Consider the following 71,025-nt stretch of genomic DNA (forward strand, 5'->3'; position numbering starts at 1 on the left):
ATCGCCTTGATTGCACGATCACACTTTGCCTTTACCTGAACGACAAACACAAATTGAGATGCATGAGTATTGTCATAAACACTCAGTGAGGTAATCTTCTCATCTACTGGGCTATAAACACAAGCAACTGAGATTCTAATGTTAAGCAACACAAACAAACACAATAAACCAAAGAAACAAGTGCCAGCCGCCTGTTGACAAGTGGGTGTCAACCGACACCAGCTTGGTGTCGACCGACACTAACTGCTGTTGTCGACCAACACTGCCTCCCAGTGTTGATCGACACACCTCCTTGGTGTTGACCGACCCTGCTCCTCAGTGTCGACCGACACTCCTCCTCGACCCGGAAACCCTCGATCCAACACTTGCCAAGTCTTTGTGCCGTCTACATCTTAGTGTTGACCGACACCCACCTGGTATCGATCAACACCGACTCCACAAACATGTTCTGCTCAAAACCGAAAGTCAAAACTTCGTTTTTAACCAACTTTAATACGTCCAAAAGCTTCAGGAATCTATAGGAACTATATGACAACCAAAACAAGCAAGAAAAACACCACAAACAACATAGAACAAGCAAAACTAAGGAGATCTCAGGCTTAGATCAGCTTTGGTCATGCACTCACCTCTTTTGCAGGAAGATCTGACCCAAAAACGACGAATCCAACTCTTTAGAAAGCTTATCCTTCATTCCTAGCAACAGCACAGTGAAACGACCCGACCCGTTTTTTAAAATAATAAATAATAAATAATAAATAAATAACCCAAAATATTTATTTATATATCTAGAAACCCAAAACACAAAATAAGCAGCTGAAAATACCAATAATAATAAACCAACAATTACCAGAATCATAGACCAAAATGCTAGCAACTTAAACCATGGTTTTAACATCAAGATTCCAATTCTAACAACCTAGCAGAAACCAAAGCATAACAACTAAGTCCCTAGAACATCCTCCTCTTCATTGTCATGATCCCATGGTCACACTTTGTTATGCGACCCTGGGTAGCGTTCGTACGGATGGACGGATATTTCCACAGACGGAGGGACGGCTCAGTCAACGAACGGACGGACGGTTTGAACAACGGACGGACGGCGACCTAGCGAGATGAACAACGGTCGAATGTGAGGTTGTGGACGCGGAACGGTGAACGGACGTCGAACGAATAGTAGAACGGAGGAACCTATCCTATAAGTAACTCGACTCGGCGGTTCCGGGAGCGATGGAGCAGGAGATCGACTCGGTAAGTAACTCGACCCGAGCTGATCTCAAGGGATGGAGAGTGGATTGATGTAGTGACACACGAGCTATGTAAGGACTCGTGATACGGCTAGACTTAAAAATTTGAACCCGGTTCAAAGCGTATTAAGGGTTTTCGTTTCCATGAGAGAACAAAGAGAGAAAGAACAACTTTTATAATTTTATTCAAATTAGGCTAACTTTTACAAAGAGGTTCACAGCCCTTAAATAGCCAAGCTAAGCAAGGGAACTCTTAACCCTAAATCAAACGTGGCCAAACGCCAACCTTACACATGGCCCTAAAGAAAAGACAAAGATAAGCAAAATTTAACGGTCCGAAAGATATTCAAACAAAGTAAAGAAAGAGGATAGGATTGCCACGTCACTCGGACGGGCAATGCGATAGAGTTCACGGCCTCATTAAAACCTTCTCGGTAAACCTTGTGGGACAAACCCGAGTAAGGAAAAAGAGTACCATGCCTCGTAACGTCTTAATGTCTTCACCCTTGGGTAATGGTGAAGACCGTCCGAACAACCTCGGAGTGTTGAGACGAGTTGTTCGGTCGTGTTCCTTGACCGGCGGGATCATGATCTTGGAGGAACCATTCGGCGAACAGGTTGCACTTGATCCGGAGGTTCCTCTTAGCACTCTTGCTCCTTGTAGTGGCTCCAAGAACGATCTGTGGTACTTGGGCTGCTTTCCTGGTCCCTTGTCCCGAACTGGCCTCGAACGTGTCCGCATGCGCATCTGTGTCTGTGTCCTTGTCTGTGTATGCGTCCGGTCCGGTTGGCCAGGTCGCATCACTTTGCCTCTACCTGCACCACAAACACAATGAGATGCGTGAGTATTACCAGAAATACCCAGTGAGGCGATCCTCCCATCTACGAGCTATACACACAAGCAAATCAAGAGTACAACTACAAATAAAATATAACAAACCAACCATTAAACTGAACAACCAATAACACTTTCACCACACCTACACATCATCACACAAAACAAGTCATATAACTCGATCGCTTAGATAAGCTAATGGTCACGCACTTACCTTACCAATTGATTCACGAAAAATAACTACAACCAAAAGAGAAGCCCTCCAATATCCAAGAACAACCAAACTCGATCCTACAACCAATCATAACAACAAACAAACATTGAAAACAAACTAGCAGAAAAAACAGAAAAGAACAACCTCACAAGTGAAACCACGAAATCAAAACAAACCGTCAACCTTCCAATCCCTTCGGTTAAAATCAAGGTCTAGACATCCAGAAGCTTCCAACAAAATTTCAGCATGATCAGATCTCAGATGAAACCGCAATCGATCCCGAAACACCCGCTCGTCTCAATCCACGACTGAGAAGAAATGCCCCATGAAACTGCCGATATCTTCTAGAATATTAACTAAAATTCAATTCTGTAAAAGGAGAGTGTATGAAAATCGCTTAGCTACAACCCTACCAAAAATCAATACCTTTCAAACATTTGAGTAATCGGATCCTCCTTCTCCCAAACCCTGACAGTTCTGTTTCTCTTATTACTCTAAAGAAAAAGCTTGATCTCCTTCTCTTCCTCCTTTACACCAAATAACCAAGAGTTCTCTCCCTTTCTCTCCCTTTCTCTCATAACAATGTCGACAATAGCAAAAACATAGAGAATAGGCGTGACTTTATGAGGGAGATTAGGGGTTTTGGTTTAATTAGATTAAAACAGGATTTAATTAAACCAAAATCAATTAAAATCCACTCCTTTGGTTTACTCAACATATCCCAAACTTTATTCCCGGAACACGGATGTTACACACAGCAACAGATCTCACCAACACAGCCAAGAAAACCCGAAACTCTCAAGAACACTCTCTTTTCCTCCTTCTCACTCTCTGAAACAACAAAAACTAAGGAGGCGACAAAAATAGATTTTTCTCACCCAAGACGTCGACCGCCAGCTTAAATATGTTGGTTAAGGTTTCCACTTGAAGCAAACTGAATCAAATTGTCGAATCAAACTAATCCGATCGAACTGAAATTTGCTGGTGTCGATTGACACTTCCCTGGTGTTGATTGACACCTATCCCCAAAACACACTTTTTGTGTTCGTGGATGTTATATATTTAAATTTTTTACACATAAATTATATATATATATATAAGTTACCTCTTATTCCATAAAAAGCATCAATAAATAAAATAATTTCAACCAATAGAAAAATACAATATAAAATATGATTAGTCAAAATTTTGCATACAAGATTGAAAACATTACTTAAATGAAACAAAATTATTTTGATAAAATTTAACTTAAAGTGAAACGGAGGAAATACAAGATAGATCATAGAACCGAAAAAAACAAGTCAAAGTGGGAGAAGCAAATAAAATTAAAATAAATTAGACCAGAAAAACGCATGCCACTAAATTAGCAAAGAGAGCATTATGTGCGATTTTGTCCCTCTCCTTTCTTTATTTGGTCTAAATAAAAGGTTATTTGTCTTTTTTTCTCGGGTTTCATTTCACCAAACGCAAAAATCTATATTTCTATTACTATTTTAAAATTATTATTATTTCCTTTTAAAACAGCAGGTGGGCAATTTAAAATTGTTAGAAACTGTAACTGCTAAAATGTGTCAGATTAAAAATCTTTTGATTTAGGAAAAGAAAAATGAACTGTTCTTGTACTTGTGTTGTATGTTGTATCATAACCAGTTGAAAGAATTACGACGGCCTGTTTTATTTAGTTTACTTAAGGAATAAGAGTAAAATTAAAAAAAAAAAAAAAAAAAAAAAAAAATTGGAATCCCACTTGGTTAACGTTTTTTAAATTTTTTCTTTAAAAATTCACTGGAAACTTACGATTCTGATTTACAAGTTTGCATTTTTATTTTAAAGTTTATGTCTAAATGAACTAAGAACAGTTAAATTATTTTTGATCATTTTTGTATACGACTAACCTCACAAACCAATTATGTGATTCAGAATATTTTTGTTGTATACTAATTTTTGTATTTTATTTTTTAAAGTCCTGCTTATAAAAATGGAATCATTATATATACATATATGTATATATGAGAAATATTAGAAGCGATGTGAGATTATATATGTGAGATGTTGAAAGTGATTAATTTAATTTTGAAAGACATATATTTATGATTTTTTTTGACAACACAAAATTAGAAACTATTTTGTTCCATTGAAATTGTTTTAAAAAAAAGGAAAATAGAAATAGTGATATATGCTGTTTACTTTCGACCTATACAATTTTTATTTTTAGTTGAAATATTAAAAATATGTATTAAATTATTGTGGTTCATAACATATATGTGTAAATATATATTGCTTCTAACTTATATCTGTTTTCTAAATGATTTTCTAAAAACACTTCCACAAAATTGCTTAAGCATTCATCATCTAGCTAGAACAAAATAGACACAATTAATTAAATTTATGAAACTTTTAAATTTAGTAAAAGCTAACTAATGCTTGCCAGACTAAGTTTATTTTTCTATTATAATAAATTATCTTTTAGTTACAAGTTTATAATTTTCGAATTAAATTTAAAATTTAAGAGAGACAGATAGAGAAGCATTGATTCTATGATTTTTAATTTTTATTTACATGAGTACTCTTAAGGAAAATATTTAATAATCACTTCATTCCAATTAACCAATGTCAATGTCGAAAAATGATTGCCCTTTTTGCAACATTTACAAAAACTATGGAAAAGTGTGTGATCCTGTTTAAAGAGTTTTATATGCACAGCATACTTAAAATATAATAGAAAAAACAATACAAACACTTGAGAAGAACTATAAATACATCTTAATTTATTCTCTATGTACCTGGTTTCTTCACAATAAAAGATAGAACAATACAACGATTCTACATCTTCGTTCTCTACCTATAAAATACGTCTCTGAAATGAGATCATCTTTGTTCATTTCTGTATTGCTCATCTTTTTTCTATTAACGCCGGTTGAAGGTAATAAAGTACAATATATTTGGTTTTACTTATGTCTTTTTTACATATTTGGAGTTTTCTAGTTTAAACATTATTAAGATTTGCGTGGTAGTGGAGATACAAATAAGGTAGGGTCATATTTTGCAGGTTCTCGATTGTAAAAACTGTGAGAGAACTCATCAGTCATAAAATTAAGGTGAGCTATCTACTAAATACGTAGCAGATTCAACAAATGATATTAAAAAATATTTGTCCACCTAAGATTTTTCTTTTTCTTTTCCTAAATTTATTTTATAATAATTTTATCTGTTTTTATTTATCCCTTATGATTTATCTCGATTGGACTCTCAATGGTTCGTTTATATTGCAAATACATATAGGTGGTTCAAAGTTTTTATGCAACGAGTATTACTGGACATGATGAACAACTAGTAGCTGTAAACAAAGTGAAGCAGAGAGTTCATCATCAAGGTTCTAAGAAATCGCATCATTCGTTGCCTAACATCCATGAAGATTACTATGGACCAAGGGGTCACCGGCCTCGCCACCATTAGGCATTAGCTATTCTTCTTCATTAATCCTTAGTATTTTTTTTTCTTTTTTTCTTTTCCAAATCATTATTTACTGAGTTTTATAGATTTATTTGAATATTAATTTTGACATCGATTAAAAAAGCAACAAAGAAAAAATTTAAATGTAACATCAATTCCTTTTATGCAAATTGTTATGGGTTTTGTTATAACGGATGTGAGAGAGATAACAGAAAACATAAAGGACAAGACACAGATTTAACGTGGTTCACCAACATTTTTTGTTGGCTACATCCACGGGCAAAGAGACAGATTTTATTTCTGGAGAAAGTACAGAGATTTCAGAATACATGGAGGCTAGGTTAACAAGAGTATATATAGGAACATAAAACCCTAGTTAACCCTAATCTTATTTGGGCCTAAATTCATGGGCCCTTAGGCCCAATCCAATTCAAGTCATATCCAACAAATCTCCACCTTGACTTGAATCCTCCAAAACAGACAGATGTACCGGATGCACTGATCACAGTGCCAGATGTACCAGACTTCTCCACCAGACAAATGTAACAGACAAACATATCAGAGTTCTCCTTTGCTTCATCAGATGTATGATGCTTCATCAAGCCAGAATGCTGTATCAGATGTCAGATACTTCATCAAACCAGAATGCTGTGTCAGATGTCCGATGCTTCCAGAATGCTATATCAGATGTCAGATACTTCGCCGAGTCAGATTGTCCCACTGGGAACAGATGCTCCATCAGGAGCCTGATGCATGTTCAGAGGCCTGATGTCCCTCCAGGGACCTGATGCCTTATCAGAGGTCTGATGTCCCTTCAGGGACCTGATGCCTTATCAGAGGTCTATTATCCCTTCAGAGACCTGATGCCCCATCAGGGGGCCTGATCGCCCACATGGGCGATTAACAGCTTGAGATATTCAACAAGTCTAAACAATGTTTAAACTTGCTCTGAGGAACCGGTTTAGTGAACATATCAGCAGGGTTGTCAGATGTCCCTATTTTCTTCACTTAAATTCGCTTTTGATTTCTCAGGAAATGATATCTCACATCAATATGCTTGGTCCTTTCATGATGGACCTGATCCTTGGCTAAACAGATCGCACTCAAACTGTCAGAGTACACTGTAGCCTGATCATGATGCAAACCCAGATCGCTGATCAATCCTTTTAGCCATATACCTTCCTTAGCAGCTTCTGTCAAGGCCATGTACTCTACCTCAGTAGTTGATAACGTCATAGTTGGCTGCAGAGTTGCTTTCTAGCTGATCATAGAATTACCCAAGGTAAACACATAACCAGTCATCGATCTTCTGCTATCTACATCTCCTGCATAATCAGAATCAGAATAGCCTGCAACCAGGCTCGGAGCCTCACCTCCATATATGAGGCCAACATCAGATGTACCCTTCAAATACCTGAAAATTCTCTTCACAGCCAGCCAATGCTCTTTTCCTGGTTGTCCCATGAACCTGCTCACAACATTAACTGCATGTGCAAGATCTGGCCTTGTACAGACCATTGCATACATCAAACTTCCCACAACACTAGCATAAGGAACCCGAGACATATACTCCTTTTCCTCTTCAGACTGATGAGCAAACATGGTAAAATGAAGATTAACAGCACTCGGAGTGTCAACAGGCTTTGATGATGACATACCAAACCTATTCAACACTTTCTGAATGTAGCCTTTCTATGACAAAAAAAAACTTCTTTTGATTTCTGTCTCTAAGGATTTCCATTCCTAGAATCTTCTTTGCTGCGCCTAGATCCTTCATCTCAAACTCAGCACTTAGCAGATCTTTCAACTTCTATATATCACTCATCTGTTCGGCAGCTATCTGCATGTCGTCTACATACAACACCAGATAAATATAAGAATCTTCTCCCACCTTGTTGATGTCGACACAACAGTCATATACCAGATGCTCCTACTAGAGCCAAATATTCCTTCAACAAAGAAGGTATTGTTGTTTCAGAAGCCAAATGCTCAAACGAGCAAAACACTCAAACGAGTCAGAAGCTTAAACAAGCTAGAAGCTCCAACGAGCCAGAGGCTCCAACGAGCCAGATGCTCAAAACGAGTCAGATACTCAAAACGAGTCAGAGCCAGATGCTCAAAACGAGTCAGATGATTAAAACGAGCCAGAGCCAGATGCTCAAAACGAGCCAGAGCCAGATGCTCAGAACGAGCCAGAGCCAGATGCTCAAAAATGAGCCAGAGCTAGATGCTCAAAAACGAGCCAGAGCCAGATGCTCAGAACGAGCCAGAGTCAGATGCTCAGAACAAGCCAGAGCCAGATGCTCAAAACGAGCCAGAGCCAGATGCTCAGAACGAGCCAGAGCCAGATGCTCAAAACGAGGCAGAGCCAGATGCTCAGAACGAGCCAGATGTTCCACTAGAAGCTAGAATTCCTCGCTGGAGTAAAATACTTCTTCAGAATCCAAAATGCCTTACATAGGCCAGATGCTTCTTCAGAAGAAACCCAAAAATGCCTTACGTAGGCCAACTACTCCACCATGAGCCTAAATTGCCTTGAGTCGGTCTTTACACATTCTAGAGGTCTTCAGAGATTTTAAGTCACAGAAGACGAACATACTCCACCTTGACGACAAAATCTCATTGACTTCAATTTCAACTCCTTGTTGACTTTAGGGAGGAACCTTTTGTCACCATATCAACTGCATTCTCAGACGTGTGCACCTTCTGTAGTAAAAACACACCAGAAACTGATAACTCTCTGATCTTGTGATATCTTACACTTGATTTTTAGCCAGAAGTAAAATGCTCTAACTATCACAGTGTAGCTGAACTCCACCCTAGGAGACTGCTCATTAGCTTCCGCTGTCGTCTCATCAGAGACCGTCTGCCCCACCAGGGGCTTGCTACCTCTTCAGAAGCTTGATGCTTCATTAAGAGCCTGACGCCCCTTCAGAAGCTTGACGCTTACAATATCCTTAAAACCAAAACTCTGTGTGTATCCAACTCCTGTTCTTCTTATTTGGTGTAAAGCAATATTGTAACGTTTACTCTCAGATGGTGTATTACCTGATTGGATTGGTTCTGTTGTATCAACATCTGTTTGTAGCTATTTGCTCTATTCGTGTTGCTGTAAATCACCTTTCAGCTCCACCCTTTTACCAAAGCTACCAGTAGAGAGCATACACCCCGCTCTCTCTAACAGTGTCTGATTCATCTGTTCAACTACACCCTTCTGCAGTAGTGCGCTCCTGACTGTGTGATGCTGGGCAACCCCCTGATCCTTACACAACTGATTGAACTCTGATGAACAAAACTCCTGACCATTGTCCGTCCGCAGCCTCTTGATCTTCTGACCACATAGAAGATCTTCCTCTGACAGAATTTGCGTTCTCCTTTCACCCATATGACCAAACCTCATTTGCCATAGCTTAGTCATATCCTCCTTATGAATCTCTGGAGATGCAACATTTGTTGAACCTGCAACTGTGGATCCTTGTAAGATATACAAAATACCACGTAAGACACCCTTCAGAATCACATCAGAACTCTGACAGACTCTCAGACCTCCGTTCCCACCAGAATACTTGAAACCCTTGTTATTAAGCAAACTCAGAGATATCAAATTCTCCTCCCTTGATGGAACATGTCTGACATCGTTCAATGTGCAGAATCTACCATCATGTGCCCTGATCTTGATCGAACCAATCCCAACAAGCTGATTTGTAGAACTGTTGGCCATCTTGATGCGGCCATTTTCTACTTGAGTATATGTTGAGAACCATTCTCTCCTTGGACACATATGATAGCATGCTCTAGTATCTAGAACCCACACATCAGAGTGATGGGTGCTTCCATCAGCAACTAGAGCAAAGTTTTGTTCGGACTCGGTGTCATCTTATGTTACAGCTACAAAATCAGATTGTTTATTCCTATGACAATCTGACTTCCTGTGCTCTTTCTCCGTGTAGTACTTACAGAAATCATCTAACTTAGGGTCCTTTGAAAACAGATTACACCTTCTGTTCTTCTTTCTCTTCCCAAGTCCTATACTGCCACTAGCTAAAAACTTAGAGGTTTGATTCTCTATAACTGTATCAACCGCTTGATACTTACTCAACCAGATGCCTACCACGGACCAGATGTCCAACAAGGACCAACTGTTCAACACGGACCAAATGCTCAATATGGATGTGTCTATCAAAACTTTGATGACCCACCAGACCAAATCACCCATAGAGCAAAACTTCCACTGAAATAGATGTCCTATCTTGGACCTGAAACTGAAATAGTTTCTCCCAGAATTCTTGTCTTTATTCACAGACATCTCCTCACCAGATTATAATTGCGGAAATTTCCCAGAACTTACTTCTGCACGAATCTTCTTCTGCACTGATCTTGCACGGACCTGCACAAACCTACTTCTGCACTGATCTACACAAAGTTAATTCTGCCCGAAATCTGTACGAATCGGTTTCAGCCGAAAAACAAACAAAACTGATTCAGCCCGAAAATCGCACGAACGCAGAAAAATAACCTTTGTGCCCTAAGACGAATTTTGCACGAATCTGAAACTGCACCAAATTTGCACGGATCTGAAACTGCCCGAAATTCGCACGAAAAATACAGAACGAAAAAAAAACCTTGTGCTCTGATACCAGTTTGTTATAACGGATGTGAGAGAGATAACAGAAAACATAAAGGACAAGACACAGATTTAACGTGGTTCACCAACACTTTCTGTTGGCTACATCCACGGGCAAAGAGACAGATTTTATTTCTGGAGAAAGTACAGAGATTTCAGAATACATGGAGGCTAGGTTAACAAGAGTATATATAGGAACATAAAACCCTAGTTAACCCTAATCTGATTTGGGCCTAAATTCATGGGCCCAATCCAATTCAAGTCATATCCAACAGGCTTGTTTGCATTTTAGTACGTTTTTTTAAAGTTAATTAGATATTTGATATAATCACTCTTTCAAATTGTAGAAATGGGTGGATTTGCTTTTTGTCTAATAGAGATGGTGCGAGATAGAGCTGTGGGTGGGGTAGAAATGTTTTGGAGAAGATTACCAAAAAGGGTTGGGGAAGTTCTGTGTGTAGGATGTGAAATGGGCATGCCCGCGACCGCATGGACTGACTGCGAGGTCTTGTTTTTCTTCTGATCCGCTTGCGGACTAACAGGCATGCCCGCGGGCGTTGTCTTGTTCTGTTTCGTTGACAGTCGATGATGACTCGTTCTGATCTTGGTATGGATTTGATTTTTTTCTTCATGATTTCTTGTTATGTTCATAGGGTGGAAGCGGAAATGAAGATGAGAGTGATATTGAAGAAGAAGTTGAGGAGGTTAAGAATAACGTCATCAGTAACCGTTATCGGCAAAGTGGTAGTGAAGATGATAATAATATAGATACTAAATGTAAAAGGTGTGGTTAAACAAGAGCACGATACTATGTGTGCCTTCCAGAACATACAGACAAGAACTTGATTCTTCTCCAATCTTGATCATTGCTATCTTGAAATTTATTGACGAACAAAGAAGTGAGCAAAGAACAACTATAGCAGATAAAACAGAAGAGCAAAGATGTTTAACCTGAAATTTAAATCAAAGAAGTACTAAACTGAAGCATTAGTTGAGGTACTTAAACTGAAACATTAAACCAAAGTATTAAACTGAAATGGAAAGCTAAAAACAGAAGTCTCAAGGTAAAGATGTCTCTTCAACCAAATCAAGCTTCATCTCAACAATTGATTGGAAAGAAGGTAGTGTCTCATCTCCATCAAATTCTTCATCCTCCTATACATATGGCAAAGTAATAAGAAGGTCAAGGTAAATATATGTCACTTAAAAGTTACACAATCAATACCAAAATGTGAAAATTGTTTGCTTACCATTTTCATATGCTTCAAACCCTTTTAACCAATTGCGGCAACATATTAGTGCTTGAATATTTTTTGGGAGAAGGCGGCTTCTATACTTGTTCAAAACTCGAGTTCCAATACTAAAAGAAGATTCAGATGCTACTGTTTTGATTGGTATGCTAGGGAGGTCGCAAGCCATTGACGCCAGTTCTCCATACTGTTGAGAGTTATCTTTCCAATATTTAAAATATCCAAACTCTCATACTGAGTCATGTCTATCGGTGGATCATCTAGATACATTTCCAAAGAAGACTTTCCACTAGTAACAACAGTTTGTTTGCGGAAGTTTATAAAATCCTGCAAATGTATAAAACAAGACCCAAAACATTTCATAAAAATCTGCAAATGTATAAAACAAAAAGAAACTGTAACTAAACCAGAAAAAAGGCTAGACATCTATACACTTTTCTCAAAACAAAACTTAAAAACCAATAGCATTAGAGACTGAGAACTTACATCATAGTTGCCAAAACTCCATTTTTTTCCTTCATTCTCATCAGTTTTCTGATTAGTTTCACGTGTCTTTGTAGAAGATGATGTGAAAATGGACTTATTCTCATAAGATTCAAAAAGAGTAGTAAGCTTACCACAAATGTTTAATCTTTATCTGAGCAGAACCCTTTTCGTTCTTTTCAAAACAATAATTTACCTGTGTTAGCTTCAACCTTGGATCAAACATTGTAGTCATTGCAAAGACATCACTAACCTCTTCCCAATACTTATCAAACCTTTCTCTCATTGGGACAATCATACTTCTGATGACTTCATCTTGATTCTGTGAATTCGATATTAACCAATTGTTGATCTTCCAAATTTGCATGAAATATAAGTTTGAAGTTGGATATGATGAAACTGAGATCAGATTAGTGATTTCATCAAAAGGCTCCAAAAACTCGCAAATCTGCTTCAAACGGTGCCATTCAGCTTATGTAGGGTGAAACTTGTAGTTTCTCCCATCAATGACTTTGAGATTACCAAAGGCAGCTCGATACTTGAGAGTCCTATCAAGCATCTTGTATGTTGAGTTCCATCTAGTTCTCATATCCATAATCAACCACGCTTTCAACTGTAGACCAACAACTTCAACACATTTTGCAAACAATATCTCACATTTTCCATAAGCTTGAACATATTTGATACTCTCTCTGATCTTTTCTAATGTATCATCTATATCCTTCAGGCCAATCTGAACAATGATGTCGAGAATATGTGCTGCGCATCGCACATGAAAATGTCTCCTCCACACAACAAATCATTCCTCAACATAAGCTGAGATTTCAGAATCTCTTGTGTTGTGTCATTGTTAGTAGCATTGTCTAACGTGATGGAAAACACTTTTTCTCAATTCCCCAATCCTTCCATTTCTCTAGAATCTCCATTCCTATGTGCATACCTGAATGTGGAGGCGGAAAAGCATAGAACACAATAATCTTGCTGTTTAATTTCCAGTTCCTGTCAACATAATGTGTTGTTAGACACATGTAGCCCTCATGAGTGATTGCAGTCCACAAATCAGAAGTGAAGCTAATCCTCCCTGGAAGGTGAGCTAATTCTCTCTTCAAATTCTCTATCTCATTCTCATATAACTTGTAAACGTCTGCTTCAGCTGTGTTCCAGCTAATAAACTTTACATATGCGTTCAAATACTTCCAAACTGATCTAACTCTCTCATATTCAACATAGGCAAATGGGAGATCATGCTGAATGATACACTTAGCTACCATTTCATGAAAAATCATATGATCAATCTTCCTAGCTTGTAATCTTGCCTCAGAGTTGAGCATCACCTTACTAATATCAGCATTACTAAGCAGAACCTTACATGCTTTCATATGACGGTTGTAAGAATTTGTACCGTTCTTGTGTGAATCATATGCATAGTCCCTCTTGCAGTGATTGCGTTGCGCTCTATCTTCAAGTTTTCCATTAATAGTCTTCTTAATCAATGTAAAATTCTTCCAGCAATCTGCATACTGCTTTTTCTTCTTCGGTTATGTTGATGTTTTCTTTCCTTTTACTTTCTCTCCTTCGACATCCTCATCATCATCTTCATCTTCATCATCATCAATATCAATTGCAGCTCTTTTACCAGATTTTGATGACTGTTCTCCATTCTTTCTCTTCTTCGGTTCTCTTGATGTTCTATTTCCTTTGTCTTCTTTGACATCATCATCATCAATATTAATTGTTGTTCTTTTATGAGATTTAGATGATTCTGGTGCTGCTCTCTCAAACATACGACGTTCGTTTGCAGCATTTTCAGCATCTATGACTCTTTGAAACTCTAAATCTATTGATGATGGCAGATCACCATAATCATGTGAATCCTTTAAAAAATAAAACGAATGATTAATGTTAAAAGTATGTTAATGTAAACTCTACAGACTACACATAACAAGTACCAAACAGAATTATTGACAATACATAAGCAACTTACCATCGCAATTAGTTAAATCCTTTGTGAGGATTGGAGTCGTAACTCGTGACTTGTGAGGACTCGATTGTGAGTATGTGACTTGGTGAATTAGGTTTATCCTGTTTCAGTCTTTTTTTTTTAATGCAAAGTAATGAATGATGATAAACAATTTAGGGTTTACAGCTTTTATACCATAGCTTTTACGATTAAATCTTCTAATATCTAGTTGGTACTAATTACTGAATGTTTTTAAAATATACATATCTTTCAGAGCCTCTAGGTGTGTCACATCACATGGTTTGGTTTAAAACTTAAAACAAGCTGGACAATGGTTTAAAAAAACAACATACCAAATCAGTGATTAGCTCCAGCCCCTTCTGCTCCCACGGTCTCTGAATCCTTGGAGCCATGTTTCCACAGTATAAACCCTCGTTAATAACAAGTTTACAAATATAATTATAGTGGGAGCTTCAACAATGTGCCTTCGTGTCTATTAAATGGACATTGATTTTCTCCTTTGTTTCTCAGATGGAATAAGCAACAAAAAAAAAAAGATGGTGAAGATTTAATCAGAAGTGTTTCATTGGGAAAAAACGGTCTCACCTTAAGCTTGAATAAACTGTGTCCTTAAAACCATGAACCCTCCGGGCTTTTGAATAAACGTGTGCAGCTCACTGTTGATGATCGAAAGCATGCCAATCAAGACTCAGGGAAAAAAAACAAAACAATATTCCAGAGGTTTGTACATTTATACTTACCTGATGCAATTTGAAATGTGTGGCAGCATTGAGTACAGCCAAAGAGTTTGGATCATTGTTATACTTGGTATGAAGGCTGTTTTCAAACTGTTGGTAAGTTCAAAGACCCTATAAAAAATCAGAAACATACCAACAAAACGCCAATCAGTTTGTTTGTATCTGTCTGGCTTTCAAATTGTTTCTATCTGTTATAGCAGGGTTTGCTTACAGCGACGTAAATCGAAGTTATGAGCATGAAGTTTCAACAATGGGTAAATCCGGGACAAGAGAGAGTAATATTTTGGGTTGACCATCAGGAAATCCAGATCTGTGGATAAATTAGATTATTTCATAGTTCAATGGGTCAAAAAAAAAACTAAGCTGAAGACTAAACATACATGGGGCCACCGTCAGAAGGACGGGCCACGTAAACGGTAATATTCAGAATTAGGTCTTGGCGACGGCGATTAGGTTTTTGAGAGAAAAAATATATATATATTTCTTAGAAAAAACTACTAAAAATTCACTTAAATTTTTAAAAATTCTAAAATATTAAAATTCCATAAAATCTTGTAAAATATCAAATTGAATACCCCTCTAAGTGTTTTTGCAGATTAATATACATTGAAGGTCGATTATTGAAAGTATATCATATACTCGAATGGTAAAAGGTCGGATATCTATTTACTGTAGTTGGACAAAAAAAAAAAGATGAAATGGAAGAAAAGAAAGAACTTTTGTAAGTAACTAGGTATTATTAAATTTCATCCAACGGAAAAATATGTTATATCTCATTTTGTTGCTCTCTTTTCGTTACATGTAAGTTTAAGAACAATATAAGGAGAATAAATAGCTTATTTTGGTACTCATTAGGGTGTAATCTTAGAAATAATTAAACAGTGTAGTGTTGTTGAATGGTATCAATGTCAAGCCCCTTGAGCTTCACTACAGATTCAACATGACCCTTTAGAGTGTGAAGCTCTCTCAGCCTACAAACAAGAAACGATACCTTGTTAGATTGGTTGGTCTGTCCAATTATATTTTGTAAGAAATTTAACAATGATAAATTAAGTTTATTACCTAGCAACTTCGGCACGCCTCTTAGCCTGCTCTGCTATTTCAGAGAGCTCGTGGTTCTTGTCATGGAACATTGCTTCAGGGGGTGGTAGGCCATGGAGTGTACGTTGAGCTAGTGCCCATTGAGCCTCCCTCTCTCCTTTTCCATAATCTTTCTTTGTTGTGAAAGCAGTCTGCAAAAGATTAAACAGCTATGACGCTGACAACTAATATGCATTTGAGGTAAATTTTCCGAAAAAAGAAAAAATTCGAGATTTGCTCACTTTCTGTTGGATCATGTTATCCCAAGCCTTGCCAGTGAGGGCGTAACGGATGATGAACTTGAGGATGTCAAGAGGAATGTAAGTAATGATACTGTATACCCATATGACTCCAGCCCATCCCCACCCACAACCTATAATTCTTGCAAATCCCCAGTTTGCGTACACAGCGATCAATGTAGCCACCTTGTTTGTTGCATAAAGCCGACACATGTCTCAGACGCTAATGATTAAAATGGATAACAATATGGAACCAAGAAAAGCTACTAACCAATTGTGCTATAATAAAGGCTATTATGAGCAAAAACCCAGGTCGTTCAACGAATGACCAACTCCTTGATCTGGTGACAAAGATAAGTGCTTGACTAATAATGCTCACTTGAAGGTATAAAGCTGCCATAAGCTCTTCCTCATTGCCTTGAATGGACCTCACCCCAAATGTTCTCTGAAATTTAATATTAAAAAAACAAGTCTAATAATAACATAATGTTGTTGATTGTGATATTGTAATACTACTTACGCTAAAGAAGTCAGTATCATGAGCTAGCCAGAAAAAGAGCACAGTGGTAAGAGCCATGTAGGTTCCTAGAACAACGCCAGTGGCAAAAATCTCATTGAGCTTCCAAGAATCTGGCACCGGGGAAGGCTTAACCCTGTCCTTAGAGATTGTCATGATGGTTCCATCATTTAGGATTGCGATAATCAAGACCATGAAAGGTGCAAAATCAAATCTCCAGATCAAAGCCACAAGCATGAATCCCAAAACAATACGGATAGTGATAGAAACAGCGTAGATTGTGTAGTTCTTCATCCTCTGGAAGATAGCGCGACTTGTCAGTACGGCACTCACTATCACGCTTAGTCCTGGTTCCGTTAGAACAATGTCTGAGGCACTTCTCGCCGCATCAGTAGCATCTGCCACTGCGATTCCGATATCCGCTTTCTTCAAAGCCGGAGCATCATTTACACCATCTCCAGTCATCCCACAAATGTGCTTCCTCTCTTGTAGCTTCTTTACGATTTCATACTTGTGCTCTGTGTAAACCAAATTAGAATAATGTAACTAAAGAATATATAATATTATTATTGGTCAACAACTAGTTATAACATTGACTATTTCAATATATTACCAGGGAAAACTCCAGCGAATCCATCAGCTTTCTCAATGAGCTCATCGACAGGGATGCCAACTAATGATTCATCCTTTGAATTGCCAAGGAGTGAAGTCGAAGGGTACATGTTGGTTCCCATGCCAAGCCTACGGCCAGTCTCAATACCAATGGCAAGTTGGTCACCAGTAATCATCTTAACATTAACACCAAGCTCAAGGGCTCGTCTAATAGTTTCCGCACTGTCATGTCTTGGCGGGTCAAAGAGTGGCAACAAACCAACGAATTCCCAAGGACTACCATCACTTTCCTTAGTCTTTTCAGGCACAGTCTGCATTTGTATCAAAAAAAAAAAAATTCGTCAACTCTATATATATAGAACCAAAGATGTTTCTGTCCATTAAGTGATGAGTCTAACTATGATATACCTGTTGAGCAACACCAAGAGAACGAAGCCCACGTTCAGCAAAACCATCTATAACTTCATGTGCTTTTCTTTTAGTCTCTCCTTGGAGATTGCAGAGTTCAATGATCTAGTAATAAATAATGTTACAGAAACAAGCTAATGGTATCAGATAAAAGATATACTTAGTTACATTAAAGATAAAAATCAAGCATCATTGTTTCATTACCTGCTCAGGAGCTCCTTTGCTGCTCCGATGCCAGTCTCCGCTTTCATCGATGTATGTGATGGCTGTACGTTTATCTACAGGGTTAAAGGGCAAGAAATGCACCTCTGTGATTCCTGCTCTCGCCTATTTATTTCATCAAAAAAAAAAATAAGGATATATAAAAGAGTAATTAACTTAAAAATGAATCCAAATTTCACAAAAAAAAAAAGTATGTACCTCTTTCGGATCACCCAACATTCCGACGATGGAAGCGTCAATGGCATCTTGGTTTTCAATCCTGGAGGCTCTTGCAGCCATCAATACAACTGAATCAGTATCCATGTTCGTTGGGAACACTTCAATCAAGGACTTGTCGACAGAGAGCTTGTTAAGGGTTAGAGTTCCGGTTTTATCACTGCAGAGAACATCCATTCCAGCCATTTCTTCAATTGCAGTCATCCTCTTGGTGATGGCACCTTGTTGAGAGAGTCTATGTGACCCAATAGCCATTGTTACAGACAAAACTGTTGGCATGGCAATCGGGATTCCTCCGATCAAAAGTACCAATAGATTATCAATGCCGTCTCTGTATGTGCGGTGTTGGATAGGGTACATAATCAATATCTCAATCAACATCCCCAATCCAATTGAGCATATACAGAAGTTACCAATTGAAGTCAATACCTGAACGAAAACCAACTGTAAGAGCCTATACAGAAGACCAATTGTTACAGTATCCAAAAAAGTTGTTCATGTCTCAAGTACCTTTTGGAAATGGCCAACATTGTTGGTGCTGTCAACAAGATGAGCAGCCTTGCCAAAGAAGGTGTGGACACCTGTAGCAATCACAACAGCCTCAATCTCACCTTGCTTGCAGGTTGATCCTGAGAATACTTCATCTCCAGGGTGTTTGGTGACTGGAAGGGATTCACCGGTAAGAGCCGATTGGTCAATTTTGAGAGGATCTCCCTGGAGAAGACGAGCATCAGCAGGAACAATGTCACCCAATTTGATGCTTATCAGATCACCCGGAACCAAGATTGCAGCTTCTTGCTCCCCCCATTTTCCATCTCTCAACACCTACAATCAAACATCATACACTAGATAAAAAAAAAAAAAAAAAAAAAAGAGAATGTCCAGATGTATTGCTAAAAATTTGCATACCTTAGTCTTAGGCGCAAGATTTGCCATGAGAGCTGCAGCGGCATTGCCAGCATTATTTTCCTCGATGAAACTGATGGTGGAGTTGATGATAAGCAACACCATAATACCAATAAAATCTTGCCAATCCGGTGGCTTTCCTCCTCCGTTTGCTAAAACAATGGCCATGATTGCAGCAGACTCCATAACCCATGAGAGAGGATTCCACATGAACCCCAAGAATTTCAAAAACTTGTTCTCTGATTTCTCTTCAAGCTTGTTTGCCCCAAATATCTCAAGCCTCTTCTTTCCTTCATCGCTTGACAACCCTTCTTTTGAGCATTTTAGTTGCTCAAACACTTCTTCAACAGGGATCCGCTCCTAAAATTGTCACCAAAATAGTTCTAATGTTAGAATTTCCACAAGACCAATTTAGCTGGTTCAAAACTGTGGTTTATACCAAAAAAAAACACAGATATGTAAAATATATATTCTTACAAGATCCACATTTTCTTTCTTGATTTCGTCCCACGAGATCTCAGATGCCATTTTTCTTCCTTAAAAGAGAGATATGATCGAAGTCGATCTAAAAATAATTAATAAGGATATAAGAAGTTATATATATCCGAAGGAAGAATCAACTTCTTCCTTCTCTCCTTGCTCTAATACCCTCTCCTAACAGGTCATGCAAGACACTTTTAAGAGGAGACCATAAGAGGGAGGGAGAGAGAAGAAGAAGCGTCTTATACAAGATACCTAGTGAAAAAAAAGAAATACAAAACAAGAACACACTCACAATAACCCTTGTTGTGTTACATTTAAAACCCTCACCAGCGATCCATCTTTATTCTCGGAGCTTTTTCTTCTCTTTCAGCAGGTTCAGTGGCTCACCTTATCTTTCGCTTCATTCTTTCTGTCTATATTCGTACATTTCAGTTAAGCTTTCTAAAAATAGTCCATCATAAATTTAGGCTTCTATTTTAACGTAAATTGCCCAAATTTACTTTCGAGGAGTCAATATGTCGAAGGTCCACAACTCTTCCGATACCAAGTAAAAGAAAATAGTTGAAGTTAATTTAAGTAGTAAACAGCCTATAGATATACTTTGGATTGTGATCTAGTAGTCCTAGATGATCAACATATTCACCACCCAAAATAATATAGTTGTCCTCGAAACTGTTTTTAATAGCTTTTATATAAAAACAATATAACTATAATTGATATCGATTGCTTTCCTGAAGCTTTTGTAACATTATTATATCTTATTTTTACATGAAATCTTATTTACCAAAAGAAATAGAGAAAAAGTATAGAAATCCATTAATACATATAATGTAGGTATGATCCATCAATTCAAAGAAGAAACAAAAAAAGGGGAAGCCAAATACTTGGTATAATGCAAATTATGCAATAATGTAAATATGTGCATATGCGCCTGTACTTTGTAATATATACCTATGTATTTAACCATAAACCACTAAATACAGGCATATAGGATATAAATGTAAATCTAGTTGCAAGAAGACTCACAAGCCTCAATGTTTCAAACCATCAGGATTGTGATAAGGAGCAAAGCATGACAGTCTCTGCAGAAAAGAGGTGGCAGGCATAGCTAGTAATTCCAGAAAATCTGATCTCTCCGCAACTTTTTCTTGAGATAAACTCCAATGAGCATTCTATACGTCCAGTTTTTCCGTGGACTGAACTCCAAAACAGCTTCTGAGCTAAGATGGAAATCCCCTTTTCCCAGTACTTGAAATGCAAGGGGATCAGTTAAGACAGCAGGAGAATCGTCCAAGTTCATTCGGTTGTATACAAACTCCAAATTTCTTGCTAGTCGCCTATCCATGTATGCATCAACCACACATCCGAGAGTCACAAGATCTGGAACAATGTTCAAACGTCTCATATGTTCAAGAGTGAGATGTAGATCCCAGAAGAGAGCCATTCTAGAAAAGGCAAGGGCGCGAATGTTAAAGGTGGTAAGGTCAGGAGTGAAACCAGCATCAAGCATTCCAATAAACTCTCTCTGCAAGCTTTTCATCTTAAAGTCAGCTGCATATGAAAGTAATACAGAATTCCGTAACAGATTCCCCAGGTTTCTTCTACAGAGGCCAACATCTGACAAAAACTCACGGAGCCGATAAAACTTCCTTTGTTTTAAATATGCTAGCAACACAGCTCTCATCTCTTCTTCCTCCATCACAATCCCAAACTTCCTAAGCCGGCCATAAGCCTGCTCCATCTTATCTAAAGTACCGAAATAACTATAGTATCTGACGACCGCACTAGCAGTGGCACAATCTAACGGCATTCCCTTTGAATCCAATTCCTCTATAATTCCCTCCATCAGTTGAAACTGACCATTCTCTCCGAAACAGGATATAGCAAGTGAATACACAACCGGAAGCAGCTTAGAGTACCTTGCATCTACATCCTTGATGATTTTGGCAACTTCATCAAAACAACCAACCTTCACATAAGCAGAGATAAGCTTTGATATGAGAAAGAGATCAGGCTCGAAAGAGCTGTTTAACATCTCATCCCAAATCGTACTTGCTCCAAGAACAAACCCATTCTCGGCAAAACAAAGCATTAGAGCACAAAGGGTTCTGTAATTTGGCAACAAGTTATCTGATTTCGTCTGGATAAAGATCTCATGAGCTACTTCAGGCAATCTTCTCTGGCTTAAGATTTGAACTAATGAAGCATAGTCTACGATTTGTATCTTTCGACTGAAAACTCTTGATAACTTCGATTCCTTAATCAACTGTAGATACCCAATTAAAAAAAATATATATCACGATATGTACAGTGAAGCAATGCAAATTTAAATAAGAAATTGGAGCAAGCACCTTACGAGCGATTGACTGAGGAGACGAATCCGTGTAAAGAGATAAGAGCTTGAGATTTTGGGTTTTGAAAGAGAGGGGATAAGATAGAGTGAGCCCCGTCGCAAGCATTGCGACCCAATCACCGGTGCGGAGGAATCGAGTCGATGAAACATATACACCTCTATAAGTTAATACTCGGTAAATTAATAATCTCTATAATACTAGTGTAATTTTGGATACTATTCGATAATATAATAAAATAATATTTTTTTGAAACTCCTTTATAAATATATGGTCCTATCAATAATATAAATTAATAATTATATAAAATTATCTAAATATATGTATATATCTATATATTAATTTTTATTAAAGTTTATTTATAATATTTTTACTATATAAAAATCTTTGAGTGCTATCTTCAAAACATGATAATTGTTATTTTTATTGTAATTGATTTTATAAAAATATTAGTTATAAAGATTAAATCTTATTTTTAATATTTTTTACCAAATTAGGAAAGTCTCTCTATAATTTAATAATTATTAATTTATTGATAAATTAAAACCTCTATAAATTAATAAAATTTCATGATCCCGACTTTATTAATTTATAGAGGTTTTATTGTAATTAGGCTTGAGAAGCTAATTGGGCCTATGGATGAAGAAAAGCTGCAGGTCTTGAGAAAATACCTTTGTTTGTTTTGAGATTTTTATTGGGCTTTTGAGATTATCTGAAATGTACCTTTCCGGTTTACAAGTACATTTATAATATATATTAACACTAGCATTTGATCCGTGCGCGGAAGTTAGATGAGGTTTTTTTTATTTTGGTTGTTTTGGTAGTTTGTTATTTGGTTATGTATTTTTCCTCTTTCTATCTAGTTATATTGTTCTCATTTTATCCTTTGCACTTTTGTTTGTTTATTTTTTGGTGTATTTTTCTAGTTTGTATAATGTAGTCTATTTTTAAAATTTAAAATTTATTTAAATCATCATTATCTTTTTTCGTTTTCATTAAATATAGAATTAGAAGTTAAGTTTTGTATAGTAATTTTTTTTGTCTTGCTTTAGTCGTTAGTTGTGGTTTATTAAAATTATTTTTCATTTTGTCGTTTCATTGTTATTTGGTTTTATTAGATGTGGTTGTAGGAAATGTTTTTATTATATGTTTTTTTACTTAGTAACCTGTGGGTGTAGTATTTTTCTAAACGCTTTTGTGTTTGGAGTAATGAGTTTGTGGTTTTTGATGACAAATGTTTTAAAATCTCAATTACTTACAATTCTGTTTTTTTTTTCTTCATTACCATAACTATCTATCATGAACTTGTTGATTTTGGTTTAACTCCTAATGTCTAACCTCATCCTAACGAAATATATTAAAAATGACCTTCTGGTTCCTTTTACTCTAACCAAAATTGTTTGTTTTGGATTCTTAATCCTAATTCAAAGAATAAGCTTTTCAAACTATTAAGCAAACAAAAAAAAATATCTCAAACTGTTTCGTTAAGAATTAAATAGTGTGTACACACACACAAACGGTTTCGTTCAAGAAATAATATGGACATTAAGAGCCACGTGCATTGTCACATCTCTAACTTTGTAATTTTTATAAACAAAAAGTTTTTTATTATCTAATTAGCAGTTTTGTTATTTTGCCTTTTTATCTAAAAATCTCATTTTTCACTTTTTCATCATCGCCGTCTCTCTCACTCAATTTTGTGTGCTTTTTTTTTTTGTTTCCTCCGTCGACGTTGAGAAATCCTCGAAATCTCCGGTGATGGGTGGTTGTGTCTCCTAAATCCGACCGATGAAACCTTCTCTTCTCAGCTCAATGCCTCCACCTTAAGCCACCATTTCGTTAAGCTAACTTCAACTACTTATGGTCTTCTCAATCTCGACTCTTCTTCACCTTCTCTTCCTCCGCCTCCTTCCTCCTCCGCTATATCTCCAATGACTCCGCCTGAGAGATTTACTATCAATGGTAAGGAGATAATGGTTGGTAAGTCTGAGCTGACGACGGAGGTTATTAACTTTTGGGAGCTACTGTCAGGTCTCGATAGCTTGAACTTCAAGCAAGAAACATGACACACAAGAGAAAGCTTACAATGTTGGGATATTTGGTGCTAGGTGCAGAAAGAAGAGCTGCAGTGTGAACCAAATGGTAAAGAGAAGCCGTTTGCCACACCTGAAATAAACATAAAATCGGAGCCACAATGAGGCTAAAAATTACTATATGAGCTAAAACCATTGTTCCAATACAAGAATGTGTTCACGGTTTGTTATCATTGAGACGTGATGACTAATTCTGATTTGAGATTAAATAAAAAATGTAACATGAAGAAGGGAGTTTTCTTTTGGAAAAGGAAGAAACATACCATGTCATTCTCCTTCTTCTTCTTCTCAATTAGCTTTATCGACCAATCTTGCTAACTCTTTGGGTGGCCAGACCACATTATCATATCCATCATCTACATTCAAAATCTATGTTAATATGTGATTAAGAATACTGTAACCATCAAGGATAAGACATTAACAGGAGAGTGGAGACTAACATTACATGTAATCAACTAAGACTCATTATATAGTTCTTGTCAAAGGATGACTCAAACGTGGTTTGGCATAAGGAACATACATGAACACTACAACATCACCACGCACAAACTTGTAATCCTTGAGGCAAATTTTGTCCACAAGTACTAAATCATCTGCACCAACAATTGAACATCTAATAAGAAAAGAAGAATAGACCAAAAAATGCAAGAGTCAACGTTGAACCAGTTTTGGCTAAAGGACACTCACCTAAATAAGAATTTTTCTGGGGATTCATTGTCGGAGACCATCTGCAACAAAATCCACAAGGCTCCAGAGTTAATAAAGCTTTTAAATAATGTTTTCTAATACAAGATGACATAATCTATCAATTGTATCTTACAATAATCATAAATAATTCCCATTCCAAACCAGACCCAATACAGTTATACCAGACTTAAAACCATAGTATTGTCATACAGCATGAACCGATCTTGTGAATCTAACCTTAATTAAACTATGCTAAACTAGTTGAACTAAACCTAATCGATTCATGGAGATGCAGCTTAAGCCGTTTGCCATTTGAAAAAAAAAATCGTACGAATAGAAAGAGATTGGAGCATCCAAAGAGAGATTGAATCATTGACCATGGATTAGTGTTGGGTTGCTTCTCGATTCTCCTCTAAATTCACGTGCAAGGAACAATACACTCGTCGTAGCAAGTATCATCGTCTTCACCAGTCTCAGCGGGCAACCTCGTCCTGTGTCCGCTGTAATGAACGCGACAAGAACGCCGCCAGAATCAGCAGATCCGACGAGATCCTTAAGCGCACGGCGGATGTTCTTGCCAGAGGACTAGAAGACTTCAATTCGCATGAGATGATGAAATGGCATGGATCGTGAGTTAAGGAGAAGAGCAACCGGTGGAGATGGAGCGTCATCGACAGTGCGGAGAAGAGAGGTTTAATGAATAAGATAGAAAAACTGCTGGGCCTGAATTTTCTCTGCAAAAACTTTGGGCTAAGTCCAATCCGAAAAACCCAAAATATTAAAGAAAAAGTGCTGACCTGGCTGCACCAAAAGAGAGGAAAAGGTAACTTTATATATATAGATTTTTTAATTACATGTTATACCCTTTTAGTTCTCTTTATTTAAATTTTTATTTATAACATTAACCCCTCAAAAACTTCCAAAAATAGCACTACTTCAGATTTTATTTCCTAAAATTTTTACATTTCTTTCTAACTAAAAAAATTACAGCAAAATCAATATGGAAACATAATTATATATTTAACCACACATTCTATCTCTGAATCATTTGTAAACAAAGAAAACAATAATTTGATTCTCATTTTGTTTTCTAATATCTGTAAGCTTTGATTCTTAACGTAAAAAAAACTTTGATTCATATTTATTTAAATATTGTAATTAACATATATAAACTTAATAAAATTTTAAAATATTACAAATATGTAAAATTAAAAAAGTTTGCAATACAATATGATATGGTTATATAGTAGATGAGTTGTAAAGAAGACATATTTGAATTAATAAAGTATCATTAAATTGGTGCTAACACGGGTTAAATCCTCATTTAATTATTTTTCAACACTATTAATATTAGAATATTTGACATATAAAATCAAGTTGATTTAAGTAAGATTGTGTGAAATAATTAAATAATTAGGAACAATGTGACTAATCATATCGTATAATAGCTTATAATGTATTTAGATCCCTTAATTTTTTGTTATGATAATTAAAAATTAAAAATAGAATTTCAAACACTAAACAAAACAAACTAAATATAAAAATATGTACATGGCAAGTAGATTCCATTTGACAATGAATATTACAATGATTTCAAGATGGAACAATGATAATTCATATTTATCTATTTTACTATAAATATGAATTAATTTTCATCAAATAATAAATTATTTACAAAATATAAACTAAATAAAAATATATGTACATGGCAAGTAGGCTCTAGTTACACATATACATATTAATAAAATCCTTTAGAAATATCACTTACAATTTACACACTCAGATCAATTCAACCCGGAGATTTACCACAAAAAAAAAATTAATCTAATTTAGAATACATGAAGGTACACTTTTGTTTTACAACAAACATGAACATAATAAAAGAAACATCATTTAGGAAATTTTTGAGAAATATCCCTTTTGGTGTACCTTTTTCAAAAATATCCCTTTCATCTATCCATTTTCAAAAAAAACCTCTTTTTAAATATGAAAAAATTATAAAGTTTTATATGGTTTTTTTCCCAAAGAAAATATATTGATTTAAATTTGTAGTACTTTTAGATAATAATTACTACTTGGAGACTCAATCGAAATATTTATAATGTTTTAAAATATTTAAAAGGTTTACAAAGTTTTAAAAATGTATTTATACTGTATTTATAAAATATATATAAAATTTTACACACATACAAAGGTAATTTGTGTATATTCTTATAAGCATACACACATATATGGAAAATTTTCAAAATTTTAGTGGTTTTTTTTATAAATTTTGAAAGAGTGAGTATTGATAACATAATATAAGTGTATTTTAAAGAAAACATGTGTCATCTTATTAAACTAACATAATTAAGATTTTTTTTGGATTTGGTTAAACTACCGGGAAAAACACCCAAACACCAACTAAAATCAAATGCAAAGGACAGACCGATCCCGGAAGAGTTAACTTCTCTCTTTGAATTCTAAAAAAAGCTGGATTGTTTATACAGTTACATTTTTTTTTTGTTATGTAATAAATTGTGTGTTTGCGTATTGAAAGTAGAGATAAGTTGTGAATTATGATATCTATTAGTAGATATTTATATAGATTCTGAAAATGGGAAGCTGTTTTGTTTTTTTTTGTTTTGTAAGAAACTGGGAGAAAAGCCTCCCGATTCAATTAATTCAAACAACTTAAAAAATTACAAGCGAACTAGTCGAGAGCTCACAGAGTTTGACAAGTCCTCCCTTAATAAGGGTTCAACACACTCAGGTACACGATTAAAAGCATAAAAGCCCAAAGGCAAAGTAAATGCATAGTTTGCTAAACCGTCTGCGAGGTGATTCGCTTCCCTTTACACATGCCTAACTCAGACATTCCAGTTCTTTGATAAGAAGCCATGAAATACACATGCTAAACCGTCTCACCGATTCATGTCTTAAGAAAACTCACCACCTTCTCCGAGTCCACCTCCAACTACAACCTTGTTATCTTCTTCTCCCAAGCGAGGTAAATGCCATAATAAACACCCCAAAGTTCGGCCAAATGAGCTGAACAACGACCAATGTTTAAAACAAAGCCACTACACCACTCTCCAATCTCATTTTGGATCACTCCTCCCGCCGTAGCCGGCCCTGGGTTCCCATGTGACGCCCCATCCGTAATAATCTTATACCATCCACCATGAGGACACAACCATCGTATCAAGCTCTCCCCTCTCTCTCCCTGCTTCCTTTGGCTAACCCCATTCGCAGCAATAACTTCCTTTTGCAGCATCTTTAAGAAACTGCACACGGTCTTGCCAAACCATGTTCTCACCAAAAATGTTACTACACCGCCATTTCCATGCCCACCAAATAGCCAAAGCAAAAAGTGTAGGCCAAGTCCGACTCTCCGTATCTATCTCTCCACCTAAGTTCCCAGCTATCCATTCCAAACGAGACTGCTCAAATAAAACTATTTGTTTCTGCACAAGAACCAACCTCAACCATACACCTGACATGGCCGGGCAGTCCCGAAGGACATGTAAAATAGTCTCCATGCCCCCTTTACCTACTGAACACACCTCTGTATCACTCATATGAAGGTGAAACCTCTCGGTATTCCTCATAAGGACTTGTCTTACAACCAGCCAGACAACAACACGCACTCGTTCTGGTGCCCGAAGACACCAAACTTGTGAATAAAAGGACCCCATGTTTTGAGTCGGAGCCTCCACCCTGGTTGACAAATTATAGGCAGATTTGCTCCAGTGACCTTGTCTAAAACCACCGCTGCTATCTCTAGTCTTAGGTTCTCAGAAACATATGGCACAATATTTGTCAGACACCATCCTACACCATCACGCCAAAGGTCACATGCTCGCACTATATCATACCCAACTGGGAGCTCGCCTGATACCAACTCCACGAAAGGTCTATCAGTGAACCACCTTGCTGTCCAAAATTTGACCTGCGTCCCATCTCCAACCACCCAAAAAATTCCCTTGTAGACCACCTCTTGTAACTCAACACAAATACTCTTCCAGGTAGACGACCAGCATCCCTTCTTCCTCAACCAAGTAGGGTCTTGTACACCACCAACCTTATATTTCGCCCTCACCACTTGTGCCCATAGGCTTTAGGAAGCTGTTTTGTTTTGACATTTTATTTATGACGATACCTGCAAATGGACAGTTATAAATGTCTCTCAAATTTTGTGTAATGAAGCCAATCTGCTCACTTATTTATGTTGGCTAGTAATTGATTGCAATATTTTTAATACTGAAACTATATCTATTTTCTGTTCTTTAAAAAAAAATTATTATAGTAACATAATATAAAATTCATATACAAGAAAGTAGAAAAGAGTTTTAAAAGGGACACAAAATTGAATGATCTTTTTTTTTTGTCGGCAAACTTTCATTAATTAAGTCCAGTGGACAGCATAAAAGAGAAATACAAGGTGAAAAAACGGAACCTAACAAGTTTAAGCCTAATCATTAACCTAAATATTCTAATACAAAATACACTAGAGCACAATTAAGTTTAGAGAGAGGGACACGTATTAGACACGTGGTAAACTACGATGTTGGTGTGGATAACGATCGAGTCGACACTGCCTTCCACTGGAGCTGAGTCTCCGATCAGATCCAAAAAAAATTTTTTTGTTTGCTATCAAAATCGTCTTTTCCGGCATAGGAATCCATCGATCTTCAGCTTCTTGTCCTGAATTACCACTTTCCTTATGCATCTTCCTCGAGTGTAACATTTTGGTTTTTGAACCATATTTTATTGAGGTCAGAAAAAAAAAAACCATATTTTACTCGCAAACACATAACTATGCGCTTTTTTCCATAGCTATAAAGTTTCTGATTAGCCGACAAAACCATCAAATGGACTACTCGATCATCTACGAAAGAAATCCCTCACGAAATATTTGGTGTAGGAAGGAGCGTATGACGTCGACTAAGTTGGCTTCTTTACGCCGCTTAATTTGTTAGGTGCATGTAAATATGTAATAGTAATGTTATTTTGGTATTTTAAAACTGGCCAAGTCAAACATGAGTTGCTTGAAGTAGCATATAAAAGGTTCAAGAAGCCGAGTGAAAATAGGCGACGATCCAGAGAAGCCTTTTACCATATATAAGAAAAGAATATGTCAAAAAGCTATCCCAAGAGATTTTGCTTGTTAGGGTATCCATTGGTGCTTCTTCTAATTCTTATCTTCCTAGTCTTTTGTTTTTCCTCTAGTAATGAATCTTCTCATCCTAAACTGTTCTTCTCTTCACTTACTCTATCCTCTCTTCTTGATCACACTAATGCATTACAATCCTCACCTTTGTCTTCAATACACTCTCCTCCGATTTCCATAAAGGTAAGTATCTCTAGCATGATCATGCATATGTATTATGGTTTGCTCTTTGATTACTATTAATGTTTTCAAATCTACGTACGTAAAAAGCTATATGGTGAAAATCATATGAAATATTGACTAATAAATAATTTTTCTCAAACTTTTACATGAATTTCGACAATCTGCTAACATGTCAGCATGATCCATGCATGTCTTATATTATGAATGTATATGCTATATTAGTACTCGATGTATATGTATATAGTAATGATTCTTACAACTTTTGAAACGTACATAATCTTTTCTTTTGGTCATCTTTTCTTCGCTTATAATCTTAGTAGTAAAAATGAAGTAAGAGTTGCGATTATATAGTTAAATAACATAATAACAAAATTAAATGAAATGTCGGCAGAGAAGGAGAAATCTTGAGAGAAGAGAAGAAGAGTTGAGGAAAGCAAGGGCTGCAATTAGAAGAGCCGTTGCTTCTAAGAATTACACATCCAACGAAGAAGTTACTTATATCCCCGCAGGCCAGATCTACAGAAACTCCTTTGCCTTTCATCAGTTGAGTTTACTTTGCCTCCCTATTTGATTTGTTCTTACAATTATTTCTATTTTCTAATTCTATGTTCGATTTTATACATTTTATACTGATTTCAGAAATTGAAAAGAAAAAAAGACTATCTAAACTGCCATCAACGGAATATAAATTGATGAAAGTTCTTATATATAATTTGGAAAATAATGACAGAGAAAATTAAATATATCATATAAACTAATGAATCGATATATTTGAAAATGTATTTTTTTCATGGAACTAAAATATCCCCTTTTTAATAAAAGGGAAGTACACAACATAGTTTTTGTAGACTTTATATTTTTAATAAATGGTTACAAATAGTTACAAATAGGTTATAGATATATTATAGATTAATTTATATATTAATATTAATGGTTACCTATAAATATTAGGGATATTTCAAATTGATAATTGATATATTAATGGTAACAAATAAAATCATTGATATTCCAAGGGATCCCATATTCCAAACTGTATTTTTGGAAGATTTTAATCATATATCACATTGTTTCCAAAGATCTTTAAACATAATATTACAAATTTATTTTTCACAGATTTTATCGATAGACCAAAACGTTTACCAAAGATAGATTACGAAATTGATAGATTGATTGGTTACAAGTTAAATAGTGGGTTACAACATAGATTACGAAATAAAATTTAACCAATGTTATAGCACGGGTACTTATCTAGAATTATTAACAATATAAAACTACAAAAAATGTGTTTTTTCCAAGCTTTCATATTTAGCATATGATTTTATTACATAATGTTTTATCCAAAAAAAATTTATAAAACAATAACATAAATTATATTTTATATAAAAATATATAAATAAAATAAATTTTAACCCGTGCTCTAGCACGGATCTTAATCTAATTAGATCATATTAAAGTTGTAACATGTTACAAAATTTTTGTTTGTGTCTCCTTTGAAATTGTATTGAACGATCAAACCGATGAGTTTACAAAAACAAAATTAATGCTTGTAAATTCTTTAAAACTACATTTATTTTGATTTGATTGCTCACTAAGTTTTTTAACTGTATTTTAAACACTGGATACGATACAATGCATAAACCTTTTTTTTAACGTAATATTTAATTACTCTATAGTTCTATTGTAGTCTCAAATTACCAAAAAAAAAAATCAAATCAAATCATAACTGAGACACAATACAAATAAAGTAAAAGAAGACCATTTTTTAAGTTTATTTTCCAAAGTTATCTTCAAATTTCTAAAATTAATACCACAATTTTAAGGTTTATGATGTCATAAAATCGTAGAAAGGGATCTCAAAAATGACTTTTAATTCTACCTAAACTATTAATAAACCTTCACAGCCTACTTTTTGGTGCTATGTAACTTTTTTCTTTTCAAAATAGTATTTTGAGTATTTTAGAATATTTATTTAAATTATTAATTGGTTTACCAAACGATATCTTATCCATCAGAAAAATCTGATTATACTGTAAAGCTTTCTAATTTCTCCTCTATATATTTTCTCAATCTATTTCCTTTATCATAACATTCTCTATGCTTGACAGCCTGAGCCAAAATTAAAATTCAACCCTATCGTAATAGATTGACTAACTTGAGGGCATCATAATTTGACCAAACTCTCCACTGATTTTTAGAAACTGAGTACATATCAGTCTCACGTGGTGTTGCGGAATTCCCACGGACTAAGTTACTGCCAATATGCCAAATTTAATTAGACTTTCAACTCTTTCCAAAAAAAAAAATATTTTAAAGTAGTCAATTTGCTTAATTACATATCTAAATATTATATTGACAAAAAAACAAATCTAAATATCATCTTAGTTTAATTCCTTGTTTATTTACAGCCAACTGATTAAAAAAATTGACATTTTGATTGACATAATAACCGGTTATACTTTACTTAGGGGTAATTAAATCTCAAATTTATTATTAAAAATTCTAAAATGCTTCAAAGAGGTACCAGCTCATACTAGCTCATACTATTTGATTAGTTTAAATATGCTGTTGAGACCTCTTAACCCCAAAGGCGTCGACTTTCCCCGGGAGAAGACACAACAAACCAAGAAACGAGAAGACTTGCTCTGTTCTAGCGGAACTTCAGAAACAGAGGAGTTATGTTTGATGCAGAGAAAGAACAGAGAGAGGAGGATGGTATGATGAGTTGTAGAAAAGTAAAGAGAGAACACAAGCACGTTTGGTCACCCAGTTCACTCCCAAAAGGGTAGCTACGTCTGGGCCGAGTCTCGGCTCAGAATCCACTAAAAGTCTGAGATTGTGTTTACAAGATAGAGTTTACAAGTGACCGTCTAATACCCTTCACTAGTACTTAGACTCACTCTGTAGAATTCTCCCTCAAAAAGAAAACTAAGAATCCAAAAGCTCACACGTTTTCTCTCCTTCTTACAATCTCGAATATTCTCTCACGCTTGTTAAACCTCTCTACCCGAAACCCCTTATTTATAAACATATAAAATTAGGGCTTCCTTGTGTCTCAGCATGTCGCTTTCCTGCAAATCCGTAATGTCGGTTGCAGTCTCGAACCACGCTTTGTCGAAGTCAAAGCCAAAACATCCTTATCACTTCTGAGCACAAACAGACAAATAGTCCTTATGGCTGAACCGCTGCAAGTTTCCTTATGCCGATTCCCCATGAATGTGGTCCCAAAAATAAACTTAACCTTGGTTTGATTTACTTCACCATGGTTAGTTTCCAACGGACATGTTTCTTAGACATTCAAACTTTAGCTTGGTGCTCAAGTCTTCATCTCCACAAATCTCCACCTGAAGACATGAGGATCAAGCCAATCAAACAACACAATAATAGAGAGAGATTAGTAACACCTGACTTTAGTTTCCCGGATTCTTGACTCGGCTTCCCTGATTTTATTACTCAGACTTGACCTGCAGCAAGTTCAAAGCAGCTTTAAACTTGCACACAGGTACGATCTTAGTGAAGATATCCGCAGGATTGATTTCTGTAGATATCTTTGTCACCTCCACCACTCCATCTTCAATTACTTCACGGATGTAGTGGTACCTTATGTCAATGTGCTTCGTCCTCTCATGATGCACATTGTTCTTTGAGAGTGAAATAGCACTCTGCGAATCACAGAATATCTCCACCTTATTCTGTTCATAACCGAAATCTTTCAGTAACCCTCTTAGCCAAACAGCCTCTTTAACAGCTTATGTCAATGCCATGTACTCAGATTCGGTTGTGGAGAGAGATACAACTCTCTGCTGACCTGACTTCCAACTTATGGTGTTGCCTCCAAGGGTAAACACCAGGCCTGTGATGGATCTTCTTCTGTCAGGATCAGAACCATAGTCAGCATCACAAAATCCTTCAATAATGAACTCTGAGTCATTCTTTCTGTAACACAGCTTCGTGTTCAGAGTCCCCTTGATATACTTTAGAACCCACTTGACTCCAAGCCAATGATCCTTTATAGGTTGGCTCATGTATCTGCTCACAATGCCTACTGGATAGGCTAAATCTGGACGAGTACCGATCATAGCATACATGATACTACCAACGGCGCTGCAGTAAGGAACTGACTTCATATACTCTTCATCTCGATCCAGTTTCTCTTTTGTAGCATAACGAAACTTCATTTGAGCTCCCAGTGGAGTTTCTGCAGGTTTTGCTTCAGACATGTTGAATGTCTTCAGGATCTTGCTTAAATAACTTTCTTGAGACAGCCACAGAGTACCAGCACTGCGATCTCTGATGATATCAATACCCAGGATCTTTTTAGCAGCTCCTAGATCCTTCATATCGAACTTCTTACTTAGCTCCTCCTTTAATGCAGTTATAGTTTCCTTGTTCTTTGCCGCCACTAGCATGTCATCGACATACAATAGGAGATACACCATAGAACCATCAGACAATGACTTGATGTAAGCACAACTGTCATAGTGACTTCTATCAAAACCAATCTCACCCATGTAGTTGTCAAACTTCTCGTTCCATTGCCTTGGTAACTGTTTTAGTCCGTACAGCGATTTGTTCAGGAGACACACCTCATCCTCTTTAAACATAGATTCAAAACCTTCTAGAGGTGCCATGTAGATCTTTTCTTTTAGTTCCCCATGGAGGAAAGCCGTTTTGACGTCCAACTGCTCCAATTCAAGATCTTCTTGAACCACTATCGAAAGTAGAACTCTGATAGAAACATGTTTTACCACTGGAGCAAAGATCTCATGATAATCGACTCCTTCTCTTTGAGCATACCCTTTGGCGACGAGTCTAGCTTTGAACCTTGGTTCTTCAACCCCAGGAATGCCTAGCTTATACTTGTATATCCATCGGCTGCCAATGATTCTCTGGTCCTTTGGTCTTGTTACAACTGTCCAGGTATCGTTTTTAACCTGAGAATCAATCTCCTCTGTCATAGCTAGCTTCCACTGATCCCAATTGATATCTCGTCTCGCCTCGCTGTAATCTGCAGGTTCTACTGCATCACCATCTTCTGTTGTGTAGAGAGCTTCAGCAAAGTAATCTTCATCATCAAACCTTCTTGGTGCTCGTATCTCCCTTCTTTCTCTGTCTCGAACAAGATGATAACTTAGTGGAGATTGGTATACTCCAGTCTCGGCAATGTTATTTTTGTTCTTTGTAGTGGAGTGCGTGTTGCAGGGCTTCTGGGAGCGGGTGTGTTCTGTACAGAAACTTGGTCTCCACCTGAGCTGATATCACTATCTGCTTCGAGATCCAAATCAAGGTAAGAGTCAGGTCGCTGATCCTCCTCACCAAGTTCTTGCTCTTTCTTCTGCAACAGGTCCTTGTAAACTGCGTTTTCTTGAAAAATAACATTTCTGCTCACCACGCATTTACCCTCATCCATTAGCCACACTTTGTAACCCTTAACTCCACTTGGATAACCAATAAGAACTCCCTTCTTAGCTCTAGGACTTAACTTTCCATCATCCGTGTGAACAAATGTAACACACCCATACCTTCTCAAGTAACTGTAGATAGGAGCTTTCCCGGACCACTTCTTGTCTGGAAATTCGAAATTAAGTGCTGAGCAAGGAGTCTTATTGATGAGAAGCACTGCAGTGTGGGTTGCCTCAGCCCAAAATCTTTTGGGCAACCCTGAATCACTGAGCATGCTTCTAACTTTCTCCATGATTGTTCTGTTCATGCGTTCTGCAACACCGTTTTGTTGCGGTGTGTATGCACATGTTCGATGTCTTTGAATTCCCTTCTCCTCACAAAACCCATCAAACAATCTGTTGCAGAACTCCAAGCCGTTGTCAGTCCTCAGAGTCTTTAACTTGTTTCCACTCTGATTTTCTACTAGACTAACCCAGCTGACAAACTTCTCAAAAGCCTCGTCTTTGGTCTTCAGAAAGTAAAACCAGACCTTTCTTGTGTGATCGTCAATGAATGAAATAAAGTATTGACAGCTTCCCAATGACAACGGTACTGACGGTGCTCCCCACAAATCAGAGTGAACGTACTCAAGTTTCTCCTTTGTGTCATGTTGAGCCAAGTTGAATCCCACCTTCTTAGCTCTCCCGTAGATACAATCTTCGCATGTATCTAGGACTGAGACTTTCTTCTTGTCTAGAAAACCTTTTCTCACCAAAATATTCATGTTTTTCTGACTCATATGACACAGCCTTCTATGCTAGAGAACTGTATCATCGGTCGCTTTCACCACAGCATGTGATTCTTCAGTTGCAGGTTTTCCATGGAGCAGGTACAGTGTGTCATATCGTCTTCCTTCAAGTAAGACTTGACTGCCAGATTTGATTTTCAGCCTCCCATTCTCTGATTCAAACTTGTATCCGGCTTTCTCGAATGTTCCCAGTGATAGGAGATTCCTATCCATGTCAGGAATGAATCTCACGTTTGAGAGAGTCACCACGGGACCAGTGTCACTCCTAATCTTGATAGTCCCGACTCCTCTGACTCTCGAAGTTGTTTTGTTACCCATCCGGACAGAACCTCCAGCATTCTCGTCGAGCTCATCAAACCATTCCCTCTTATGATTCATGTGATAGCTGCAACCAGTGTCCATTATCCATTCATCCTCAAGGTGAATGTCAGTTGAGGACAAAGCCTTTGACACATAAAGACCAGTAGCTTCAACAAAGTTCCCTTGTCCCTCTGATGTTTCACCCTTGTTGTTTCCCTGATTCTGTTTGAACTGAGTCTTATTCTTGTTGGGACAGGACGCCTTGAAGTGGCCATCCTCACCGCATATCCAACATCCTCGTTTAGACTTAGACTTAGACCTAGCCCTGTTCCCTTTACCCTTTTCCTTCTGTTCACTTCTACCTCTATTTTCAGCCTTATCTTTGACATACAACCCTTCTGCCTGACCTTTTATACTCTTCTTAACCGACCCAAATTCTAATTCCTTAGAGTAAATCACAGCAGTAACCTCATCTAGAGATAATATAGACTTACCAGAGCTATATTTCAGAGTATCTTTTAACTGATCGAAAGGTCTAGGTAGAGACATAAGCAATAATATAGCTTGATCCTCATCAGAGATAACTACGTTAAGGTTATCTAAATCTGCAACTATGTGAAGGAACACGTCTATGTTACCTTCAATAGACAGATTTTCAGACATCTTGAAGCCGTAGAGCTTCTGCTTCAGATAGATCCGGTTTGGGAGAGCTTTGGACATGTACAGCTTGTCCAACGCGTTCAACATTGCTGCAGCAGATGTTTCCTTCTTGATCTTCCTCAGAACCCTATCCGTGACACTTAACACAATAGTGCTTCTAGCTTTTCTTTTCTTCTCTTCGAACGCTTCACCTTTCTCACGTTCTTCTTTGTCATCCTCAGTTGGCTCTTTCGAGTCTTTACCTTTCTCGTCAGCTGTCTCAGTTTCTTTGAGAGCAGCACTCAAGCCCCAACATATCCATGTGAGCCAAAAGCTTCTCTTTCCACATTGTGTAGTCTCCACGACCATCAAACTTTTCAACCTCGATTCTCACCCCAGACATGGTTCAGTGTTGAGTAACTCTTCGAAACCACCAAACGAGAACCACGGCTCTGATACCAATTTGTTGAGACCTCTTAACCCCAAAGGCGTCGACTTTCCCTGGGAGAAGACCCAACAAACCAAGAAACGAGAAGACTTGCTCTGTTCTAGCGGAACTTCAGAAACAGAGGAGTAATGTTTGATGCAGAGAAAGAACAGAGAGAGGAGGATGGTATGATGAGTTGCAGAAAAGTAAAGAGAGAACACAAGCACGTTTGGTCACCCAGTTCACTCCCAAAAGGGTAGCTACGTCTGGGCCGAGTCTCGGCTCAGAATCCACTAAAATTCTGAGATTGTGTTTACAAGATAGAGTTTACAAGTGACCGTCTAATACCCTTCACTAGTACTTAGACTCACTCTGTAGAACTCTCCCTCACAAAGAAAACTAAGAACCCAAAAGCTCACACGTTTTCTCTCCTTCTTACAATCTCGAATATTCTCTCACGCTTGTTAAACCTCTCTACCCGAAACCCCTTATTTATAAACATATAAAATTAGGGCTTCCTTGTGTCTCAGCATGTCGCTTTCCTGCAAATCCGTAATGTCGGTTGCAGTCTCGAACCACGCTTTGTCGAAGTCAAAGCCAAAACATCCTTATCACTTCTGAGCACAAACAGACAAATAGTCCTTATGGCTGAACCGCTGCAAGTTTCCTTATGCCGATTCCCCATGAATGTGGTCCCAAAAATAAACTTAACCTTGGTTTGATTTACTTCACCATGGTTAGTTTCCAACGGACATGTTTCTTAGACATTCAAACTTTAGCTTGGTGCTCAAGTCTTCATCTCCACATATGCATATAGATAACTTAGGATATTTTCCTCGAAAAACTTTCTTTGATAGAATTACTATGTACTTGTTTTTGGTTGATTGTTTAAATATTGTAACTAGCTAGGTTACTAACTATAGAAAGATAATGTTGAACAAAAAAAAAAAAAAAAAAACAGGAGTCACATAGAAATGATGAAAAGATTTAAGGTGTGGTCGTACAAAGAAGGAGATCAGCCACTGGTTCACGATGGACCAGTAAACGATATCTACGGAATTGAGGGACAGTTCATCGACGAGTTCGAAAATATGATGGGCGCACCAAGCGGTCGGTTTAGGACTGCCCGGCCAGAGGAAGATCATGCCTTCTTCTTGCCTTTCTCCGTTGCCAACATCGTCCACTACGTCTACAAGCCTATTGCCTCGCCTTCCGATTTCAACCGAGCCCGCCTCCACCGGATCTTTAACGACTATGTAGATGTCGTGGCTCGCAAGCACCCTTTTTGGAACCAAAGCAATGGCGCTGACCATTTCATGGTCTCTTGCCACGATTGGGTACGTAATTCAGTAATTCACACGCAATTTATATAGTTCATTTGATGATATCATCTGGTGTTAGGTATGGATTTATATCATTCTGTTAGGTTTGATATGGTTTTTAGTTATGTAGAAAATATTTGAAGGATTAGGTTTCAAGTCGGGTATTTTGTTTGGGTTTGGATTGGTTAGGCCGAACAACGGACTAATTATTTTCTACATAACGTGATTAATTAGGCTCCCGATGTGTCGGATAGTAAACCAGAGTTTTTCAAGGACTTCATTAGAGGACTATGCAACGCCAACACAACGGAAGGTTTCAGACCAAGCATTGATTTCTCTATACCGGAGATTAACATTCCTAAAGGGAAGCTAAAGCCACCGTACATGGGCCAAAACCCTGAGAACAGGACGATCTTAGCTTTCTTCGCCGGACGAGCTCACGGATACATTAGGGAAGTATTGTTCACTCACTGGAAAGGTAAGGATAAAGACGTTCAAGTGTATGACAGCCTCACAAAAGGACAAAACTATCATGAATTGATTGGTCATAGCAAGTTTTGTCTTTGTCCTAGTGGCTACGAGGTTGCTAGCCCTAGAGAGGTCGAAGCCATTTATTCAGGGTGCGTCCCAGTCGTTATATCTGACAACTACTCGCTTCCCTTCAATGACGTGCTTGATTGGAGCAAGTTCTCGGTAGATATTCCGGTCAATAAAATCCCTGACATTAAGAAGATTTTGCAAGAGATTCCACATGATAAGTATATAAGGATGTATCAAAATGTTATGAAAGTTAGGAAGCATTTTGTGGTGAATCGCCCGGCTCAACCGTTTGATGTGATCCACATGATACTTCACTCCGTCTGGTTAAGGAGGCTTAACATTAAATTGTCTTCTTGATACTACATTTAATGCTTTAAGCTACAAGAAAAAATAGTCGTCACATTACGCAATACCTTCTGTTCTTAGGTTTCTTTTACGAGTTGTTTTAAAAACTCTACTTGTACCAAAGCGGTTGTCTGGAGTTAATTACTCGTATACGTTGTAAAAATTGTTAGAATGAAGGGTTTCAGTTTTGGAATTAAAAGATAGGTTTCATCGAGGCAATTGGATCAGTTGATGATCCCTACGTAGACTTCATCTATGAAAGAACATATTAGACAGAATGTGCAGTAGATATTTAAAGAGGCAAATTCCTAATTGCAAATCACACGGTGGGTTTAAGACTAACCACAAAAGACAACATATAAACTTCTAGAAAACAACAACATTTAGAGATAATGAAGCAAAAGTCTCACCTATGCTTCAGTTTTGATGTTAGCACTTGACATTTGCGCCGCTGCGGAAGAAGCATCATTCTCAAGAAGCCATTCCCTTGCACAAATCAGGGCCTCCACTGTCTCAGGCCTCAGTGACGTCTTGTACTCATCCATCTCCCTTGGTTCCATGTCAAAGACATAGTCAAAGGCTGCAGCCGAAACAGAGATCGAGAGGATGTCCCGAGCCATCTTCGACAATGTTGGGTACTTGAGCTTGTTCTGTTTCCACCAGTCAAGTACATCAAACTCCTGAACACGGGGAAGCAGTGTTTCATCAAGGTACTGGTCCAGCTCTGATTTCAGATTCTGCCCTGTCGTCTCCATTATGTACGTGTCGAAATCCGACAGTCCATCCACTTTCCCACCTTCAGATGTTGGTTTTAGCGGTGCAGGGAGCGCCATGTATTCGCTGAAGAGCTCATGGATCCCATCATCCACGGTCTTGATGTTTTTCCCAGCGTCTTCTCCGAATATCTTGGAGAAACTGAACTCAACAAGCTTCATCTTGAACCGAGGATCCATCACTACCGCCATAGCCAAAACCAAGCTACAGTCTCTCCAGTACTTGTCAACCTTCTCTTTCATGGGTTTAGCAATACTTGCGACATAAGGATCTTCTCCAGCTATCGCCCGAGACAGATCTGACTGTGTCTTCCACACTTCATGGAAGAAGGTAACAGCAGATGGGTTTTCACTAGATCGAAGAGTGGAGGCTGCTTCAAAAAGAGGCTTCAGGAATGTGCAAAGTGCCTCCACATGCCTCCAATACTCTGCTGAAGGAGGTTGCTTGTAGTCAGGATCAGCAGTGTCTAAGCACGAGAAGACTTCCTTTAATTCTGAAGCAGCAACGAGCATCTTGTAGGTTGTGTTCCATTGCGTCTGATCATCAAGAGAAAGTACCTTCTCGCTTGGAACTTGAAGCTGTTCCTTGAGCTCAACAAACCTCTCCTCATGGGACTCTGAGGTTTTCACGTGCTTCACACTGTCCCGGATGTTCTTGATCACATCTTTTCCTTTCTCCAGCACATCTTTAGCAAGGCTACTAAATGTTCGGGCAACACAATTCCCTATTACTAGCTGACCATCCAGAATCCCAGGGTTCTTGATGCAGAGTAGAGGTCTGATATTTTCAACCGCGGGGTTACTTGCCGGATGGTTGAAGGTGACGGAAAACAACTTTCCTTCCAGACCCCATTCAGAAACACAATTGGCAACCGCAAGACTCAATGCTTCGTCAGCTTCTGGATACGATTCCATCAAAACATTGAGAAGCTTCTTTTGTATCTTCCAATCACTGTCAATGAAATGAGCAGTTATAAAGACATACCCAAGAGTAACCTTAGACTTCCAGAAGTCCAGCGTCAGACAGAAGCGTCCGGGAATCCTTTCTAGAGACTTCATGACATTCTGCTTTTCTGCAAGGTAAGTCGCCACACAGTCTCCTTGAACATTGTTGAAGCTCACAGCATCAAAGTGGGGCTGAATACTATGCACGAACGAGATGAACCCCGGATGCTCAACCATGTGAAGAGGGTAATCATGCATAATGATCATCTTAGCTATCTCCTGACGACACTTGTCCTGATTGAACGCAACATAGGAACTACCGTTCTGGGTTCGGTAACGTCTTCTCGGGGTGTCACTCTTGGGGGTGTAAGGAGTACCTATCAGTTGGTTGTTGTCATTGTCTTGTGCATGGATAAGCGCAGGACAAGTCCCTTTGGCAATGTGGCGCTTAAGATGGCTAGTACCAGCAACTTTGTTACCGTTGCTGTAAGCAAAGCTCTGACTACATCCTTTGCAGAAAGCCCTTCTGCAATTTGGTTCTACAGACTCGATTGTGAAATGTTCCCACACCATTGACTTCTTCTTGCGACGCTTGATGGGTTGGGTTTCTGGTGATTTCATCTCCGTGTCATTGTACACCTCCAAAGCTGTTTCCATCTTCTTGCTACATACAAAAAGCAAACAAATATAACATGTAAATTATTACAAAGCCCACATCACAGAATTGTAATTAAGTTATAACGATTATCCGAAATTGATGGGAGTCTAAAACGACTAAACTATTAAATATTTATTTAATCATTGGGCCTATTCCACAAGGCCATGACCCACGGTAAATAAACTAGGGGCAAAACAGGTATTTCAGGCTATCGCGTAGATCCAACAACTAAACAAAAAAAACAAAAAAACACAGATCTGGAATTTTTAAAGGTCCTAAGAGTCGATCAAACATGGGCTGCAAAACAAAAACTAGAGCCCAGATTACAAAAGTTGAACACAACGAAGGTGATTCAAACAAAGGACTAAACCAGACCAGAGCACAGAAGATCGGGCTTTTTTCTTTAAATCACACACACAACAACAATTCAAGTTATTCAAGCTACCTTTGCCTCCATGAGAATTTTTTTAAACTTGGCTCCTTAAACGACCTAAAACTTTTTCTACCCAGTAAAATTGGCGTATGAGTTGAATTATTTCAGAAATTAGCAGATCCAAGCTGAGAATTTTCACAGAGGAGATCTAAGATAACAATTTCAAAAAGCAGGAACCAAACACTCGAGATACAATCAAGCCACAATTTGTTTTAAAAAATCCCCAACACAGATCCAAGAAATAAGGCGATATCAAATCGAAAGATAGGGTTTCGAGAAACAATACCTGCGACGAGGGAAAAATTGAAGCTCTATGTCGAGGAGGAGGAGGAGGAGGGAAAATCTCCGGTATCGTACGGTGGTGACGAAGGTATGAGTCGATCTCCGGCGAAGAGAGAGAGAGAGCTCTGAAAAGAGAGATTTGGGCTTGAGAGGCTAATTGGACCTTTGGATGAAAAAAAAAAAAAAAAAGAGAAGACGAAAGAGATATGTTTGTTATTATCTTTATCGTATGCGTCTAAATAAGGGTTTAGGTTGATATCACTCTGAGAATATTTGGGCTTCTTATTGGGCTTTTAAATAATGGCTCAGTCACTAAGCAAAATTATTTCGCTCGCACGGACACACGCGTCATCTTCACACGTATTCTTTAGTTTTCGCATGTCGTGTTTACTTTACTGTTTAGGCTGCGCAAAAGAATCAACTCCAAAAAACGAACCGAACCGAACCGAACCAAATAAATGGTTAAGTTTGATTATGGTTAAGTTTAAAAATTCATTTGGTTTTTATTATAATTAAGTTTTCGGTTTAAATTAGTCCGGTTAAAAACTGTCAAACCCGATAATTTTTTGATTTCTTATAAATATTTAGGATATTTTCTCCAGTTTAATTATTAAAAAATTACTCAAAATACCACATTTTAATTTTTGTTTCTAAAAATATCATAATTTAAATTTTCGAAAAATACTACAAATTTTTTTTCGAAATACCAAAAAAAAAAAAAAAAATTAAGGATGTATAATTTATTTTTGTAGGTTTGGTTGACAATTTTAAATTTTGGTATAATTTTTAGGGGTAGGATTTACAATTTAGTTTTGAATATTCGAATTTTAATGTAATTTCGTGGTGTTTTTGGAAAATAAAACAAAAAATGGTAATTTTAGGAAAAACCCCATTTTAGTGGTATTTTGGAAAATAAAACTAAAATTTGTAATTTTAGAAAAACTTTATTTTAATGGGATTGATGAGAATTACTCTTTATAATTTTATCTTGTATAATAGTGTCATTAATTTTTTTTCTTTATCGGACATATAGTGTAACGCCCCGACCGCCATCTCTCAGTGGACCCCATATCCACTCACAGTTTATGGGCCAACTTTTCATAATAGGCCTCACGTCCTCACTCCCAGTCCATCCATATCCGACGGTCGGTTTGCTACGTCCAGAAGGTTTTAAAAACTTGTTACCGACCCTACAAATCACCACATAATATTTCCCTGTATTTTGTCCTCACTCTCACAGTTCCGACAGTCACTTTCCAGAATGCCACCCATCCTGAGACTATTCCAGCATAAGCACGCTTAACTGTGGAGTTCTCTCCGAATCCTTGACCGAATAGATAATTGCACTTTGGTGACATAGGTGGCTTAATCAATTTCTTTTAAACCTCTCCGCAAGTTTCTAAAACGAGAGTGTCACAATTCACCCCCACTAACTAGGACGTTGCGCACCAAGACTGTCACCCGGACTGTGTGAGCCCACTCGACTTCACAAGGGTCTGGGTTCGGCTCTAATACCACTTGTAACACCCCGACTGCCACCTGTTAGTTTGCCACATGTCCACATCCAGTCCATTGGCATACTTTCCTTAATAGCCTCACGTCCTCTCACTAGGCCCGTGAGCCCACCCGTATTCGACTGTCGGTTTGCTATGTCCGAGAGGTTTTAAAGACTTGTTACCGTCCCTACAAATCACCACATGATCTTTCCTTATATTTCGTCCTCACTCGCACAGTTCTGACAGTCACTTCCCGTAAGGTCACCCATTCTAAGATTACTCCAGCTCTAGTACGTTTAACTCTGGAGTTCTCTCAGGACCATTGACCTAAAAGATAAGTGCACTTTGTTGACATAGATGGCTAAATCAATTCTTTTTTAATCTCTCTGCATGTCTCTGAAACCGGAGTGTCATATATAGTTGATGATCTCCTAGTAATCTAGAAACCAGAATTTACAATGATACAAATGTAAGTTATTTTCTTGTTTTTTTTTTTCAATAGCTTTTAATTTTTAAGTTTTACTCTTATTTATAATTTATGTATCAACATATATATATATATCTAATTTTTTCTTAGAGCATGGAATAATCGTTAAAAACGAAACCAAACATCTATTAAATGAGAATTATGATTCTGAAGACCAATGCCATCTCCTAACTTAATAAAACAGAACATGCATACTCTAATTACCCAATGCATTAAATCGCAAAGCAGTATATATGTGGACGAATTCACAATGAGTAATAGATAAAATGATGAAGGAATTCAATAGTTAACACTCGTGTACCAAGTTGAAGATGAATACCACCAGGTTGTTGCTAAGCGTTGGTTGCAATGGCATGGACTCTTTATCTTATAGTCAATTTGATTTTTGCTAGCTTGTCATTCTGATTTAAGTTTTTCTTTACAACAATATAATATTTTATTGCATATCCTCGAAAGACTTAAGGAAATCTTCGACAATGAAATTATGTTTGTGGAAAAAAGGAAGTCGTTTATAAACAATGAAACACAAAATTGACGAAACTAAGAGGGTTCTTAATCTTTTCATATATTGTGCGCTGGTTTTAGTTTTGTTTCTTAAATGAGGAGGTATGTCATGAGAAAGCAGAAAATCACGAATGAACAAGTAAGAAAAAAAAACTAATTTTTAACCAAAAAAAAAAAAAAAACTAATTGAAATAGGTTGAGAAAAGAAAAAGAAAATTTATAAAAGCAAAGCAATATGCATATCATACGTGGCCAGTGGCCTCACGGTTACAAAAGTCAGAAAAATTGTGGAAGTGAAATGGATTTCCTTTGTTTTTCTTCATCTTCGATATCTTATAAGACTTTTGAATGAATAAAAGTTTAAATAAATTATTAAGTAAAGTAAAAAAAAATTACATCTTCTGTCATGTTTTTTTTTTCTTCTTATGTTGTATTTTAGATTATTTTTATATGACACCGTCGCCTAACATAATATTCCAATGATCAAACTACCTAAACTTTCAACATGCATATTATTCTTTTTGCTAATCTAAATAGGAGAGCATGAAACAAAAAAAATTACCCCGCTTTATATATTTCATTAACCAAAAAAAAAATGATCTTCTGAAGATTTTTCACATAGAAGACCATGTAGTTGGTGATATGGAGTCACAATAAATAATATTTCATAAGAGTTATTAAAAAAAAAACTGGACATGCTAACTTACAAAAACCAAACATTAAACAGTAGCACTAGTAAGAAGCTAATTACAAAAACAATTATTAACATAATTTTACAAAGAAAAGTTAAAATATAGAGTTAATTGCATCCTAGCACACTTTTCCAACATTTTATTGCATCCTAGCACACTTGTTGTTCATTAGACACTTTTTCCCTTACTTCCTTCAATTTTATACAATTATACCCCTCAACTCATTCTAACCAAACTATATCTTCGAACCAAAATTGTTAGAGCAAAATAATCTCCTCCTTCCATTTCTAACTAAAAATATTTGATCATGTGGCTATATGACTTACACCTGTCTAAGTCTTCCATATATAAAGGTTAAATCTTGTGTGGAAGCAATTGTCTTCAAGAAAGATTCTCGCCACCAAGAAAAAGCGAGAAACGCATCTACGTCTTCAAGCATCTCCACATACTTGAAAGTCGGACGATGAGTTTGAGTTTTGGCTATTAGGGCACCATCAACAATAATAAGCAGTGCTAGCCGAAGTTTCTTGTTACCATCTTTGACTAATGGGTCTTCGAAGACTTTAATAACATCCGCCAATGTCGTCTTCCTATCTTCCCCAATCAACTCATCCCATAAACTTTTCTCCTCAGGTTCAGGAACAGGGTCGTACTCTGGGTCGTACTCTTCAGGGAACTCACGGCAATCCAAACCAGTAACAGCACCAAACTCAACCAAAGAAAACCTAAGTGGCTGTCCACCGAACACTGTCCACAATTCATACTTCTGTTTGGATAGTACCTGTCTGCATAGTAGAGCGTGAAATAACTTGCAAGATATTGGACACTCGGCAACCCGCAAACTAAACAAGGATCCCAACGGTGAATCCAAAATCCGCTCCATTTCAGGTGTCCCTTTAAGCACATCGCGGATTACATTGAGAATCTCGGGCTTCGAGTAGATGTTAAGCCTCCCATCTGGGTACCGGTCGGTGGCAAATAAACGTTGTGGAAGCCGAATATCCCACTCCGAATTACTCTTCTCCGCCGTTTCTACAATATTTACCGTTGGTGAAGTAGATTTCTCAATTGAAGGACGTCTGAAAAAACTACTTATACGGCGATTACCTGTCATCGAAATAGATTCTCGTCCAACGAAGGAAAAGGTGCACGGGAAGAAGGAAAGATTTACAAAGAGCGGCGGCGAACAACATGATTTCCAAAGAAATCGACGGCGGTGAAACTGGGTTACTTTGTGGTCAACGGTTCAAACAGAGAACGACGGCGGCGGATCTAGGTTACCAAAGTGACGATTGAAGATAAATCTCTTTTTACTTCGTGGTCAAAATAAAAAATCCAACCAAATAATTCAGTCAAAAAAAACACAACCTTTAACGCAAAACGATGTCGTAATATAACTGGTTACGAAACCAGATTCTAGTTACAGGGTATGACAGTAATCTCACAAACTTAAAGTGCCCTCGGGACAAGAAGTGTGCCATTTGCACAACTTCTTACAAAAGTGTGCCACAGTGCCAATCGCATCCTAGCACACTTTTCCAACATTTTATTGCATCCTAGCACACTTGTTGTCCACTAGGCACTTTTTCCCTTCCTTCCTTCAATTTTATACAATTATACCCCTCAACTCATTCTAACCAAACTATATCTTCTAACCAAAATTGTTAGAGCAAAATAATCTCCTCCTTCCATTTCTAACTAAAAATATTTGATCCTGTGGCTATATGACTTACACCTGTCTAAGTCTTCCATATATAAAGGTTAAATCTTGTGTGGATAAAGGAGACAGGAAGGAGTAGTGTCTTGGTGGATAAGGGAGACATGGCGGCCCTGGTAAGTTTTATTGACTTAACGTTTTTTTGGTTGTTTTCTGTGGATTCCATCTTGGGTTTTGTTTCTTTTCTGTGGATTGCAATTACATTCAATTAACTGTTCTTGGTTGCAGGTTGGACATTGTATTTTCCTATGCGGTGAGTGGGCTTCTTCGGTGTATGGCGTTTGGAGGTTTGAGGTGGATAAGTTTCTCGTATCGAGGGTCGTTCCCCTCTCCGACATTGTTACATTAGCTGAACTTGAGGATGCTGTAAAACTCAAATTCGGCGTAAGGAAGAAGAAGGCTTGTTTCAGTTTCTCTCCTCCTAACAGCATGCTTTTCACCACGGCTGAGAGAACTCCTCCTGTACTGGTTACTACCGATGTTGGCTTAGACTACTTCAAGCAATTGTTTCGTGAGAACCGTCATTTAAATATGTTTGTGAACTTCCAAGAGTCTACAAACAGAGTTCCAATCACAGATGAGTTAAATACAGGGAATAGAGAGGATTTTGTTTCTGGTCGTGTCATTCCTCTCTCCGCTAAGTCACCTGGATGTAGTTTTGGATCAAGCGATAATGAGTTGTCACCATTACTTGATGCCGCTCTTGGTAGCCAACTGGATTATGTCGTCGCTGGTCTTTCTGAAATGGAGGAAAATTTTAAGATTGGTGTTACTAATGGTAAGAGTGGGAAGCATGTGTCTGCCGGAACTTCAGCTGGTTGTAGTATCGGTAAAAGTGGGAAGCGTGGTAAGTGTAGTTTTGTTACCAGTAACACTTTAATTGATGTTGATGTTGAACTGGAAGGAACTGTTGGTTCCAAATCAACAATCCCCACAATTCCTACCACCCAGGTTGATCCATCGCTACTGGCTGAGGTTGATGAAATAGAGTCAAAGTATTGGGGAAGAGGTTGTGATGTTGAAGACTGGAATCACAATATTGAAGACTGTGGTCATAGTTCTGAAGAAGAAGCAGACGTAGAAGAAGAAGAAGGACCAACTCAGGAGATTCTTACTCCTACAGGTTATGATCGAGAATTTTGGGGGAACTTTGTGGGAGATCATTTTGGTCGTGCAAATCCTGTAGAAATTATGTGCACCACCAATGACTGCTTCGACCATAGGGTTCTCGTCAACGGTGGGACATCCTTACCAAAAGATGAGAAATTTGGTATGGATTCTGGTGGGGGTTTCGTTCAGAGTGGTGACCCAGCAGTTAGTGAACCTGTCCAAAGTAACGTGACCGCGTGGACACATAATAGTGGACAGGTACAAATTCCAGCTAAACCAAAAAGGAGGTTAGCTGATGTTGATGACGAGGAGTTTGATATTCCTCCTCTGTTTGATGACATAGAATATGAGAGGGATGTGATTCCTGATCTTCACATTGATGACGATGAAAAAGGCATATACCAGGGCAAAACATTCGCCAACAAAGAAGATTGCCAGATAGGTTTAGCCATATATGCAATTAAGAAACAGTTCGATTTTAAACAAACCCGGACGAAGCGAGACTACTTTGTTGTTAAGTGTACTTGTGTGAAATGCGACTGGAGGATTATGGCTAAAGAACTGAGCAATGGATACTATGAGATACGTAAAGCATGTTTGGAACACACATGCCCAGTTGAAACAAGGTGCAATTACATGAAGAAGGCGACGTCTCGAGTTATTGCTGCTGTCTTCAAAGCACAATTTAGCGATCCATCTAAATCACCAGTACCAATGGACCTGTAGCAATTGGTCCTTGAGGACCTTAAGGTTTCAGCATCATACAGTAAGTGTCGTAAGGCTATGGCAAAAGCTACAGACGATTTGTTTGGCTCTGATGAAGATTCGTATGATCAACTGGCTGAATATTTGCATCTTTTGAAGCTCGCAAACCCCGGTACTGTAACAGATATCAAAACAGAAATCGAGGAAGATGGTACTGAAAGGTTCTTATACACGTTTTTGGCGTTTGGTGCATCCATTCAAGGCTTCAGTAAGCTGAGACGTGTTCTTGTTGTGGACGGGACGCATCTAACTGGTAAGTACAAAGGAGTGTTGTTGACAGCAAGTGGCCAAGACGGTAACTTTCAAGTATTCCCTCTTGCGTTTGCTGTTGTAGATAGCGAGAATGATGATTCGTGGACTTGGTTCTTTGAGAAACTTGAACGCATAATCGCAGATAGCAATACCCTCACCATCATTTCTGACAGATGTCAGTCCATTTACGTTGCTAAGAAGAGGGTTTTTCCACGTGCTCATCATGGCGCTTGTATTGTCCACTTGGCGAGGAATGTGAATGCCAAATTTCACAACAAAGGTCTTGCCAAACTGGTCACTAATGCTGCATATGCCTACACAATTGGCTCTTTCCGGACGATTTATGGACAAATTAGAGGAAAAAACATCGAATGTGCTAAATGGCTTGATAAAATTGGCACTGCTCATTGGTCACGCGCATATTTTCAGGGAGACCGTTACAATCTGATGACTAGCAACATAGCTGAATCGTTGAACAAAGCATTATGGAAGGGTAGGGCGTCACCAATAGTGGAGTTGCTTAAGTTTATTAGGGCTATGTTAACACGCTGGTTCAGTGCAAGGAGGAAAAAGTCTGCTACACACAACGGGGTGGTAACTCCGGAGGTTGATAAACAATTGACAAAAAATATGTCAATCGTAAACGGAAGCAAGGTTGGAACTGTGACAAGTTGGAGTTATGAAATTGTGGGGTTGTTCAACGGGAAGCACCATGTCCTTCTGGATTTGAAAAAATTCACTTGCAAACATTACGACCGACTTAAGATCCCATGTGGACACGCAATGCTGGCTGCCAACCACCAAGGTATTCCTCCAACAACACTTGTAGACGAGTACTATAAGACTTCTACATGGGCAGCTACTTACGCTTGAGTCATCAACCCTGAAGTTCATCCCAATGATATTGGTATGGCCGATGAAGTTGTTAGGAGGGACCTAATCCCACCAAAGTCTCGCCGGCCATCTGGTAGGCCTACCAAGTCTAGAATTCCATCTGTTGGTGAATATCCGGTAAGATTAATCTATATATTCAACAATAGAATTTCTGTCTCTCATTCGAGTGATCATGTATTAACTTGTAGTCTGATTTATTTCAGAAACCTACAATGGGCACTGTCAAAGTTAATAGGTGTTCAAGATGCAAGCAGATAGGACACAACATTTCCACGTGTACCAATCCTATTTGATGGTGTTGCATCTTTTGGTGAAGAAATTTATGTTTTGAGGGCAAGGAGTAATTTTTTTTCGCCTTCTTAACCAGTTTCTTACTTGTTCTCTCTTTTTATTGACAACTATTGTGCCTTTAAGGCTGCGGCCAACACTATGAGTTAGGTGTGTGCTGAGTAGCAATTTTTTGGTCCCTTCCAGGTAAATGCTGGATTAGTGGCGTCGGTAATATTAGGGTCACTTTTGAAATATTTTTGTGATAACAATTTCGCTTACTTCAGGCGTAATTGTAAACGTTATTAGTTATGAAACGTTCCACTACATATCTCTTTTGCCTTTTTAAAAATATTACTTGTCTCGTACCATCCATATGGATACCTACTTGTGGACAGCTTTAGATTAGCACAACAATACACATTCTAAGCCCTGCTTATACTGTTACTAGACGTTCTAATCCGAATTACAATCTATATGCGGACTATGTTCCTACATTAGTCCATCCTTAAGGATACCCCAAACTAAGAACCCAAAAGAATACGACCGTGGACACAATCCTTATTATTATTGAATGATTTAAATAGATTCTATCCACATGGACAGCAATATTATCAATTTCGTAATGAATAACTGTATCCACAAAAATCCGGACACATGGACAACACTTGTTAGCGATTTATTCTAGAATTATCCATTGTTACGAATTATCTCTTTTCGTTGTCTCGTAACAATTCATTGTACATCCAAATACATTGTACCGTCTCGATCAGTCTAAATTAATTGTGCCTTTTCGATTATTGTACCCTTTCGATTTCTCTACCTACATTCGATGTATCGTTTTCCTCTCTTCAATCATAGAACCTATAGATATCCAATAAATCTCCTCTCAATCTACTTCATCTTCTTCTCTTCATCGATATCATCATCTTATTCTTCAAACATTGCGTCTATGGCCGGGGAGACTTCCAGAAAACGTTCAAAACACTTGGCAGACTATGGAGCCGAAGCAACAGGGCAAAGAACCATGGCCGGAGAGAATTCCGGTAAACGACCTTCTCGCTCATCCAATTTTGACTGGGAAGACGAAACACTGGACGCCCTGAAGGAAGCTTTTCAGAAGACGCGAGTCATGACTGAAAAGGAGACAACCGAGCGCTTCACTGCAATTCTTCATATGCTGAAAGATCATCAGGAGAAGAAGGAAGACGCTACTGCCCTCGTCCATCAAGTGGAACTAATCAATGCTTAAATAGCCCAACTTAATCAAATTTTGGGAGGAGAACTTCTCGACATGGAGGCAGAGTACAAGAGGCTAGAGGAGATGCTAGAGATGGCGCAGGGCGATGCTAATAGTTGAATTACGCTTCCACTTTCGACCAATCAATTGGAAGAGAAACCCGACACTTTGCGGCATCGGCGGCCGTAACTTCACGCAACTCCTCAAGCCTCTGCAACTCTCCCACCAAATCCTCAATTTCCAGACTCAAGATGTCATTCACTAGATCGATTTTTGCATCGATGGTTTCCACTTGATGAAGGAGGGCTGTTTTTTCTTCCTTCTTCTTCATATGATCCTCCATCATATAAATGATTGACATTTAGTGCTCCCTTGTCTCCGTCTCGCTCACCTCACGTGTCTTAGTTAGCGCGGCTCGCATGGCCTCCAAAACCTCCCCTTCCCATTCGAAATCATCATTCCTTTTGGGCCGTTTACTCGAGCTGGCTCCTGCGGTTGGCTCCTTTGCGAAGCGTTTAAGACGTCCTCTTGAACCCTCTCCGGATATTGCTGCACTCTTGAAATGAAATTGTTGCTTGAAGGTGACACAATAGTTTTGGGGGACAATGCGAGCAGTTTTATAGGGGTCATGATCGAATAGGCAGATAAATCAAATACAACGTTTCAATGAATATCGACAGGTCCAATCGATACAATGAATTATTGGGAATCAAAACGATACAACATTTGCGAATCATTTAGAGTTACGAAAACGATGACCAAGTTTCGACTTCAATCCCAACTTAATATTGGTTGGGTTTCGCTTATTAGGTACAAATCTTTGGTTCGGTTAACAAGCCTTAATTTTTGGTTCGGTTAACAATTCATTTTACTTACCAAAATACACAAAAAAACCTTAAAGCATTATTGAATACAATCTATCCATATGGACATCAATAACATCTATCCATATGGACAGAAATAGCATCTATCCATATGGACATCAATGTTAGCGACTTATTGTTGAATTATCCATTGTTACGATTTATCACTTTACATTGTCTCGTAACGATTCATTGTACATCCAAATACATTGTACCGTCTCGATCAGTCTAAATTAATTGTGCCTTTTCGATCATTGTACCCTTTCGATTTCTCTACCTTCATTTCATGTATCGTTTTACTCTCTTCAATCATAGAGCCTATAAATATCCAATAAATCTCGTCTCAATCTACTTCATCTTCTACTCTTCATCGATATCATCATCTTCTTCTTCAAACATTGCGTCTATGGCCGGGGAGACTTCCATAAAACGTTCAAAACACTTGGCAGACTATGGAGCCGAAGCAACAGGGCAAAGAACCATGGCCGGAGAGAGTTCTGGTAAACGACCTTCTCGCTCATCCGATTTCGACTGGGAAGACGAAACACTGGACGCCCTGAAGGAAGCTTTTCAGAAGACGCGAGTCATGACTGAAAAGGAGACAACCGAGCGCTTCACTGCAATTCTTCATATGCTGAAAGATCATCAGAAGAAGAAGGAAGACGCTACTGCCCTCGTCCATCAAGTGGAACTAATCAATGCTCAAATAGCCCAACTTAATCAAATTTTGGGAGGAGAACTTCTCGACATGGAGGCAGAGTACAAGAGGCTAGAGGAGATGCTAGAGATGGCGCAGGGCGATGCAGATCAGTGTGTTGTTCCTCCTCCTATCGACTGGGACAAACTTGGAGTTAATTTCAACGCTTAGTAGCACCACCTATACTTCTATTTCTATTTCTATTTTTATCTAATGTAATATTTATCCACATTACAAACTCCTTTAACTATATAATATGCCTAATGGATTTCTGTTTACAATTACAATTTTTATGTCAGTATGCCTAATGGATATCTATTACATCCATTACAACTTACCTTACCATCAAAAACTTGTATCCTCATAAGAATTCATTTGGACAGCGGTTGCTGAATTATGTTGACACACATCCACGTGGATACCAAACCCTTTGATACCAAACACATCCACGTGGATACCAAACCCTTTGATAATCACCAACACCCATCCACGTTTCCTTTACACTATTACAGCTACGGAAACAGCTTCCCTCACACATACTCAATTAGTGTTCTACCCACTACTAGATTATGGATATCAAAACATATGAATTTCATTGGATGGTCATATCTGTCAGGACAGGAATCAAGGACTTAGCACATCATAAAAAGACATATAATTTCAGTACTTTCGGCCAATTATAATGCAAAATACAAAACACCACTTTAAGCACTATTGCTGACAATTCATGGCACAAACTTTAAAGGTGGTTCAATAAAGAGAAACCCTAAAAAATTGGTGAACTAAACAATAAAGCTTACAACCGTTCGACACACATAATTGTCAATTACTAAGCTATTGCTTACAATCCTAAGACAATAGCATTATATCTCTAGATAGGAAGAAGAAGATACAATCGATACACCTCTCCCCATTGAATTCCTGCAGCGCCTGATGTTCAGAACCACACTTTGGCACATCTTCAAAGTACTAAGTATTTGAAAAAGTCCCCCATCACTTAGGCCGGATCTTGTGGATGTGGTACATTAGAGAGTCAGCCAGCCTATCAACATCACCAAATCGAGACGTATTCTTGTAGTTCCAGTAGAAAACCATATCCAACGTCCCTTCGCAGCTCTTCAACATTATCCACAACAACTCAGCCACTGGGTACACATGTTTAATGGTACTCACCACTACAATAGCCTCTTTCAAATCACAGCATTGGAAAGCTAAGAATAAACTTTTCACATACATAGCATAAGGATTCCTTGCGTATAAACACATCCCAAAAAAGTCATAGTAGACAGATTCGGATCTTGACCATTTAACAAAATCGTAATGGCGATCGAGCCTAACAGAGGATAGTGTTTCCAAAGAGTGAACAACTACTCTACCTGCACGCCCTGCGACAAGCCAGTTGCCTAAATGCCTGATGCCATCCTGAGCTACGAAACTCACTATTTTCGCCAGAATTGGGGGTGGGAGGTAAAGATCTTCATGTGGACGAAACTGTAATAAACCAGACAACATGTACATTCAGCATATCTAACAGATACGCAAAATAAAGTCTACACAAACCAAAAAAACAGCAAATCGGACAGATAACTAGTCCATTACGCATATCTAACAAATTTGAAAACGCCTGCTAACAAATACAATCACCAAATCTAAGAGATCTACTAAATTAAAACTAAACAGAACAAAGTCTGAAAACAACAACAACAAACCTCAGGATTCAGTCGAACAAGAGGTTCCGTCACTGGTTCCTCAGCTGGTTGGCGGTCAATGATACGTGTCCGAGCACTATGAGGACGAGGGAAATGTCTTCGTCGTATTCGACCATGACCACATTTACCATGAGAGCAGTTCTCACAAACAATTTTGTATGTCGGAACCATTTCCAATTTTTTCCTAACCGATACAACATAGGTTTATATAGATAGGCCTACATAGAATGAGGGGCTACAAATTAAAACTCCCAAAATACCCCCACAAGTTTAACAGTTTAAAGTTTCAGTCATACATATCCACGTGGACATGTCCACTTAGATTCTAATATTAATAATCCATGTGGATACCAGATAACGACCATCTAGTCCTCTCCTATACTCAGAACCTTTTTAGAACTATGTTTCAATAGAACATCTACAAAGGTCATAGATGTGGGGGATCTACAAGATACGTAAACTCTAAACTCTAAGCTACGGGATCTTCGTGTTTAGAGTTTAGGGTTTAGAGTTTGGATTTTAGGGTTTACAGTTTAGAGTTTAGAGTTTAGAGTTTGGAGTTGGGAGTTTAGGGTTTAGAGTTTAGGGCTTAGAGTTTGGAGTTTAGGGTTTAGAGTTTAGTGCTTAGAGTTTGAAGTTTAGGGTTTAGAGTTTAGGGTTTAGAGTTTAGAGTTTAGGGTTTAGAGTTTAGGGTTTAGGGTTTAGGGTTTAGGGTTTATGGTTTAAGGTTAAAGGGGTAACGCGGTTTAGGGTTTATGTGTAATGCAGTTTAGGGTTTACTAACAACATTTCAGATTCAATCTACTAATCAGTACTGAAGGTTTAAATTTTATTTACGTTATATACAAAAAAAAAGTCAGATGATGAACATCATTTAATATCCCCTGTACACACATCAAAATGCCGAACAGGATGGACAATGAAGTATACTTGGACATAATTACTTCCTGTCCATCTTATTGTCTATCATACTTCCTGTCTATCTTACTTCCTGTCCATCTTACTTCCTGTCCATCCAATGACCATTACGTTTTTCATATCTAAAATATGGTCAAAGTCAAAGTCAATAAATGCACACTAACGGACAAAACAGATGTAACCTTCCCCTACAGATGAAACCTTCCCCTACTGCTGAAAGCTGTCACCTATTTCCCCTATTAGGGTCTACTGTATACGCTTAGGATTCCATCTATTAATTAATAGGTTTAAATTATATTTAGGTTATAAACCAAAAAAAAGGCAGATGATGGACAGCATTTAAAAACCCCTGTACACACATCAAAATCCCGAACAGGATGGACAAGGAAATATACTTGGACAGAAATTACTCACTGTCCATGTTATATGTGAACCCTACAATAACAATTAGGTTTTCCATCTCTACAATATGGTCACAGCCGCCGCCACTCCAACAATTCCTACTCGCTTATTCAACAATAACCACACTAACTGACAAAACGGATGTAACCTTCCCTTACAGATGAAACCTTCCCCTACTGCTAAAACATTTCACATACTGCCCCTACTGCTAAAACATTTCACATACTGCCCCTACTGCTGATTCTTTACAATACTATCCAAAAAATTTCAAACAACTATAGCGAAAAAAAAACAACTACTGCAACAAGGGAGAGAAACTAAAAAAATACTATTCCCCTTCTACACCAACTAATTAGCGTACAGTCCATCCTTCCCATCAAAATTTGCCACACCATCTAATCACCAGTACCAATGGACCTTAAGGTTTCAGCATCATACAGTAAGTGTCGTAGGGCTCCGGAAAAAGCTACAGACGACTTGTTTGGCTCTGATGAAGATTCGTATGCTTAACTGCCTGAATATTTGCATCTTTTGAAGCTCGCAAATCCCAGTACTGTAACAGATATCAAAACAGAAATCGAGGAAGATGGTCTGAAAGATTCTTGTACACGTTCTTGGCATTTGGTGCATCCATTCAAGGCTTCAGTCAGCTGAGACGTGTTCTTGTTGTGGACGGGACGCATCTAACTGGTAAGTACAAAGGAGTTTTGTTCACAGCAAGTGGCCAAGACGGTAACTTTCAAGTATTCCCTCTAGCGTTTGCTGTTGTAGATAGGGAGAATGATGATTCGTGGACTTGGTTCTTTGAGAAGCTTGAACGCATCATCGCAGACAGCAATACCCTCACCATCATTTCTGACAGATGTCAGTCCATTTACGTTGCTAAGAAGAGGGTTTTTCCACGTGCTCATCATGGCGCTTGTATTGTCCACTTGGCGAGGAATGTGAATGCCAAATTTCACAACAAAGGTCTTGCCAAACTGGTCACTAATGCTGCATATGCCTACACAGCTGACTCTTTCCGGACAATTTCTGGACAAATTCGTGGAAAAAACATCGAATGTGCTAAATGGCTTGAGAAAATCGGCACTGCTCATTGGTCACGCGCATATTTTCAGGGAGACCATTACAATCTGATGACTAGCAACATAGCTGAATCGTTGAACAAAGCATTATGGAAGTGTAGGGCGTCACCAATAGTGGAGTTACTTAAGTTTATTAGGGCTATGTTAACACGCTGGTTCAGTGCAAGGAGGAAAAAGTCTGCAACACACAACGGATTGGTAACTCCGGAGGTTGATAAAGAAATGGCAAAAAGTTGGTCACAAGTAAGGGGAAACAAGGTAGCAACTGTTGAAACCTTTTATTATGAAATTGTGGGAGGGTTCACCCGGAAACACCAAGTCCTTCTGGATTTGAACAAATGTACTTGCAAGCAATACGACCGACTTAAGATCCCTTGTGGACACGCAATGCTTGCTGCCAACTACCAAGGCATTCCACCTACAACACTAGTAGTCGAGTACTATAAGACTACTACATGGGCAGCCACTTATGCAGGAGTAATCAACCCTGAAGTTCATCCAAATGATATTGGTATGGCCGATGAATTTGTTAAGAGGGACCTACTCCCACCAAAGTCACGGCGGCCATCTGGTAGGCCTATCAAGACTAGCATTCCATCCGGTAAGTTTTATCTATTTTTCTACTGTTTATCATTCGAGTGATCATGTATTAACTTCTACTCTTCTTTTTCCATGAATCCTTCGACAATAGGTGTTCAAGATGTTCAAGATGCAACCTGATAGGACAAAAACATCATTTCTACTTGCACCAATCCAATTAGATGCTGTTCCACCTTCTCCAGAAAGTTATGTTTTGGTTGCAAGGAGTAATTAAATTTCGCCTTCTTAACCAGTCTCTTACTCGCTCTCCCTTTTTTATTGCAAACTATTGTGCCTTTAAGTCTGCGGCAATATTAGGCTCAATTTTGAGTTATGAAACGTTACAATGCCAAACTCTTTTGCTTTGTATGTAGTATTACTGGTGTCGTTCTATCCATATGGATACCTACTTGAGGACAGCATTAGATTAGCAAAAAATTATACATTATAAGCCCTGTGTATATTGTTAGTAAACGTTCTAATCTGAATTACAATTCATAGGCGGACTACATTCCCCCATAAGTCCATCCAATGAAAACCCAAAAGAATATGATCATGTACACAATCCTAATTATTATCGAATGATTTAAATAGAATCTATTCATATGGACAGCAATATAATCATTTCTCTTATTGACTACCCGTGTCCACCAAAAGCAATACACATGGACAACACTTTTAATAGACTTATTGGTGGATGATCCATTGTTACGTTTTATCAAATTGCATTGTCTCGTAATGATTCATAGTACATCCAAATACATTGTACAGTTTCAATCAGTCTAAATTATATGTGCCCTCTCAATCATTGTACGTGTCCAATTTTACATATCCACATGTCCACATGCCCACATATCCACATGGATACGTATCTAAAATTATCCAAATATAGATCACATTTATATGTATATATTTCGGTGTTTGCTAAAATGGTACTGTATAATTCACCATGAAGTTAATGATTGTGAATAATATAGAAGAAAGATAAATTAAAAACGGAGAACAATGTTATAAATAGAGAGGATGTTGTGAGAAATAACGTGGTTTACAAAGTTTGAAAAAAAAAAAAAAAAGATAACATAAAAACCTGACATAACACTACTAATAGTTGAATTACGCTTCCACTTTCGACCAACCAATTAGAGGAGGAACCCGACACTTTGCGGCATCGGCGGCCGTAACTTCACGCAACTCCTCAAGCCTCTGCAACTCTCCCACCAAATCCTCAATTTCCAGACTCAAGATGTCATTCACTAGATCGATTTTTGCATCGATGGTTTCCACTTGATGAAGGAGGGCTGTTTTTTCTTCCTTCTTCTTCATATGATCCTCCATCATATGAATGATTGACATGTAGTGCTCCCTTGTCTCCGTCTCGCTCACCTCACATGTCTTAGTTAGAGCGGCTCGCATGGCCTCCAAAACCTCCCCTTCCCATTCGAAATCATCATTCCTTTTGGGCCGTTTACTCGAGCTGGCTCCTACGGTTGGCTCCTCTGCGAAGCGTTTAGGACGTTCTCTTGAACCCTCTCCAGACATTGCTGCACTCTTGAAATGAAATTGTTGCTTGAAGGTGACACAATAGTTTCGGGGGACAATAAAGCAAATACAACGTTTCAATGAATATAGACAGGTCCAATCGATACAATGAATTATTGGGAATCGAAACGATACAATGCTTGCGAATCATTTAGAGTTACGAAAACGATGACCAAGTTTCGACTTCAATCCCAACTTAATATTGGTTGGGTTTCGCTTATTAGGTACAAATCTTTGGTTCGGTTAACAAGCCTTAATTTTTGGTTCGGTTAACAATTCATTTTACTTACCAAAATACAAAAAAAAACCTTAAAGCATTATTGAATACAATCTATCCATATGGACATCAATAGCATCTATCCATATGGACAGAAATAGCATCTATCCATATGGACAGCAATGTTAGCGACTTATTGTTGAATTATCCATTGTTACGATTTATCACTTTACATTGTCTCGTAACGATTCATTGTACATCCAAATACATTGTACCGTCTCGATCAGCCTAAATTAATTGTGCCTTTTCGATCATTGTACCCTTTCGATTTCTCTACCTTCATTCCATGTATCATTTTACTCTCTTCAATCATAGAGCCTATAAATATCCAATATATCTCGTCTCAATCTACTTCATCTTCTACTCTTCATCGATATCATCATCTTCTTCTTCAAACATTGCGTCTATGGCTGGGGAGACTTCCAGAAAACGTTCAAAACACTTGGCAGACTATGGAGCCGAAGCAACAGGGCAAAGAACCATGGCCGGAGAGAGTTCCGGTAAATGACCTTCTCGCTCATCCGATTTCGACTGGGAAGACGAAACACTGGACGCCCTGAAGGAAGCTTTTCAGAAGACGCGAGTCATGACTGAAAAGGAGACAACCGAGCGCTTCACTGCAATTCTTCATATGCTGAAAGATCATCAGAAGAAGAAGGAAGACGCTACTGCCCTCGTCCATCAAGTGGAACTAATCAATGCTCAAATAACCCAACTTAATCAAATTTTGGGAGGAGAACTTCTCGACATGGAGGCAGAGTACAAGAGGCTAGAGGAGATGCTAGAGATGGCGCAGGGCGATGCAGATCAGTGTGTTGTTCCTCCTCCTATCGACTGGGACAAACTTGGAGTTAATTTCAACGCTTAGTAGCACCACCTATACTCCTATTTCTATTTCTATTTTTACCTAATGTATTATTTATCCACATTACAAACTCCTTTAACTGTATAATATGCCTAATGGATGTCTGTTTACAATTATAATTTTTATGTCAGTCTGCCTAATGGATATCTATTACATCCATTACAGCTTACCTTACCATCAAAAACTTGTATCCTCAAATGAATTCATGTGGACAGCGGTTGCTGAATTGTGTTGACTCACACATCCACGTGGATACCAAATCCATCCACGTTTCCTTTACACTATTACAGCTAAGGAAACAGCTTCCCCCACACATTCTCATAACCATGAACAACATTTTTAACGTCAATATTATCATTTCAAATAGAATCTATCCATATGGACATCAATATTATCATTATTGATACAAAATTAATGAATACCATCCATATGGATACCTTTCGATAAGAAATTCCATCCAACTAACATGAAGCAGAGAATAAAACATTAAATAAAGCACTTTCTGCAACCTAGCACACTTTAAATATAAATTAAGCTGAGCATCCACCCGTGCAACATCCACAGCTGAGCATCCCGGTGGCTACCAAAACCTTAACTAAAAATGGACTCACATTTACCATGGATGCATAGTTGCGGTCAATGTTAGTCATCTAATTAAACTTAAAGCCATAAATAACTACACTAAACGTTAAACATTAAACATCTAAAAATACAAACTTACAGTTCAGATTTAAAACAGAAAAACAACTACTAATAAAACACACAAATTAGACTCCACAGACCACACCGCTAACAAATGTCAATTATTCCTTCTCTGACGTATACAGAGGGGCAACTAATTCAGTGTAGATGTCTATTGCATATTGAGCTCTAAATTCATCCACAATCTCGTCTGTGATTGCCGCCATCTGTTCTACTCCATTTTCATTCGCAAGAATCTCAAGAAACTTCATTGCTACCGGGCCACAATCACCACAACGCTTGTTCACATAAATTCCGTCATATCTAACCCATTTGAACGGCTCATAACCATGATCTTGGGACCTGGGTGGCTTGCAAAATTTCCTAATGATATACGGTAACATCTCTACAACAGGAGCGACGAACCTCGAAACCCTTCTTATATCATACAATTCAACATTGGGATCAACGATGAAAACGCACCAGTTTGGTAGGTTTATGGCGAGTCCTACCCAATGCTCGTTTTGCCATATCATTGGCATATATATAGTGTCAATAGTAACAAACCAGTCTGAAGGACTACCAGGAAAATAGTGGTCCAATAATCCTTTCCACTGGACCCTCGCTCGATTCCTCGCAACTGAAAAAGTCTTGTACTTCCGCAAAAGGAAGTTCCCAAGCCAAGGTGAGGCAAAAGTCGAACGCTCCTTCTCAAGGACATATCTATGTCTTTCTCTTAAGAAAGTCACTAACACCTCAATATGCTGTTTAAGACAATGAAAATAAGGTCAATAAACTCAATCAAGTAAACTCACAGACAAATTCTTATAAATAAAACATGTATTACCAATGTAGACACCCATTTCTGTGGTTCAGCAAGTTCCAAAAAAAACTTGTTGTTTATGAGGTGACTGCAACGTGTAAGATGTTCACTGCAAGGAATTGTACAATTAGTAAACGACCTACAATAATATATATTAGTACACCATTAAAAAATAAAAATCAAAACCAGAATTACGTGTTAGGTGCTTCAGTCAACGTTTTCTTAAAGTATTCAAACAGATTGGTGTCCAGAGGAGGTAACAAATCATGCCCATTAGAAGGAGAGTAAGGGTCCTTCTTCAATAACTCAGCAACAAGATTTTCTTCCCCTTCAGTCAAAACAGCACGCTTTCGCTCCTGTGGAGGAGAAGAATCACTTACATCTACTAGCTTTTCAGGGTCCACCTCTCTTTCCTGTAAGATTATATATCATATATTGCTAAACATCATCCCTTCACCCTAAGCATTCATAGATATATGCCCACAATTTATACCTCCTCTTCATCGCAAGACGAGTATTCAGCTGCCTCAACGTTTGTCAATGGAACTTCCTCTATAATAGCTCCCTAATCAAACAATATCAAACAACATTAGTTTATCCACATACATCTCCACAAGTAAAGCGTGAAACATAAGTAATGTACCTCATCCTCTAGCTTCTCTGACGCAAGGCTCATTATGGTCTCCGACGCTACCCTCACCTAATCGTTTTCATGTTTTTCAAATTAACAATCAATATAGTGACTAGCTAAACCATATAATGTACAAACATTAATATTATTCTACTAAAGAAAGTTAATTGAAAAAATATCAATCACCTTATCCTCAACATACTCCCCTACAACGTCTGATACAGGATTCACCTGTACACGATTCCATATCCATGTGGTCAGTAAAATTACTTGTAGTATGATATCAAAACAATCGTATACAAAGTCTAATGCTATGACACAACGTTCTTTTAAATACAACGGTGAAAGATATATCTCATCGCATACTTTCTCTGTGGCTAGGCTAATTATAGTCTCTGAGGCTTCAATAACCTAATTTTTCAGAAAAAAAATAATTTAACACGCTCTAACATAACACATTTACGAGGTAACATAAAGATAAATAAACCAAAATATAAGCTCCCTTTAGACGTGTTATTACCTTCTCTTCAAAATTATCTTATGCGCCGTCTACTGCCCCATTTCCCTATCCAAAAAAACAAATGCATATGTTCAGTCAGAGTAATCCTAAAAAAACAAATCGGAAGTTCAGCAATATTCCCATGTCAACTAATTCCTCTTATATACAAGCATAATTATATGAACATATAAAACATTACTAGAAAAAAAACAACACTAGTTCAGATAATATTAAACACCTGCTCTCCACAACATCCTTGTTCACCGACGCCTAACACTTGATCCTGTCCACAACCCTGTATCCATGTGAACAATTACATAAGAATAATATCCACAAATACGTATCCAAGTGAAAACTTCTCCCTGTCCACAACTACTATCTTGTGCGTAAATTTTCACTTTCTCATAATTGTATGACCATACCATGATTTATCAAAAAAACAAAAATTAAGGGATAAACTATTACTAACCTTTTCCTCGATTGTATCTCCTTCAGCGACTAATCCAATTTGGCCCTGCCCACAAAATAGCATCCATGTGTTCGGTTAAATTGAAACAAAAATGAATAATATATCTTACTAGAAGTTTTGCCAACTAATTCCTCTTATATACAAGCATAATTACATGAACATATAAAATATTACTAGAAAAAAAACGACACTAGTTCAGAAAATACTAAACACCTGCTCTCCACAACATCCTTGTTCACCGACGCCTAACACTTGATCCTGTCCACAACCCTGTATCCATGTGAACAATAACATAAGAATAATATCCACAAATACGTATCCAAGTGAAAACTTCCCCCTGTCCACAACTACTATCTTGTGCGTAAATTTTCACTTTCTCATAATTATATGACCATACCATGATTTATCAACAAAAAAAAATTAAGGGATAAACTATTACTAACCTTTTCCTCGATTGTATCTCCTTCAGCGACTAATCCAATTTGGCCCTGCCCACAAAATAGCATCCATGTGTTTGGTTAAATTGAAACAAAAATGAATAATATATCTTACTAGAAGTTTTGCCAACTAATTTCTCTTATATACAAGCATAATTATATGAACATATAAAACATTACTAGAAAAAAAACGACACTAGTTCAGAAAATACTAAACACCTGCTCTCCACAACATCCTTGTTCACCGACGCCTAACACTTGATCCTGTCCACAACCCTGTATCCATGTGAACAATTACATAAGAATAATATCCACAAATACGTATCCAAGTGAAAACTTCCCCCTGTCCACAACTACTATCTTGTGCGTAAATTTTAACTTTCTCATAATTGTATGACCATACCATGATTTATCAACAAAAAAAAATTAAAGGATAAACTATTACTAACCTTTTCCTCGATTGTATCTCCTTCAGCGACTAATCCAATTTGGCCCGGCCCACAAAATAGCATCCATGTGTTCGGTTAAATTGAAACAAAAATGAATAATATATCTTACTAGAAGTTTTGCCTCACTATACACAAACGGATAAGAGATACTAACCATGTCATTTTCAATGTTCACAGGTTGTGGTGTCTCATTGTTAGGATCAAATAATGACATCAGGATGGTATTCATTTTCTTACCCCCATCTTCCAATGTAGATGGTTCAGTACATCCATCCTCTTTAGCTTTGTTCTACAATAAACATCCTTCAAATTATTAACATTAAGCTTCCTAAGAAACAACTTTTAATTACGAAATATAATCATTCTGGTAATGGTTTTACCTCATCTTCACCAGCGATGTCTTTCATTTCTGTATCGTAGATAGGCTTCAAATCAGCTAAATAGGAGACTCCATCAGAGTCCTGCGACAATTTCTATATTTATTACCACGTTTTTTACGTCTCAAAAGTTTTAATCTTATGGTTTCTATGCTTACAGTGAGAATAGGTTTGCTTTCAGTGTCATATATTGGTACGTCAACAGAACACGACATCTCCATACAACTGGACTCGAACTGTATGTACAAATTTCAACCAGATCGATGAATATACATACAGTGAATTTTTAATGAAGTTTGGAGATTACAAAAACAACTTACCCTCTCTGGCCAAGGAGTCCTTAAAACATCCATCATATCAACAGGAACATTGTCTCCCTGTTCAGTATATGAGACTCAATGGGGAATTTAACCAATCCAAAAAAATTCAATTATTGTAAAAATGCATCCACGTGACAAAAACAGATTTCTCACCTGCAACTCTTCTTTCGTCTCATCCACCTTTGATGACGAACATTTATGCAAATGAGTTCCCGTCTGCTTTAGCACTACATTCTGTAAGTGACGGTTCAACTAAAACAATGTGATGAAAACATGGGCTAACTAATCGCAAACCTCAATAACCTTTACGGTAAGTATAGGACCACCTTCTCCGGCCAAGTTTTCATCACAATCATTCTAACACGATGATATGAACAAGGAATTCGTTAATGAGTATATCAAGATAGATAATACATAGTATGGGAAATTGATACTAACCACAGCCGAAAAATCAGCAACATATTGACGCCAATTATGACTACCGTCAAGAATATCCTCCCTACTTGGGTCGACCTCAGATGTTATCACATTCTCGGGCCCATCTTTGGATTTCCTAGTTGAATCAGACACATTATCAACACTAACACCATCCACAGCGTCACCGTTCCATGAGATATCCTCGCTAGCACCATCAACTGCGTCACTCTGTTTGGGACTGGCCAGACGGTCACTTTTCCTATTCTTACGGAAAACTTGTCTAGATTTCCTTCTCAACAATCTACTCTTCCTAAATGCTTTAAACCTCCCTTCCATTTTCTTGTACTTGCCCTCAATCTTCTTGAACTTCAATTCATATTCACCCCGAAGCTCAACTAACTGGTTCTCGAACCAACACTTAACTTCAGACAACTCATTACCTTCAATGTCGGCCGCCAAATTATGACACTTCTTCTTTTTAAAAGTCCCTCCTCTAACGGCAAGTCTTTGCGTCCTAGCTCCATCGCGGCAGACAACGTTCTTCCGGTGTACAATCTTCTTCTTATTGTCTCTTACGGTAATTAAAGGCAACGACATATCCCCACCTGGCCACTCCTTTCTCGAGAATACGTGTCATCTTCCGATCTGCGCCTCCATATACATTATCTTTTTGTCTTTAACTTCATCATCCCACTCTCCCCATCCCTCTTCGGGTGGATCAACAACACGATAAGGATTAACAACAAGCTGTGGACAACGAAAACTTAGTCAGAATACTATCCACGTGGGAGACTATGTGAATCTAAACAAGAATACTATCCACGTGGATACTATAGTTGGTGACTATGTGGATAATCACCAACAATAGTATCCACGTGGTCACTAAGTAAAACTTAACGATAACAAAAAAAACACTTACCGTGTCACCGCTTTCAGACACAAGAATATCTCTCAAATTAAGGTTGTTCTTGGCAAACACAAGAGAATCCCATTCCAATATGGTCCTCCTGTCATTAGCCCCTGGTATCTTCTCCACCAGACCAGATATGTTGCTATACGCAAGTAACTGTAGTGACAAGGGAAAACCGGCCAAACGTATTGTCTTCTGCTGCAATTTATCTGTGAATGTTGCAATCTCGTCCTTGGTTTTATCCTGAACTCTCAATTTCTTGTTAACATGAGTAATTGGCAACCTACTCTCTGGCCTCATGGAAGCTATTGTCTTCAAGAAAGATTCTCGCCCCCAAGGAAAAGCGAGAAACGCATCTACGTCTTCAAGCATCTCCACATACTTGAAAGTCGGACGATGAGTTTGAGTTTTGGCTATTAGGACACCATCAACAATAATAAGCAGTGCTAGCCGAAGTTTCTTGTTACCATCTTTGACTAATGGGTCTTCGAAGACTTTAATAACATCCGCCAATGTCGTCTTCCTATCTTCCCCAATCAACTCATCCCAGAAACTTTTCTCCTCATGTTCAGGAACAGGGTCGTACTCTAGGTCGTACTCTTCAGGGAACTCACGGCAATCCAAACCAGTAACAGCACCAAACTCAACCAAAGAAAACCTAAGTGGCTGTCCACCGAACACTGTCCACAATTCATACTTCTGTTTGGACAGTACCTGTCTGCATAGTAGAGCGTGAAGTAACTTGCAAGATATTGGACACTCGGCAACCCGCAAACTAAACAAGGATCCCAACGGTGAATCCAAAATCTGCTCCATTTCAGGTGTCCCTTTAAGCACATCGCGGATTACATTGAGAATCTCGGGCTTCGAGTAGATGTTAAGCCTCGCATCTGGGTACCGGTCGGTGGCAAATAAACATTGTGGAAGCTGAATATCCCACTCCGAATTACTCTTCTCCGCCGTTTCTACAATATTTACCGTTGGTGAAGTAGATTTCTCAATTGAAGGACGTCTGAAAAAACTACTTATACGGCGATTACCTGTCATCGAAATAGATTCTCGTCCAACGAAGGAAAAGGTGCACGGGAAGAAGGAAAGATTTACAAAGAGCGGCGGCGAACAACAGGATTTCCAAAGAAATCGACAGCGGCGGAACTGGGTTACTTCGTAGTCGACGGTTCAAACAGAGAACGACGGCGGCGGATCTAGGTTACCAAAGTGACGATTGAAGATAAATCTCTTTTTACTTCGTGGTCAAAATAAAAAATCCAACCAAATAATTCAGTCAAAAAAAAACACAACCTTTAACGCAAAACGATGTCGTAATATAACTGGTTACGAAACCAGATTCTAGTTACAGGGTATGATAGTAATCTCACAAACTTAAAGTGCCCTCTGGACAAGAAGTGTGCCATTTGCACAATTTTCTTACAAAAGTGTGCCACAGTGCCAATCACCCTTTTTCTATTACAAATAAAAATAAATAAACTGTGATTCTATGAAATTCTACGAGATTCTATGAGATTTTATTAGTAAATTTTGGATGTTTTTAATATATTTTATAACAAAAAAAAATTTATACAATAGTTTATATGTGTTTGTAAAGGTACAGTTGTACGAGATGAATGACATACCTTTAAACAGTGGCGGAGCTAGGAAATCATCACATCAGGGTCAAAAGAAATTTACTGGGGTCAATTATGTGATTTAAAAATTTTACCAGGGTCAATTTTGCTATTTTACATTGGTCAATTTGATTTTTTCTTAAAATTTTAGCCAAATTTAAAATTTCACCAGGATCATTTGACCCACGTGCTTGCATCCTACCTCCACCACTGACTTCAAAGAGAGGTACCACGTTAATTTGAGCTACGAATGAATTGATGAACTTACTACTACCATGTTCCTATTAACCCAACCCAACGCTGAGTTTACTATGAGATCGGAGAAAAAGAAAACAGATCACATAAGTTGCAGAAGCGTGCCAACAAAAAAAAAAAGAAAAATTGCAGAAGCGTAGATGGGAGATAAAAAATCAAACAAATTTATTAAACAAAATTGAACAAAGCTATTAAACAAAGCTTGTGAATATAGTAGTGTTGATGGCGTTTGTGAAGAAATTAAACATTACTATATTCCCAGCTAAAGATCATTATCAATTTCAATCTTCCATTAAACAAAAGATTCAAAGATTCGACTATAAGAGAAGTTATAGTCGGAGGTTGTCAGGGAGGCTTTGAACAAACGAGAATTCAATGATCCCCCGATGCCGGTGAAGGGAGAGAAACCTGAAGAGAAGAAACCAGAGGAGAAAACTAAAACAGAGAAGAAAACAGAGGAAAAGAATGAAGAGACCTCGACTGAGGTTAAGGTTGAAGAAGAGAAACCCGCGGTTCCAGCGGCGGAGGAGAAACCATCATCAGAGGCGGCAGCACCGGCAGAGACCAAACTGAAGAAAAAGTAGCAACTGAAACAACCGAGAAAGCCGCTGGTGCTGACGAAGATGGAACAAAGACCGTTGAAGCAATCAAAGAATCGATCGTCTCTGTTTCACCACCTGAATCAGCCACCGCACCAGTCGTGAAAGAGACAGTAGACGTCACCGAGGCTGAGCCAGTTGAGCTAGAAGAAGTCTCGATCTTCGGATTAAACAAAGCTATCAAACAAAGCATAAAAAATTTGCGACTCTAATTATATTGAACTAGTTTATCTCGGTGATTAGAGTTGTCGGATCGATCTATGAGTTTATCTCTGTTCTGTTGTATTGACTGTTTTTTTATATGAAATCCTGTGAAATTCTACCTCATAAGATAAGATTTGTTACTCATATTTTTCAACTAAAAAAACAAACAAAAGTGTTGTTAAATCATAAATTGAATAACAATAGATTGTAAATGATTTTAAATGATTTTACATAGATTTCAAACTGAATAACCTAGGATTTTAGAAGATTTTTTTTTTTTTATTTTAAGCATTGAGCTGTGGAGCATTTAAAAGCCTTTTATGTTCCTTTTATGCTTTCTAAACAAAACGTGATTGACTTTCTAAAATCTATATGCTCACTTATATACACTACCAATCAAGGCCTAAGTATTTTGTTTTCTTTAGGAAAATACTTAGGTTCACTCCTAGGGTGAACATTCTTGTTCACTTCTTTCTTTTCAACCAATCAGAATCTTTGATACATTATTTTATTCAAAAAAATAAATTAAAATTAAATTAAAAAGCAAAACAGATTAAGGAAACAGTATAAATTTTTTTAAGGAAAATAAAATATTGGTTGGGTTTAGATTTTACAATTAGAATGAAATGATGTATCGGTTTGGGTTTACAAATAAGGTGATTAGGGTTTAGATTTTACAATTCAAACAAAATTATATGTTGGTTTGGGTTTAGAAATGAAGTGGTTACGGTTTAGATTTTATAATTAAAACAAAATTATATGTCGGTTTGGGTTTACAAATAAAGTGGTTAGGGTTTAGATTTTACAATAAAACGAAATTATATGTCCGTTTGGGTTTACAAATGAGATGGTTAGAGTTTAGATTTTATAATTAGAATGAAATTATATGTCGGTTTGGGTTTATAAATAAGATGGTTAGGGTTTAGATTTTACAATTAGAATGAAATTATATATCGGTTTGGATTTATAAATAAGCGGTTTAAGTTTATAATTTTACAGATTTTGTTTACTTATTTGATAAGAAGGTGAATAAATAGGTTCTTAAATGCATTATGACATGTCAGATTCTCATTGGCTAAAATAATGAGAAGTGAACAAAAGGGTTCACTCCTACCTTAGGAGTGAACCCAAGAATTGTTCTTTTTTTAAT

The 71,025-nt window shown here is 37.7% G+C and overlaps 6 protein-coding genes, 2 long non-coding RNA genes and 3 pseudogenes across 18 annotated transcripts; 4 read left to right on the forward strand and 7 right to left on the reverse strand.

The window, feature by feature from the left end:
• The first annotated feature begins 5,085 nt into the window (after window positions 1-5,085).
• On the forward strand, window positions 5,086-5,890 carry LOC147938096 (uncharacterized). Its single transcript, XR_015565928.1, has 3 exons — window positions 5,086-5,216; window positions 5,343-5,391; window positions 5,576-5,890. It is a non-coding gene; the product is annotated as an uncharacterized LOC147938096 (long non-coding RNA).
• A 92-nt stretch (window positions 5,891-5,982) lies between these two features.
• Window positions 5,983-7,752, reverse strand: LOC147938097 (secreted RxLR effector protein 161 pseudogene; annotated as a pseudogene).
• Window positions 7,753-11,429: 3,677 nt separating this feature from the next.
• Window positions 11,430-14,476, reverse strand: LOC104715179 (zinc finger BED domain-containing protein RICESLEEPER 2-like; annotated as a pseudogene).
• A 1,062-nt stretch (window positions 14,477-15,538) lies between these two features.
• Window positions 15,539-19,790, reverse strand: LOC104710831 (ATPase 8, plasma membrane-type). Of its 2 annotated transcripts, none has more exons than XM_087467218.1 (12): window positions 19,499-19,790; window positions 19,025-19,381; window positions 18,626-18,940; window positions 18,098-18,446; window positions 17,882-18,004; window positions 17,678-17,782; window positions 17,271-17,580; window positions 16,661-17,175; window positions 16,412-16,585; window positions 16,144-16,326; window positions 15,884-16,053; window positions 15,539-15,792 (listed from the first exon to the last, which is right to left on the reverse strand). In XM_087467218.1, exons 3-12 carry the CDS (start codon window positions 18,643-18,645, stop codon window positions 15,696-15,698), a joined length of 2,046 nt encoding a protein of 681 aa, XP_087323344.1. In that variant the 5' UTR covers window positions 18,646-18,940; window positions 19,025-19,381; window positions 19,499-19,790; the 3' UTR covers window positions 15,539-15,695. The 2 variants fall into 2 exon arrangements, with proteins under 2 accessions (XP_087323344.1, XP_087323343.1); XM_087467217.1 differs by having other exon boundaries at window positions 18,098-18,544; window positions 19,499-19,586.
• Window positions 19,509-22,018, reverse strand: LOC104710830 (pentatricopeptide repeat-containing protein At3g42630-like). Of its 5 annotated transcripts, none has more exons than XM_087467219.1 (4): window positions 21,861-22,018; window positions 20,531-21,770; window positions 19,832-19,917; window positions 19,509-19,586 (listed from the first exon to the last, which is right to left on the reverse strand). In XM_087467219.1, exons 1-2 carry the CDS (start codon window positions 22,005-22,007, stop codon window positions 20,613-20,615), a joined length of 1,305 nt encoding a protein of 434 aa, XP_087323345.1. In that variant the 5' UTR covers window positions 22,008-22,018; the 3' UTR covers window positions 19,509-19,586; window positions 19,832-19,917; window positions 20,531-20,612. The 5 variants fall into 5 exon arrangements, with proteins under 5 accessions (XP_087323345.1, XP_087323347.1, XP_087323349.1 ...); XM_087467221.1 differs by having other exon boundaries at window positions 19,509-19,557; window positions 21,856-22,018; XM_087467223.1 differs by having other exon boundaries at window positions 21,856-22,014.
• A 1,304-nt stretch (window positions 22,019-23,322) lies between these two features.
• Window positions 23,323-25,445, reverse strand: LOC104710829 (uncharacterized). Of its 6 annotated transcripts, none has more exons than XR_755087.3 (6): window positions 25,013-25,445; window positions 24,636-24,676; window positions 24,394-24,541; window positions 24,212-24,304; window positions 23,941-24,021; window positions 23,323-23,808 (listed from the first exon to the last, which is right to left on the reverse strand). It is a non-coding gene; the product is annotated as an uncharacterized LOC104710829 (long non-coding RNA). The 6 variants fall into 6 exon arrangements; XR_015565241.1 differs by having other exon boundaries at window positions 23,323-23,796; window positions 24,469-24,541; window positions 25,013-25,440; XR_002033437.2 differs by having other exon boundaries at window positions 24,469-24,541; window positions 25,013-25,440.
• A 3,786-nt stretch (window positions 25,446-29,231) lies between these two features.
• Window positions 29,232-39,931, forward strand: LOC104710827 (putative glycosyltransferase At3g42180). Its single transcript, XM_010427488.3, has 4 exons — window positions 29,232-29,970; window positions 30,362-30,513; window positions 38,485-38,860; window positions 39,080-39,931. The coding sequence occupies exons 1-4, from the start codon at window positions 29,752-29,754 to the stop codon at window positions 39,740-39,742; spliced, it is 1,410 nt and encodes a 469-aa protein (XP_010425790.2). The 5' UTR covers window positions 29,232-29,751; the 3' UTR covers window positions 39,743-39,931.
• Window positions 39,932-39,998: 67 nt separating this feature from the next.
• On the reverse strand, window positions 39,999-43,108 carry LOC104710826 (zinc finger BED domain-containing protein DAYSLEEPER). The gene is made up of 2 exons (XM_010427487.3): window positions 42,826-43,108; window positions 39,999-42,112 (listed from the first exon to the last, which is right to left on the reverse strand). The coding sequence occupies exon 2, from the start codon at window positions 42,103-42,105 to the stop codon at window positions 40,141-40,143; it is 1,965 nt and encodes a 654-aa protein (XP_010425789.2). The 5' UTR covers window positions 42,106-42,112; window positions 42,826-43,108; the 3' UTR covers window positions 39,999-40,140.
• A 4,713-nt stretch (window positions 43,109-47,821) lies between these two features.
• LOC147938098 (uncharacterized) lies at window positions 47,822-51,031 on the forward strand (annotated as a pseudogene).
• Window positions 51,032-57,245: 6,214 nt separating this feature from the next.
• Window positions 57,246-58,639, forward strand: LOC104715176 (uncharacterized). Its single transcript, XM_087465468.1, has 3 exons — window positions 57,246-57,273; window positions 57,372-58,520; window positions 58,611-58,639. The coding sequence occupies exons 1-3, from the start codon at window positions 57,246-57,248 to the stop codon at window positions 58,637-58,639; spliced, it is 1,206 nt and encodes a 401-aa protein (XP_087321594.1).
• Window positions 58,640-66,915: 8,276 nt separating this feature from the next.
• LOC147938099 (uncharacterized) lies at window positions 66,916-68,239 on the reverse strand. Its single transcript, XM_087465469.1, has 2 exons — window positions 67,202-68,239; window positions 66,916-67,029 (listed from the first exon to the last, which is right to left on the reverse strand). Exons 1-2 carry the CDS (start codon window positions 68,237-68,239, stop codon window positions 66,916-66,918), a joined length of 1,152 nt encoding a protein of 383 aa, XP_087321595.1.
• Between the last annotated feature and the right edge of the window lie 2,786 nt (window positions 68,240-71,025).

Source organism: Camelina sativa, chromosome 9 (assembly GCF_030686135.1).
Source record: "Camelina sativa cultivar CO46 ecotype springtype chromosome 9, ASM3068613v1".
Classification (NCBI taxonomy): Eukaryota; Viridiplantae; Streptophyta; class Magnoliopsida; order Brassicales; family Brassicaceae; genus Camelina; species Camelina sativa.

Excerpts from the sequence above, each read along its gene's own strand:
- LOC147938099 (XM_087465469.1), bottom strand. The coding sequence starts at position 68,239 with ATGACAGGTAATCGCCGTATAAGTAGTTTTTTCAGACGTCCTTCAATT. Across the intron at positions 67,030-67,201 it reads TGTCTGAAAGCGGTGACACG|CTTGTTGTTAATCCTTATCG; the intron begins GTAAGTGTTTTT and ends CGTTGTCCACAG.
- LOC104710830 (XM_087467219.1), bottom strand. The coding sequence starts at position 22,007 with ATGTTTCATCGACTCGATTCCTCCGCACCGGTGATTGGGTCGCAATGC. Across the intron at positions 21,771-21,860 it reads GTCTCCTCAGTCAATCGCTC|TTGATTAAGGAATCGAAGTT; the intron begins GTAAGGTGCTTG and ends GGGTATCTACAG.
- LOC104710831 (XM_087467217.1), bottom strand. The coding sequence starts at position 19,549 with ATGGCATCTGAGATCTCGTGGGACGAAATCAAGAAAGAAAATGTGGAT. Across the intron at positions 17,581-17,677 it reads CTCTTGGTGTTGCTCAACAG|ACTGTGCCTGAAAAGACTAA; the intron begins GTATATCATAGT and ends ATACAAATGCAG. Across the intron at positions 15,793-15,883 it reads AGGCGTGCCGAAGTTGCTAG|GCTGAGAGAGCTTCACACTC; the intron begins GTAATAAACTTA and ends TCTTGTTTGTAG.
- LOC104710826 (XM_010427487.3), bottom strand. The coding sequence starts at position 42,105 with ATGGAAACAGCTTTGGAGGTGTACAATGACACGGAGATGAAATCACCA.
- LOC104715176 (XM_087465468.1), top strand. The coding sequence starts at position 57,246 with ATGGACCTTAAGGTTTCAGCATCATACA. Across the intron at positions 57,274-57,371 it reads TAAGGTTTCAGCATCATACA|CTCGCAAATCCCAGTACTGT; the intron begins GTAAGTGTCGTA and ends CATCTTTTGAAG. Across the intron at positions 58,521-58,610 it reads CAAGACTAGCATTCCATCCG|GTGTTCAAGATGTTCAAGAT; the intron begins GTAAGTTTTATC and ends CTTCGACAATAG.
- LOC104710827 (XM_010427488.3), top strand. The coding sequence starts at position 29,752 with ATGTCAAAAAGCTATCCCAAGAGATTTTGCTTGTTAGGGTATCCATTG. Across the intron at positions 29,971-30,361 it reads CTCCTCCGATTTCCATAAAG|AGAAGGAGAAATCTTGAGAG; the intron begins GTAAGTATCTCT and ends AAATGTCGGCAG. Across the intron at positions 38,861-39,079 it reads TGGTCTCTTGCCACGATTGG|GCTCCCGATGTGTCGGATAG; the intron begins GTACGTAATTCA and ends GTGATTAATTAG.